This window comes from Camellia sinensis, unplaced genomic scaffold, assembly GCF_055761805.1.
Source record: "Camellia sinensis isolate YWXY unplaced genomic scaffold, ASM5576180v1 Unanchor1, whole genome shotgun sequence".
NCBI lineage: Eukaryota > Viridiplantae > Streptophyta > Magnoliopsida > Ericales > Theaceae > Camellia > Camellia sinensis.
In genome coordinates this window covers 16,255,562-16,327,650 of record NW_028128987.1, presented here as the reverse complement: position 1 = coordinate 16,327,650, position 72,089 = coordinate 16,255,562, and the positions used below count along the sequence as shown (strand labels likewise).

General features: G+C 37.2%; 1 protein-coding gene and 1 pseudogene across 3 annotated transcripts; both read left to right on the top strand.

Moving 5' to 3' along the window:
* The first annotated feature begins 25,140 nt into the window (after positions 1-25,140).
* On the top strand, positions 25,141-65,109 carry LOC145788585 (uncharacterized). 2 transcript variants are annotated; one of them, XM_082910960.1, is made up of 14 exons: positions 25,141-25,565; positions 27,167-27,826; positions 28,413-28,616; positions 28,730-29,041; positions 35,373-35,497; positions 36,013-37,212; positions 44,825-44,966; positions 45,064-45,229; positions 45,419-45,582; positions 47,000-47,085; positions 59,553-59,652; positions 61,287-61,348; positions 63,631-63,787; positions 64,320-65,109. In XM_082910960.1, the coding sequence occupies exons 1-14, from the start codon at positions 25,392-25,394 to the stop codon at positions 64,491-64,493; spliced, it is 3,726 nt and encodes a 1,241-aa protein (XP_082767086.1). In that variant the 5' UTR covers positions 25,141-25,391; the 3' UTR covers positions 64,494-65,109. The 2 variants fall into 2 exon arrangements, with proteins under 2 accessions (XP_082767086.1, XP_082767087.1); XM_082910961.1 differs by having other exon boundaries at positions 25,145-25,565; positions 36,013-36,129; positions 44,819-44,966.
* On the top strand, positions 55,732-57,133 carry LOC114291149 (xyloglucan endotransglucosylase protein 1 pseudogene; annotated as a pseudogene). Its single transcript, XR_014357638.1, has one exon. The product of XR_014357638.1 is annotated as a xyloglucan endotransglucosylase protein 1 pseudogene (transcript).
* Positions 65,110-72,089: the final 6,980 nt, after the last annotated feature.

Below are 72,089 nucleotides of genomic sequence, written 5' to 3'. Positions count from 1 at the left end.
CATCTTTTCCAAAAGACCACCTGAGGGTGGCAAATCCGTGTCTTAGCCTACCTGCGGGTAGCACCATCAAACCATTTTCAAATAAACAAGCATGAAATGTTTTGTTCCAATTCGGACGACCCAGTCTATATTTATATACTGCGAGCATCACATAGTAACCTAGGCTAATAACCGGAATAAGAACATACAATGTTTTCAAAAATTGATATCATGGTTAGTAGAGGCCGGTCTTTGACCGGGCGAGCGGGGGTGCTCACGAAGTGACCTTCCCCAATCGTACCCAAGTTCCCGAGCCGAGGCAACTTTGGTGATGACGGACACGTGGCCTTTGGCACCGAGTCAGGGTTTCCTAAATTTCCCATTAAAAAATATTTAGGTGGCGACTCTGTATCTGGCAAAGCAGTCCATGTTTGGCACTTCTTTCAAAAATCTGTTTTTCTCAAAACGATTTGCCGGATTTGGACTCTTTGGTTCAGACTTAGAACCGTGACAACAAAGTCGAGTCCGAGCTGTAGCGAGGTCCCCCGCGGGCTTGTTACAGGTACGCCGGCGGTTGTTTCTGAGGGGCACGGTTCTTTGCCTCTGCTGTGGGCGGGTGTCCGTGAACCGGCTAAGACGCCCTTGACGAATTAGGGTCTCGACCTGATCCTTGAGGTTGATGCAGTCATCAGTGTTATGGCCATGGTCCTGGTGGAAACGATAATATTTGGACTAGTCTTTCCGATTGGAAGGGGTCCGTGAGGGTAGGGGCCACTTGAGGGGGTAGTCCCGTTGGATTTGGTGGAGGACTTGTTCTATGGGAGAACTAAGGGGCGTGTACCGCTCGAACCGACCAGGCGGTCGGGCTGGTGCCGACCGGTCAGCGCGAGGAGGTCGGTCGGTATAGTGGGGTGTTTGGTTGTTATACTGGGTGTTTCTGGGTTCTGAGTCTTTTCTCTTTTCTCTGGGGGTCGAGTTTTTAGGTATTGGATCCTGCCGAGCGGCTAGTGAATCTTCAGCATTCGTGTATTTCTGGGCTTTAGAGAGTAGGGCTGCCATGGAGGTCAGGGGGTTTTTGGAGAGGGAGAAGAGGAAATCGGACGATTGTATCCCAGCCATGAAAGCCGTGAGGATGACCTTGTCATCATTTTTCGCTACTTGCAGGGCTTCGGTGTTGAAGCGGGTAACGAAACTGCGCAGCGACTCCCCCTCGGTTTGACGGATGTTGAGGAGTTGGGTTGCAGGGCGGCGTTGGCGCTGGGCTCCAATGAAATGGCGAAGGAAGGAGTCACTGAGATGCTGGAAAGTGGAGACAGAGTCTGCTGGTAACTGGCTGAACCATAGTCGAGCTGACCCCTTCAGTGTCACGGAGAAAGCCCGACACATGATCTCGTCAGGGAAAGCATGGAGGATCATGAGGGTACGGTAGCTCTCCAAATGGTCGATCGGGTCCATCGTACCGTCGAAAGAGTCAATGGTGGGGCATCTTGAACTTGGCGGGCAGAGGTTTGTCCCGGATGGAGGCAACAAATGGCGAGCTTGCCGTGGTAGAGGGTTTATGCTGAATGTTCTGCATGACCCCTTGGAGTTGGAGCTTCATTGCTCGGAGTTCAATGTCCCAGAGGGGAATGTGGTCACCATGGTCAGTCAGTGGGGGCTGGACACTGCTGGCTTCCCCTTCGGGGGCTGGTGCCCCGACCGAAGGGTGTGGGGGTGGAGGTGGTAGATTTATATGCGGGGAAGGAGGTTGCAAACCTTCCAAGTTGGGCGGATAGGGTTGCGGAATAGTATGGCTCGGGGCTCTTTCTTGGTTGGGTGGAATATCTGGAGGTGGTGGAGGAGGCATCAGAAGGTTTCTTTGGAGTAAAGCATTTATCAGGGCCTGGTTTTGTTCGGTCATGCGGTTAATGTTGTTGGTAAGCTCAATGATATACTGTGGTGGGTTGTTTGGATTGGGAGGGTCGGTTTGATGATCGGCAGTATTATGGTGAGAAGCCATGGATCTAGTCGTGACCATACGCTTGGATGGGTAAGAGGAAAAGGTTGTTAGGACAGGGTCTCCGGCGACAATGAGCATAACTAGCATCCAGATAAGAACCACTTCCACAGACGGCGCCAACTGTTGATACAGTCTGTTCCAGTGAATGGATCGGACTGGTCCAAGCTCCTCAAGCCCAGGTCCAAATGATCAAGCCCACTTGATAACCTGCAAACAAGTTCAACGGGGAACGGGGTAGTCCCCCAGTGAACCCTCTGACGAGCAAGTCAGGAAGAAAAGTAGAGTGTAGAGGGAGAGATTAGAGATAGAAAAGCTTAACCTTTTTCTTGTCTTCAACGTTTGCTTATATCCTTTGGTAATCATTTCGCTGTCCCTTCTGACTTGACCTCCTCGCCGAAAGTCTATGCTATAGCTTACCTTGTTCAGGGTAAGGGGGTCATGTTCTGACGGAGAGGTGTTGTCGTAATAAATGCTGTGATGAGCTGCATTAATGGTGATGTGCAGTGGCAATAACTTTGCAGATCTTTGTCTGCTAATGTGGCTCGTCCTTCACCTGCCATGTGTCTAAATGTCATTGGCTCTTTATGCCATGTTGGATTCCAGTTGTCCTAGACCTCACCAGCTGGGTTATGTATTGGGCTCCAAGTGATGGGCTTGGGTTGTTTATAGTGATTCATGGCCTTTATGGACTTATACACGTCAATTAATAACTTTAAAGTAAAGGATTGAGTAGAGGCGTAAGAAATGTATTTTGTCAAAATTGTTGTCTAAATATATAGTTTTTTGGAAGAATTTCAAATTATCATACTTAGCGTCAAACATTATGCGAACACCACCTGAATTTCACATGCGCTCACTATATGCATGGATGACACATACCTGTAGCTAGTTTTTTGTGCTCTTCAGAGGGGTTTAGTCTCCTCGGGTACGATAGCCCTACAGTTCGGACTCTCATGGTTCTGAGTCTAGTTTTACAAGTGTAATGCGAAATAAAAAAACACAAATAAGAGTCCAAGTTCGGTAAATTTTCAAAAAATCCATTAATCATTAGAGATGCTAAAAATTGACTGCATTGCCAGATTTCAGAGTTGCCACCTAAATATTTTTAAAAAATTTAGGAAACTCGTGACTTGTGCCAAAGACCATTTGTCTGTCATAACCAAAGTGTCTCGGCTTGGGAACTTAGGTATAAGAGGGGAAGGTCATGAATTGAGCACCCTCCTCACCCGATCAAAGATCGGCCTCTACTAATCATGATGTGATTTTTATATACATTATATGTTCATGTTCTGATTATTATACTAACATTATTATGTGAGGCACACAAGTATAGACTATTTCACCCACTTTCGAATGCTTTGATTTCATGTTTGTTTGAAAAGAGTTTTGAATTTGTGCTACTTGAATGAAAAAGCAAACTCGTATGTACATTAATCAAAATCATTCCAACTTAAGCGAAGAAGCTTTCATCCACAGTCATTCAAAGAGGTATTTCAAATAAGCACGTAGCCTCATGATAGTATGCTTGACGTGGCAACAATCACACACATGCAATATGCTAAAGCAACAATGCTTACCTAGTACTCCGAGGTAAGTCAAAGAAAATAAAATAATTAGAAAAATGCATAGTCCTAAATATGCAAAGTGACTAATGCAACACATACAAAATGTAACTACTAAGTTCGGTTTATTAACATGTCACATGGATCAAGTCAAAGTATGCGGTAACACATGTATTCAAATAAGTAGAAAATGACAACAATGTTTAGAATGATGAACTAAACCCAATGCATGCAAAAATGGATACAATGCATGGCAATGATATGAAACGAAAAATATGATGCTACCATGGTAAGCATATAAATAAAAGGGAGAAAGAAATGAGGATTGGAAGACATATACAATATTACAAGTTTACCTTCTCAAAAGAGGGTCCGAATGAATGTCCTAATTAAACTAATTATTATAAACTCAAATGAATAAACTAATTAATTAACTATTACAAGTCTGAATGAAAGTAAAGCAACTAATTAATAACAACATACTAATCTAAAAGCTATTTAATCTAATGGATTCGAACGGGAGGCGAGGAGCCACATGCACACAATTGAAAACATCATTCGGAAACCTCTTTGTTTGCTGTCAGAATCTGCTCTGTTTGTAGTCAGAAAATTATTCTGTTTTGGCCTCAGATTCTGCTCTATTCTACTATAAAAATACCACTTCCAGTACAAAATAGGTGGGCTGCCGGCCTGAGATAGTGGTCGGTTGTACAGAATGATGGTCGGCCGGCCAGCCACTGCTTTTGGGGAATACCCTGCTGCAACAGAATTGAAACAGAGCAAAAATAGAGTGCTTCCAGGAAATGTTTATCATCTCTACCCTTCTCTATTATGAAGATGATCAAGGGAGGAGTAGATTCGTTTCTTAAATCATCAATTGTCGCAAATTTGTTACGTGATGATTTTTGAAACGATAGGACAAGAGCTCAATAAATTAAACAAGAGATAGACAATACCTCTTCCCTATCATGGAGTTACCTCAAGGGAAAGGGTAGATATCGCTTCATGAATCATCGAACATCACTAAAATAGTATACGATAATTCAAGTCGCAATGAGTTCAATATAACGTCCAATTGAACCTAACCAAATTTTATTCCCTTTTTACTCCAATTTTATCAGCCCTTTTTACATTACCTTTCCATTTTCTTATATTTTCTTCTTTTTTATTCAAAAGTGATGATTACGTCCACTAAGTCCGAAAGCAATAAAGAATAACAAGCATGACTTAACCTGAGAAATAAGCTCTTCAAGCTCGTTTCTATGAGAGAAATTACAAAGGCAGAGTCAAACTCATTTACAAGTGATAATGAATTCGAAGTCAAACCCAAAATGAGCGATAATGACTCCAAATCCAAACTCGATAATAAGTTATAATGAACCTTTCCTTTGTGATTTCCAAGGGTCTAATTGGAAAATTAGTCCCTTAGAAGGCAATGCACTAGCGATAAAGAGAAGTATCAAACAAGAGATTGTACTTAGTATAAGAGAGATGTAATGCCCTGGTAATGAAACTCCGAAGAGATTAAACCATTTAGCATGAGAGGTCTCTTTCTTATGCCTTAAGCAACAATCCTTTGCTTGATACAACTTTTAATCAAAGAAATAAAGAAATGAGGGAGATTGCAGAGTGCTATTGAAAAGTGAGTGATTACAATGGTGTGAACATATTTGAAAGCTATATAAAAAAGTAAGAAAAAACTATCAACTCAAATAGATTGGAAGCCAAAGCCTATGCACCAATCCATGAGGACTTACAACAACACATCTACAATATTCAAAGCATAACTTAGCACACTAAAAAGCTTTAAAATAGCACAAAAACAGTGCTGAAAATCAAATTTTTGAGGTGGGAACAGTGAGCAAAAATGGGCTAAAGCCAAAGGGTTTCAACTAACCAACAAGCCTAAGGAAGAGTGGCTAACCTCTCTTCTTTTTTGTGACTTAAAATCACATATTTTGGGCCTCAAAATACTCTGAAAATAGTGAGTAAACACCAAGAAAAGAGAGAGAAAAGATGGTTAAAGAGTTGAAAGTTTACCCCCTTAAAATGAGGAAAAGCTTTCTAGGTAACAAGCCACAAGTTTTGTGTTCAAGAATCTCAGGAAAAGGCCTCAAGTTTTTGGCTTAGGAGGTGTGTGTATGTGTATGTATATTGCAAGAGATGAGGGAAGTGTGTTTGACAAGTTATGCCTCTTGGCAAAATTTTCTAGCCCCAAACCATGAAGGGGGGCTTGTATTTATAGAAAAACGCCACCTTACGTCGAAAATATCAAAAAAGAAACAACTGGTGCAAGGCATGCACATGGGGACTGTTACCCAAAAGACAACCTAAGAGGGGAATGAATTAGGTTTTTACAATTAAAAATTAATAATACCTTAATAAAAATTATGACTAGCACAATAGATAAATATAGTTAATGAAATAAAAATAATTAAAACAAGTGTTCTAACAACTATGTCAGTTAATGATTTTAGCACAGTGAAAACGTTAAATATAGCTACAACAATTTAAATAAAATAAAGAGATAAGGGAGAGAGAGGCAAACAAATTTATAGTGGTTCGGTTTCAACTCGGCCTACGTTCACTCCTCAAGCTTCACTTGAGATTTTCCACTATGCTCTAGCTTCACGGAGGTGCTAGCAACCTCTTTACAAATGGAGCAATCCTCCACGGATTTTACACAGACTTTCTAAGTCAAGAACACTGAGTGTACTACGCTCTTACAAAGTTGAAAAGAAGGTGTTTTTGCTTTCACAAAAAGCTACAAGAATTATCTCTGAAAGATAGATATAAAAATGAAGCTTTGGTTTTTCTATAAACCTCACACAAGAAAGATGGGCTTAAAGTTATAAGGCTCAGTGTATAATTTCTGAGAGAGGATGTAAACAAAAATTTAAAAATACTTCTCAGAGAATTTTACAGAGAATAGATGTGAGTGATTATAGATCAAAAAATATTTTCAAGTTTTTTTTGTAATTTGTTTTACATTAGAGCCTTTGGTATATATAATGAAAATTATAGTCGTTTATAGCCGTTGTAGTCATCATTACTAATTTGAATATCTTCCACTTGAACCTTTTGAACCTTTTGACCTATTCATTTGAATTTATAGCCGTTGTAACTCCATTATTACTAATTTGAATATCTTCCCCTCCATTATTACAAATTTGAAAATCTTCCACTTGAATCTTTTGAACCTTTTGAACTATTTATTTAAATTTTTAGCCGTTTATAGCCGTTGTAACTCCATCATTACTAATTTGAATATATTTCCCTCTATCATTACAAATTTGAATATCTTCCACTTGAATCTTTTGAACTGCTGCTGTGCTGAGCTGTTTGAACCTCTGTTTTGTGTGGTTTGAACTCCTGATTTAATCAAATGTTAAACACATTCTAACAACATTTAGGATAAAGGTTTAGGTGAGAAATAATGGGACAAAATAAATTTTGATTCTATTTTTCTCTTTCAAATAAATTAAAACATAATTAAATAAATCATCAAAATAAATTTTAGATTTATAATATAATTAAATAAATTATCAAAATAAATTTTGGATTCTATTTTTCTTTTTCAAATAAATTAAAATATAATTAAATAAATCATCAAAATAAATTTTGGTTTTCCCTTTCAAATAAATTAAAACATAATTAAATAAATCATCAAAATAAATAAGTCTAATAGGGACAGTTGGCTGTCTCAAAATATCTGTTGTCGCTGAACATGGTCGGCCGGCCATGAAGAGGGACGGCCGGCTGTAGACACCCTATTTTGACCGGCCCTAAGACTTGGGCGCTTTCTTTTGATTACCCGATGATGACAAGTAGAATGTGTTTCTTACAGAATCCTCAGTAACAGAGATAAAATTTGAACTTTAATCCCAACCTTCACTATTATGGTCAAATTGTTTTAAAATACTAAATATTTCATTAATTTAGTATTTTTGTAATTTTGCATAATTTTGTGTGTTTGTTTGTATTTTTAGTGTTTTTATATAAATTGGTATAAATTATATATATAAAATAAAATAATAAAAAGTTATATTATCATATTATATGTTTAGTATTTTATATATAGTTATATTATTATATTATATGTTTAGTATTTTGGTATAAATTATATATTTTAGATATTATATATATATATATATATATTATAAAAGAAAAATAATAAAAAATTATTTTGATGTCAGTCAGCCCTCGGTTGCCGACATCCAAAGCTCAGCATAACATATATAGTATATTAAATATAATATTTATATAATATTTATATTATTATATTATATACCTATAGCTTTTTATATTATTATATTATACTTTGTTGCCTATATAAAGCCAAAGAGGGAAAGGCTTAGGGGAGCAAAAAAAAAAAAGAACATAAGAATACTTCAAGAGAGTTAGAGAGAAAATAGAGTAAAAGATTGTCTACATTTTCAATTTTGAGCCAACACTTCCAAAATTCCATAGCTACTAAAATTCCTCATTTCCATACACCAAAAACACTCCAAAAATTCTGATATAGCCAAGATGAATTGCCTTGATCATAAGAAAGAGTGTTTAGTGATTGAAAGTGAGAGAAACTAGAGAGTTAGCCACTGTCCATACCATAAACTCCATAATTTTGAATTGAGAATTTGAGAACACACTTTCTACACTTGAGGGTGATTAAGAGAGAGTTTGTGAGCTAAGGAGTTCATCATTTTCTCATTTCCTTGGAAGGTGAATTTCACAAACCTTTCATTTTCTTACATTTCTTACTTATTTTGTTCTTTTGCTTTGATTTATTGTTATATTGTATATTGTTGTAATCTAATTGAAAGCGGTGAATTAATGTCCCATATATGTTGTTGTTAGCATGAGAAAGAGACCTTCCATGCTAAATGGTTTAATCTCTTCGGAGGTTCATTATCAGAGCATTACATCTCTCTCATGCCAAGAATAATTCCTTGTTTGACGCTTCTTTCCATTTAAAGGACTTAAACTCACCATTGGACTTAATGAATTAAAAAACGGATGGTAATTTAAAATTGAGTAACTAAAATTAAGGCTAAAATGGTGCAAGATAATAATTTGGTTGTGTTCAATCGGATGTTAATTGAACACATGGAAACTTAAGGTAGTTTATACTCATTAGTGATGAAATGATTCAAGTTTCCAAGGTCACCACTTCCCTTGATCAATTCATGAAAGGGAAGAGGTTAGAGTCATATTTTGTTGCATTTATGGAACTTGCACACTTTGATTCACAAGCCATCATGCAATAAAATTGCTTGAGTTAGCGATTTGTGGCTTAAGTTTACTTCTCTTTTGATTCGTTCATGAAAATGATGGGTGAATTGTGCAGACAATTCTAGAGAATACCCTGTGCATGCTCTTTTTGTCCTCTGTTGCAACAAGGTAAACTGGGCAACAGTGGCCTTAAGCCACTTTCCATGGCTGGTAGACCACCTTTGATGGCCGGCAACCCTCACCAGTGGCCGGCCGGCCACTAATGCAAAATTCAGTAGTGTGTTCTTTTTGGCGGAGTAAAGTCATTCTGGAAGTGGGCAACAGTGTATGTGTTCTATTATACAACAGAGGCCCTCTAGAAGCAAAACAATAGCTTTTCGGGTGGAAATCGAGCATGCGCATGAGCATTCCTCACTTCTCGAGGCGGAGTAATTAGTTGTTTAGCTTACTTACTTCTTTTAATTATACTTGTGTTGTAATTATTTAATTAGCTAAAGTAGTTAATTAATTGTGAGTTAATTATTTCATTTGGTTTGTAATAATTAATTAATTAGCTTAGCTTAAATAGTTAGCCAATTAGTTTATTCATTCAGACTCTTCTTCGTGAGAGCATAATGTTGTAATAATGTGTATGTCTTCCAAGCCCACGTCTTTCTCTATTTTATTTAACTGCTTATGATGGTTAGTATATGGACATCACGTTTAAATTAGCATTTTTCACGTTTGCATCCACTTGTATTGCATGCACTGAGGCTTGGTTCATCATTCCAACTGCATTGTTAGTTTAATACTTATTTGAATACGTGCTTAAACCACATACTATCAATTGATTCATATGCCATGTTAAGTAGCCGGGCCTATTTTAGATTGCATATCGCATGTGTTGCATTAGTCATATTGCATAGTTAGGAATCATGTATTTTTTCTAACTCTCCTATGTCTTTTTGGCTTGGAGTACGAGGTGAGCTTTTACTTGCTTTAGCATATTGCATGAGTGTGATTGTTGCCATGTCTAGTGTGCTTACCATGAGGCTAAGTGCTTAATTGATATACCTGCTTGTATGCTTGTGGATGAAGGCTAATTGCTTGAATTAGAATAATTTGAGCCATGCACATTTAAGCCCACTTTTCAAGTGACAAATTCAAACTCTTTTCAGAAAACAAACATGACTCAAGTGTTCCAATTTTTGCAAGTTAGTCTATACTTGTATGTGCGCATCACATAGTAATGCTAGATTAATAACCGGAACAAGAACATATAATGCAAAGTAAGATTCATATCATGATTAGTAGAGGCCAATCTTTGATCGGGCGAGTAGGGGTGCTCAATTCATGACCTTCCTTTCTCGTACCTAAGTTCCCGAGCCGAGACAATCTTGGTGATGACGGACACGTGGCCTTTGGCACGAGTCATGGGTTTCTTAAATTTCTCAAAAATAAAGCATTTAGGTGGCGACTTTGTATTTGGCAAAGTAGTCCATTTTTGGCAATTTGATTCAAAATCAATTTTCCAAAAGATTCGCTGAATTTAGACTCTTTGGTGTTTATCTATTTCACATTGCACTTGTGGAATCAAATTCAGAACCGTGGGAGTCCGATACTGTAAGAATTATTTCAACTTCTGAAATGGGGCGTGAAAAAGTCGAGCTATAGTTTGGCGACTCTGCTGGGGATAATTAGAGAACTTGACTTAAAACTCATGATGTGAAAATTTTATCTGCTTATAAATGTTCTTTGCATTGCATTTGCATTGGTGCACCTAAGTCACTGTGTTTGCCATCTGCTATTCCTGGACGGTTTGCCGGAAGCTTGCTTGAAAAGCTTGCCAAAAGGCTGACTGGTCGCGGGCTCTGCCACGATGGGAACACAACTTTTGGATCTGGATTACCGCCATACTGCTTGATCCACCTTTCACTTCTCGGTGTTAGGTGTGAGAGGTATATTAGGTAATCTTGCCGAGGTACCCTTTTGACCATTCGACCTAGTTGCATATAATGAAGCTATAATGACTATTCCAACTTAGGACAGGATGCCACCCATTTGTAGGATGTTATGAAACTTGTTGTTTGAAATAGTGCAGCTTAGATCATGCCAAAAATCTAGGATAGCGTAACCCTACCCACTCATAGGGGTGTTTTGGTGCTTTTACGTGATATGTGCTTTTACAGTGAGACTGTACAGAATGGTTCATATCAACATGAGTTTGAAAACAAAGTTCAGTAGGGATTACAGTTCAGCTATGTATTATGATTGTTATGAATTAGGGTTGAAATGCTGTCCAATTTTGATTTTATTCTTTCTTTTTGCTAAGTAGTTTACCAACATAGTTTCAAAAAGACCTGATATCCCTCAAGTACTCTGGACTCGTGTCAGAAGGCTTTATAGAACTGGAGATCTTGTTAGGGGACAACTTGTGTTTGCTTCGCTCCCATCGGTTACTAAAAGGAGAAGAGTTAGCCACAGTTCACTAGTCCAGTTTCTACAGCAATCACCCCTCATTTCACCTACATCTAATCAGGCTTTGTCTTCTACATCTAGTCCAGTACGAGATCATTCGCCCATTCCAATGGCACAGTATCCCCCGGTCAATATGGAAGACTTGATTCATCATATTCAGCAAATAGTTGAAACCATGCAGCAAGACTATGAGAACCCGTATTTTTGCATATTAAATTATTTTAATAATTATATTTAGCTACTTAAATTTTGTAATTAACATCTATAATCCAATTCCATAACAACATTTTATGACGAAATTCTATAATTAACTTTTAATTATTTAATTAGTGCAATTTTTATCTTCATAGTATTATTATTATTGTTGTCGTTGTCATCACTTTTATGACTACACAAATCTAATTCTTAATATATATTATTCTGTATAATCGTTTTGTATAAAGTTTTGCATTAATAATTTGTGTATAAGAAAATTAACCCATGGATATTAATTGGTTCAATCTCAAGTTTTTTAGTTACATATAATAATATTATAATATTAAGTCAATTAATAGTGACTATTAAATTATTATGTTAATAGCATCATGATTAATACCAATATAAAATTCCTTTAAATAAAATTATTTATACTTCTGTGATTAAATTTTTGTGTCTAAACATAGTTGTGGACACTAAATGAGTTAAATAAATAATAACCAAGTTGGTTAGAAAAAAAATAAAAATAAATAGAAGTCAAAATTGTTCGGCTGCCTTTCTTCCGAATAAAGCTGTTGTTAAGTCATGCTATGGCATGCAAGTATACTCTAAGCCTCTAAGCCTATTCTTGTAGATGATAGTTCCCAAGCCAAGAGAAATAAATAAATAAATAAAATAAAATAAAATAAAAATAAAGATGGCCTCCAGGCTCCTATATATAGAACAATATCTAGCCCTTTTTCTTTTATTTTGCACGGCTGAGCAAAAAGAAGCAAAGAAAGAAAGAGTAGAAAAGAAAGAAAGGAGAGGAGGGGGTGCTTGGTGGTTACCAATTCAAAACAAATTTTGGAGAATAGTTTGTAAGAAGCTCTTGAAGTAAGAATACTCAACCTCTATCCTCCCTTAGATTTTTTTTTTTTAACTGAATCTATATATTAAAATATGCAAGAGTGTGCATTGTTAATACACACATAGCAAGAATAGCTCAATGCATGTTTACATTTTGATGGAATGATAATCTTGTGATTATATGATTTCTATCCTTCTTGCAAACATAGATTAGATGGTTTAGCTACTGATTTTATCTTCTTATGTGCTCAAATATTCTCCATTGTTTGAAATAATTTTGCATGGGGGTAAAATGAGATAGGGTTGGTTCATTTTTACTCAAAACTTATATTTTCTTCACTGTTTCAGATTTTATCGGAGGAAAAATGCTTTAATAAATTGAAAATAACTTGTGTCAAAAAAAAATTTGTTGGTACTGGGAATATATATAAGTGTTCTATACACGTGTAAATTTTTATAAAATCATTGGACACCAATTTCTTACCGAAATAAATATTTGTCCTAAGTGTTATTCATAACACAGCAAAAACAGTGACTTCAAACATGTCCCATTTTCTCTAAAAGTGGTGTTTTTCTACACGATCACTTGGGATAGTTAGATATAAGAGTTATCTTTCATTTTCCGCTGATTTCACAAAAAATGAATAAGTCTAAAAGGAGAAATTGTAGTTTTACTAAAATGCGACAAAATCTGTCCAGTTTTCTTAGAAAAATTATTTGACCATCCTACATTGGTTTTCAGTCTTCAAACTCTTCTGGAAAAATGTTCTAAACTCAAATATCTAGCAATTTGTTCTGACCATACTTCTTTTTGACACTGTTTGAGGCCCTTTTTATTTTTCAAACACAGATCACCTGTGCTGGAAGTTTTTGTAACTCATTGTCCCAGAAAAACCAGTTTTCTTCCAATTTTTTTTTTCTCCATTTCAAAATTTTTTTTAGCCTTGGTATTATTCTTGAAATATTTTCCTAACTTGATGAACTAGCACCAGTTAAAATATTTTAATGGTTGAACTTCGTTTGCTATGGGTTTCATATTTTTTTTTTTTGTCTGACCTTACAGTGCTGAAAGAAGAAGTGTGTGAATTTCTAAGAAACTTTGTGATGAGTCTTAAGACATTCTATCATATTTATTTTGGTTTCCATACATGATTGTGTTGTGCTATATAAACATTATGACACTGTGATTTTCAAACTAAAACTTGCATATGCATCAAAATGTGAATTCGACGAAATAAAGAAACACAAAATTGAATAGATGCATTAAAGTTTACAAGTGATGGGGTGAGCCCGGTTTAAAATCTTGCGCAAGTGAGTTGTCTAACATGGCACGAGAAGATATGTCAGCTCTTATCGGTGTAGGCGATATAAGGTTGGTGGTGCGGGTGTCACAACATAGACCGTTTCCTTGGGGCAGACCGTGCTGTCACGACTCGAGTACGTAACCTTGGTGCGTGGGCATCATTGGTAGTTACAGCAAGTAACATTTGAATATTTGACCAAGGGGGAGTCAGAATTGCCCGTGGCCATTGTTTAGCGGTTGAGTGGAAATAGTGCTCCGCGATGAGTTACTTAAACTTATCTGATAAACTAAATCTATGTAAATTTAAAAGAAAAGTTGGCATTTTTCCTTATGATGAAATACTACTTCGGCTTGCCATTGTTCTTATTATCTATTGTTATTACTTCAACTGATAGCATTTCTCTTATGCTTATTAAATGCTGCTTGTTATTCTGTCAACTACACAGTATTCATTAATTGTGAGTATTATTATCGGGGTGGGTATTTTCGGGTTATAGTATCTTATTGAGCTCATCGCTCATTGCCATTCTCGTTGCCCTGGCGTTTTATGCTAGGTACCGAAGAAACCGAAGGAAACACCGAGGTGTTGGAAAGCAACATTCAACCCTAGTTAGCTTGAAGCGTGCCAAAATTCCATGAACCATTTTTTTTAAGGTTTCTAGCTTTTCTCTAGTTTTTTTTTTTTAAATTATATTTGTGTACTGAGACAAAGTTTTAAGTTTGATTGGAGTTGTAATTTAAGAACTTTTAGTTTCCATGTTGTTAATTAATGGATGATGTTAAATTTGGTGGCAACATAGATGAGGATTATTAATTAAGAAAATTGATTTTAAGTTTTAAACCTTATTATGATGTCCTCAAATTTTAGGGCGTCACAAAGACGCTGCTCGACAGGCCGAAGTCATAGCCCGTCAGGCTGAGGTTTTAAACAGGTTGTAACAACAACAACCACAACCAGCTGCGGCCTTTGCATCTTATGCACCTCCTGCTCATGCACCTCCTACGGGTATCCCAACACCAAGAGCCACTGCCCACACCGTTAATGTCCAGGAAAATCAGGGCAATCTAGCGGAATTGATCCCAGCACAGGCCTCTAAAGCACCTGTATATCAAACTGAGGCTCCATTTGAATTTGAGGTTGACCCGACTGTACTTAAGGTTAACAAACTGGAGAAATTGTTCAAAAAAGCACAAGGAGTCGACTCCATTCCAGACATAGAGAAATGGTACGCCGAGTTTGCAGTTACCTTACCAGAGCGGTTTAAAATGCCGTACATTGATCACTTTGATGGTTCTAGCGACCCAATGGTGCATTTGCGTTTGTTCTCGGATATTTTGCGACCCATGGGCTTGACCCGATTGCAGAAGCTATCCCTTTTTGGTCACACTATGTTAGGTATAGCGGCCATCTGGTATGCCAAGTTGGAAGATTCAATGAAACGGAATTGGAAGGAATTGGCCGAAGCCTTCATGGCTCAGTACTCGTACAATACCCAAATCGAGGTCACAACTCGTGATCTCGAAGTAACACGTCAAGAACCGAAAAAGGGTTTCTCTGATTTTTTAACAAGATGGAGAGCTAAAGCCTCGATGATGACCACGAGGCCTTCCGAGAAGGATCAGATAAGGATGGTCATCCGAAATCTCCAAGGCAAGTTATTACAAAAAATGATTGTTCTCCCGTTATCCACGTTCTTAGAGCTCCATGAAATAGGGGTTCAGATTGAAGATGATATGAAGTAGGGGCTCATTATTGATGATAAAGAGCCAACCAAAAGGCCGTTTGTTCGCAGTTCCAATACTGCCAGTGGTAGCACAGTTGCGAGGCCATCAGATGTAAGTGTTGTCACCACAACTAATACCGCCAATCCCTTTGTCAATATAGCTCCGCAACCTTCAGCCAACCCTGTCCAATACCAGAAGACCTTTACCCCACTCTACATGACCCTATCCCAAGCCATGAAAGTGCTGATTAAAAATGGGCACCTTAGACCGTTAGAACCTCGCCCACTGTTTGATCCTCTTCCACCCAAACACAACCCAGCAAAATATTGTGCGTTTCACCAACAACATGGTCATGATATTGACCAATGCTTCCAATTGCGTCATGAGATTCAAAACCTCATTGACAACAAGGTGATTGCATCACCCGAGAAACCAAATACAATTACAAACCCTCTCCCGACCCATAATCAAGTTCCCCCATCTCGGAACCTAAACCTAATCCATACACTGGCCCTTCCCTATGATCCCAGCATATATATTACCCCTTCCCACCTACCTAGACTGATGGTGTTCATTCCTAAAAGCATAGACTTATGCATGATAAACACAACTAGACTTCAACCTAAACCTGTGGTGGTGACAGGTGCACGGACTTTAGCTTACTTACTTCTTTTAATTATACTTGTGTTGTAATTATTTAATTAGCTAAAGTAGTTAATTAGTTGTGAGTTAATTTATTTCATTTGGTTTGTAATAGTTAATTAATTAGCTTAGCTTAAATAGTTAGCTAGTTAGTTTATTCATTCGGACTCTCCCTCGTGAGAGCATAATGTTGTAATAATGTGTATGTCTTCCAAACCCATGTCTTTCTCCCTTTTATTTAACTGCTTATGATGGTTAGTATATGGACATTACGTTTAAATTAGCATTCTTCATGTTTGCATCCACTTGTATTGCATGCACCGAGGCTCAGTTCATCATTCCAACTGCATTGTTAGTTTGATACTTAATTGAATACATGCTTAAACCACATGCTATCAATTGATTCATATGCCATGTTAAGTAGCTGAGCCTATTTTAGATTGCATATCGCATGTGTTGCATTAGTCATATTACATAGTTAGGAATCATGTATTTTTTCTAACTCTCCTATGTCTTTTTGGCTTGGAGTACGAGGTGAGCTTTTACTTGTCATGTCTAGCATGCTTACCATGAGGCTAAGTGCTTAACTGATATACCTGCTTGTATGCTTGTGGATGAAGGCTAATTGCTTGAATTGGAATAATTTGAGCCATGCACATTTAAGCCCAGTTTTTAAGTGGCAAATTCAAACTCTTTTCAGAAAACAAACATGACTCAAGTGTTTCAATTTTTGCAAGTTAGTCTATACTTGTATGTGCGTATCACATAGTAATGCTAGATTAATAACCGGAACAAGAATATATAATGCAAGTAAGATTCATATCATGATAAGTAGAGGCCGATCTTTGATCGGGCGAGCAGGGGTGCTCAATTCATGACCTTCCTTTCTCGTACCTAAGTTCCCGAGCTGAGACAATCTTGGTGATGACGGACACGTGGCCTTTGGCACAAGTCATGGGTTTCCTATATTTTCCCAAAATAAAACATTTAGGTGACGACTTTGTATCTGACAAAATAGTTCATTTTTGACAATTTGATTCAAAATCAATTTTCCAAAAGATTCGCCGAATTTGGACTATTTGGTGTTTATCTATTTCACATTGCACTTGTAGAATCAGATTCAGAACCACGGGAGTCCGATACTGTAGGGTTTATTTCGACTTCTGAAAGGGGGCACAAAAAAGTCGAGCTACACCGGTCAATTGAAAATGACCTGCCGACCACTTGTTGGCTAGCTATTCTCTGAATGTTTAGGCTAGAAAAAATAAGATTTTGGTTCAAACGAGGTGCAAGGTTTAGGCTTTAAAGGTTGAAACCGAAGCTTTTTGCTGAAAAAATCGAACGTTTGCATAGTATAACAATTTATCATCAAGTATTCAGTGTGAAGCGCCTAAGTCTTCAAGGCGGTCAAAACGGGGTGTCTATAATAGCAAGCCCAACTGTGAATAATGTTGAATGCGAGTTTGTATGTACTGTTTCTATTATATATCTCTCTATTATTTACTTATGTGTGTATTAAAGATGAGTTTGGGAGCTTCCTGGTCATGATTGTGGCTCACATTCTCATTGAGACAGGTCAATAATGAAAATAAAATGAGTTAAGATATTTTTTGTGCTCGTCTTCCTGTGAACACAAGCTCAACATCCAATTTCAATGGATAAGGCAGATCAAGACAACGTGCAAGGAAAGCCTCCTGTGTTTGCATCACTAGATGCAAACAATAACTCAACCACTAACTGTAGACACCCTATTGTTGACCGACCTTAAGACTCAGACGTCATCGATTGAGCACTCGGTGATGACGCATGTTGTGCTCGTTCTGAGGTTACAGAGTCTCGGCTGAGAGTCTTGTCTCTAGACCTCGGGACTCTTTTATGCTTTGCCTCGATTTGCGAATCAGGTTCTGTTTTCTCTTCCCAAAGGGAGGGAGAGGTCTCGTAGACCATCTCTCAGTGGCCGTAGGCTACTTTTCGTGGTCGTAGACCACTGTTCCCATTTGGAAACCAGTTTCTGATTTTCGGAGCCGTCGGCCGTGCGCCTCGGTTCGGGACCGCTTAACTTTCTCCGTTTGGCACGGTTTTTGGAGAGGTTGAACATTTTGAACCTTTGTTTTAGCTTCTTGAGGAAGCTTGAACCTTTTGAACTCTTGTTTTAGCTTCTTGAGGAAGCTTGAACCTTTTGAACCTTCATTTTAGCTTCTTGAGGAAGCTTGAACCTTTTGAACCTTCGTTTTAGCTTCTTGAGGAAGCTTGAATCTTTTAAACTTTCGTTTTAGCTTCTTGAGGAAGCTTGAACCTTTTGAACCCTCATTTTAGCTTCTTGAGAAAGTTTGAACCTCTTGAACCTTTACTCTAGCTTCTCCAAGAAGCTTGAACCCTCTTGTTTCTCTAAAAGAGAGGGCCTCCCTCTCCTTTAGAGAGGTTGAAAAAAAAATTTGTCTAAGGAAAAGCACATATATCTCTCTATATTTCTACATTCTGGGCTTGGAAAGGGTGTTTGTTCTTGGCCTTTAACACCACACCTCATAGCCACACACCTCCACCATTGATCTAAGGTTTTTGGAGGGTCTTGAGAGGTCTCAAAGAGCTGGTTTTTAGTCCAAGAAGCTGCTGGTTTTGCTGAAGCTACAAGGGTAACATACTATTCCCTCTTTTAAGCTTTATTTTGCTCCATCTTTTAGCCATACTTGAAAGCATATTTGAGCTTTGGTGTAAACTGAAAAAAGTCTTGTTTTGAGGTCCTTTTCATGTTTGTTTAAGGTCACTTTGTTGTTGGGGGTCATCTACCCCCTTGCATGCTTCGTTTTGCCTTGTTTTGAGCCATACATGAAGGCCTTTGTATTGTTCGTTGTTTGGCCTTTTGACCAATGAAATCCAGCGGATTTTCAGTGGTTAATAGACTGTTTTAAGAGCCAAAATCAGAGAGGGGTGACCCTCTCTCTCTTTGTCTTATTTTCTAGCATATTTGGCCTAACAAAGGAGCCTATACTTGCATGCCTCCAAGCCTTGTTTCAAGTATTTTTTTGGTGGTTTTTAGTACCTGCGTAAGCTCTACCCAGAGCTGATTTTGTCATATTGGATGTCCACCTTGCATGTGTAGAACAATCCTCTTCATAGCTTATCAAAGGAGCATGTCATTCGTGCATGCATTGACCATGTTTCAGTGGGTTTTTGAGCTTTATTTGGCATGTTATACCTTTGTCTTATGCTGGTTTAGTGGCCTCTTGAATGCTTCACATGCTTGTAATGTAAATCCTCTTCACTAGCTTGTAATGCATGTTGTTTTGGCCTTTGATTCTAGCATATTTTGGCCATGTTCTAAACTGATTTTGTGCATGTTTTGGACTGCCTTAGCTCTACTTTTAGGCCTCATCGTCGAATGATGTTTGCTATGCATGGTTGTAGTTCAATACCCTTGCCTAGCTTTGAGTTTTGAAGCCTATTGCATGCGTATTTTGAGATGTTTCCATCTTTTGGCATCATTGTGAATCATATTTTAGAGCTTATATGTATGCCATATTCCCATGTTTTCCACTCTTTAAATGTGTTTGAGAGATATGCATGAATACCTCATTTTTGGACCATTGCATGAGCTTCATTTTCATGCTTTGTGAGCCATCATTTTAGTCCATATTTGCTACTGTTTTGGCCTGCATAGGGACTGTTTGGGGCTGGTTTGGCCATTTGAGTATTGCTTTGCATGCCTATAGTGTAACCCACTTCACTAGTTTCGATATTTGGGCCATCTAGCATGCATTGTGTGAGGTGTTTGCATGATTCGGGACCATCTTGTATGTCATTTTAGAGCTGAAAAATATGTGACTGTATGACATATTTCATGCTTACCATGCTATGGTGGAGTTGCACTTTGTGCCTTAGGTTTGGTCCCTTGCATTTGTGCATGTTTGCATGTGTGTTGTTGCTTCATTTTCATCATGTATGGCCACTGATTTGAGTGTGGCTGAAGCCCATTCATTTTAGTTTAAGTCCATCTTGCATTATGTATGCCATATCCATGTTGTCGAATGCTTGATCGTCGCATTGTGTATGCCTTGTTCATGTCTTTATGCATGCCCATCTTTGTATGTGCATTGCGTATGCCATATAGTTCATGTGCATTGAGTATGCCATTCTTAGTTCATAGCATTGTGTACGCTAGTTGCATGTTTGCATATCATCCATCGCATGCTAGCATGATTAGGTTGCATTGCGTTTAGGGTTGCATGCTAGTCGTATTGTGTATGCCATGTATATTGCATTGTGTTTGGAATAGGGTTTAGTCCAAACACGGGAAACGAGGGACGTTTCGTACTCCAAGTGACGAAACGTGCCTCGATTCTCGGTCGCCGACACTCCGGATTACCCATGATGGAGTTTAGGCCTTGTTGTGTTTATATGTGCATTCATTTTACATCGAGTCGTGCAATCCGACTCCTCGGCCATCATGCATCGAGATGCGTGATTGGTGGCACGAGGATCGAAGACTACACTCCCTGGAGCTTGTGCAATGATGGGAAGAGTGGTCATGCACACATATGTTGAAAAATACTTTGCCATGCCCCTTTTTCGCTCTCTGTTACAGCAAACCGGAAACCAGCAGCAAAAACTGGTCAGCAGCCTTCTGGAGCTTTGTACAGTGTTCTAGGACCAGTTGTAAACAGAGGCAAATCGGGGCATCGCGATGGATTTCCCGACGAGGCGACTCGAGCATGCATGCATCTCTTATCATTCAAAGCAGAGCTGAGGCAGTCCATTATATGTAGTTTGCATGCTAGTTCATTTGCTTATTTAGTTAATTTGTTAATTAGCTAATGTTGTGTAATAATTAGCTTGATCAGCTTAGATTAGCTAGTTGGTATGATGTATGTCTTCTAACCCCACGTCTTTCTCCCTTTTACTTACTTACTTTCGATGGTTAGTTTTAGGGCACGTTTCAATTAGCATCTTTATGCTCGCATGTTTGCATCCATTCATCTGTCTTGCATGCACCGGGCTCAGCGCATCATACTAACTGCATTGTATTTCAATTCCAAGTTGAATACATGTTATCTGTTGCATTTCATATGCCATGTTTAGAATAGCCGAGCCTATCTTAGTTGCATTTTGCATGTGTTGCATTAACCATCTTAACATGAATTCGGATCATGCATTGATTACTAACTAGTTTCTATTTTGGCTTGGAGTACTCGGTGAGTGTTTATGCTTTAGCATCCTTGCATGCGTGTGAGTAACTGCCATGATAGCATGCTTACCATGAGGCTATTTGCTTATGTGATATAATTGCCTGAATGCCTGTGGGTGAAGGTTGGGTTATTTGAATTGGAACAATTCACCAATTAAGAGTTTTAAGCCCACTTGAGAGTGGCAAAATCATGTTTTCTTAAGCCCACTTGAGGGTGGCAAATCCATGTCTCAGCCTACTTGTGAATAGCATCATCAAACCATCTTTCAAATAAACAAACATGAAATGTTTTGTTCTAACTCAAACGATCCAGTCTATACTTGTATGTTGTGTGCATCACATAGTAATTATAGGCTAATAACCAGAATAAGAGCACATAATGTTTTCAAAACTCGATATCATGGTTAGTAGAGGCCAATTTTTGATCGGGCGAGCGGGGGTGCTCACGAAGTGACCTTCCCCAATCGTATCCAAGTTCCCGAGCCGAGGCAACTTTAGTGATGACGGACATGTGACCTTAGGCACGAGTCAGGGTTTCCTAAATTCCCCAAAATAAAATATTTAGGTGGCGACTCTGTGTCTAGCAAAGCAGTCCATGTTTGGCACTTCTTTCTAAAAATCAGTTTTTCAAAACGATTTGCCGGATTTAGATTCTTTGATGATTCATCGGTTTTGCATAGCACTCTGCGAGATTAGATACATGATCGTGACATTGAGTCCAAACTGTAGTAAACCCCAATGAACAAAACAGGATTCCCTTCCGGGACGTTCGGGGACGTCTACACTAACTCAAACGGATAAGGTAGATCAAGGCAGTGTGCGAGGACAACCTCTTTTCGATGCGAATACCACCTGAATTTTACATGTGCCCACTATATACATGGATGAAACCTAACAAGCCCACCGCCTTAATTTTAAATTCACATTAATTTTGTACTCTCAAGCACAAAATTGTTGAAGTAGTTCAACACACTGTCGTACATCTTACAAATTTTGGCGCTGTCTGAGGTAAGATTCAAATAGATTCATATCTAAAAGAAGTTTTTTTTTATATAGATTTTTAGTTTTATTACTAACCAAAATCTAAAACAAATTAATCAATATCGAACTGATGACTTGTAAGTCACATGAAAGTTACATATTAATTTTTGAAATTAATAGTGTTATGATGATAATATAATTTTTTTTCATACATTGCTAACATATATTTGACTTTAATTTGTTAAATAAATGTAGTTTTGATTAAAAATAAAATATAATAAAAATATTTTATTTGTTTGGTTTAAGTTTTGAAAATTGTTTATGATTTTTTTTTTTTTTGAGATTTTGCTTTTAAAGAAATATTTTCATATTTTAATCAATTTTTTTTTTAAATAAATTATTTGTAAATAAAAATTATTTGTAAATACCAAAAAAAAATGAAAAAATACACTTGTTATTTGTATTTCTTTATATTTAGTCATTTTTTTATTTTTATAAATATTTTACTTTTCAATTGAATATAGATTAAATTAATTTAAAAAATTGAATAAAGAAAATGTGATTTTTTTTAGGGTCCCTGGTATTAAGATTTTATACCATGAATGACACCCAATATTTTTTATAATGTCTAAGGTCCCTCAACATTGATCTAGAGAAAATTCGATTTAGAGAATTTCTCTGGTCCCTGAGAAATTTTGGGTTCAAAGCAGAGAAAATTGAAATTTCTCTAAGTTCAAATCAGAAAAATCCAGGGAAATTTGACTTTGTTCACAGATAATTGAAATTTCTCTAGCTTGATTGATACACAAACCTACAATCTCTTGATTGATACAATATGTATATCTTATCCCAAACCTAATCACTATCAAACACATCACACCCACCACCATTTTCACTCAAGCACTCAACCCTTCAATCCTCAACAAACCTATTAAATTTCAGCAACACAAACTCCTCAGACCCTGTTGAAATTGGAAACCTTTTTGCCATAGCATTGTAATCCAAGTAAAGAAGCAACATATGACACATACAGATACAATAAAGAATCCTAGAACGTCCAAAGAGGGCTCGAACAATCTCAAACGCTTGAATTTCTTGAGAAAATCAAAGTGAATTGGCATTGTTTCCATGTCCTGATGATATGGGTTGTTAGACATTTGGATTTAGAATCAAAATTGCACATAAAGAAAAACAAGAAACAGAGCAGAGGGCAAAACAAAGGGCATTGGTTCTGAATCTTTTTTTTTTTTTTTTCTTCCCTTTTTGGGTTCTTTACTTAGTGTGTGAACAAGATGGGTGTCAAGAAAGCAAGGTAGTATTTATAGAGAGGAAAAAGAGATATTGAAATTCACACCTTCCATTGTTAATGGCTTTAGAGAGAGAGAAAGAGGAAAGAGAGGGAGGGAGGGAGAGGATTTAGAGAAAATTGAAATTTTTCTGAGTTCAAGCCAGAGAAATCCAAAAAAAATTGAAATTTCTCTTGTTTTGTTCATAAATTTCTTTGGCTTTGTTCATAGAGAATTCAAATTTCTCTGACTTTGTTCACAATTTTAAACCAAAGGAAATTGTTTTAACCAAACCATAGAAATTTGTGAGCCAATCAAACAAATTTTAACCTAGAAAAATTTTGTAAATACAGAGAAAATCAATGAAATTGAGCAAACCAAAAAATTTCAAACATAGATAAATTTTTGCTTGTAGTACTAGGGTGCCTTTTAGTACCAGTAATATAATCTCATATGAGCTTTGAGGTCTAACCACCCCTACTATCATGAATAACACACAATTACCATGAGCACACACACATATATATACAGACAATTGGCCAAAAACAGAGATGTACTCTCACAAACTAGTTTTTGCTTCCAAACTTGAGAAACTGCAATAACAACCTCCACTGCTGTTGTGTATTGGCAATTGTAAACAATGGAAGTGTGATCATAACTATCAATTCATGCCCCAACACTTTTTAAAAACAATGAAATTTCAAACCAGAGAAATTTTACAAATTTTTGTGTTTTGAAATTTCATGAAGACGAAATCGAAAGTAATGAAGATCTACGGCGATTTCAAGAAGGCGAAGTAGCCGATCTCTTCTAGAGACAAACTCACAAACTTTCACTATAGAAACGACTACACTTTCTCTTTCTTTATGGGTTGAGAAAATCATGAGATTGGGAGACGAGAGAGAGAGAGAGAATTAGAGATTTTAGAGAGAGAAAGAGATGCAGAGATGAGAGAGAGGAAAAGAGGAAGAGAGGAGATAAAATAAAAAAATAGGTGTTAGGGTTCAATGGAACTCATTTTAGATGAGTGAGATATATGAGGATAGGTGAGGGACCTAAGATATCATAAAATAATATTGTGGATCTCTCCCATTACTAAAAATGGGAGAGGGACCTTAAACTAATTTTTTCTAAAAAAAGTTTCAAAAATATTTTTTGAATTTCAAAATCAATCAAAGAATTATTATTATAAAAATAATCAGCTTGTTTGGTTTTGGTTTCTAAAAAACACATTTAAGAAAATTTTACTTTTTTATTTTCCATATTTTTTTAGTTTTCAATGAATTTTTTTTAATATTCTAAGCAATTTTTTATTTTTATTTTTTAAACAGACCTAATATAAATACACTTAAAAATTATAATATTTGTGAAAAAAATATTTAAAAAATTTACTAAATATCAAAAATACAATAAAAAATATAAAAATTGAGTACATTTTTCAAATTTTTGTGTATTTATTAATTTTAAAAATATTTTTTCACAAATATTTACTATTTAGATACATCTAAGTAAGGTGTATAAAAAAAGTAAAAAAAATGTTTAAAATTTTTAAAATATTCACTAAAAACAAAAAATATAAAAGATAAAAAACTCAATTCTAAAAAATTAAATTAAAAAAATTGAAACCAAACCGAATATTATTTACTCAAAACAGTTTTTGAGTTTCAAAATTAATATTTTAAAATTTGAACAAAATTTATTGTTAAAAAAAAAGAAGAAGCTATAAGAAAAGGAGGGAAATAATTATTTGGTGACCTTTTTCTAAGTTGTTCCGTCCGGTTCGTCCGACCTCCATCTCAGTATTTCTTCGTCCTTAACTCTCTCTCTGTCTCTAGCTTTCAATGTGTTTGAATTTGGGATCAGAATACTACTTTCTCTCTCAAGAACAATCGGCGAACACAAGAATTGGGGATTTCTAGAACTTGATTTGAAGGGGGAGAGAGAGAGAGAGAGTGATCAATTTCAATTCGAAAGTTGGAAAGTCTCTGCAGATCTTCCAATGGCGGTCGACACGAACTTCGCCTCACTGTTCGAGAAGCTGAAGCTGGAAGATCCATGGCTTCCGCCTAGACCTTGGGAATCGATTCCTTCCGAGAGTGGTTTCTCTCACTCCAACAATTCAACCTCTCAGTCTTCTCTCTCTACACCTCTTTACGACACTCCCATTGTCTCTGTAAGTAGTTCAGTATTATTTTGATTCTTCTGCTTCAATTCTTTTACAATTCAATTCTTTTGATCTATATGTAGTAATGTGTGTGTGTGTTGGGGGGGGGGGGGCGGTAAAACATGGAAATGCAAGTAAATTATTGGTCATTGTCGGGGAAAGTTCCATCAAGTTCTCTGATTCTGCACATGTTATCGATTCTCTCACAATTTGGTTCACTTTTTGTATGAATGCTATGCAGCTTATTCATATCTCTCCATTCATCTATATATACATATATTTGTGTGTGTGTGTGTAAAACCTAGAAATTTAAGGTGAATTAACAGTCAATGTGGGGAAAATACCATGAAGCTCTGGTTTTGAAAGATTTTATTCAGTACTATATTATGTTTAAAAAAAAAACTGAAAATCCAGCTTCATACAGTTCCATTCACTTTGAAGAAAGATTTGATTTTGTTTTTCCAGTTGTAATTTCTGTGATTATGTGATTTTGAAGTTCATTTAAGCCTTGATAGAGTTGTTTCTGAGTTATTAGTAGATACATAAGTAATCCCAATGCCAATCATTGGAAGGCGAATGCACGGGTGCTCAGGTACTTGTGGTATATCAAGTTGTACTAGGGGGCTACATGGTGGTTGTGCTTTGATATTTTTTTTTTTTGATAAATAATCAAACTTTATTGAGAGAGCATTAAGATGATGCAAAAGAATACAAAAAAAGCCCAGGAACGGGGAAAACACTAACAACACCTAACCAATAACAGCATCTAAGAAATCTAAGAAAACAAACAAATCCGGAACCGCCCTCCTTTCCAACCAACTATACAAAACTATTAATAAACAGCTCTCTAGCCAAGACTTGTGCTTTGATTTTTTTTTAGTATTATTATATATATATATATATCTGAATTTCCTTTGGAATTATATGTTTGTGGGCAACTCACCATCTCAACCCTTGTGAGCTTTATAGTCCACCAGTATGTTTGAATTTTGAAATATGGCCTTCTTCTGAAATCACAACAATGATTATGGGTTTGTTTGGTTGTAGGTTTTGCCTTATTGCTTGAATTTCTCTATTGTGTATTAGTGAATTCAAAATAACTGGATTTGTAGATGAAGTAATTCAAATTATTGTACGTGCCGACTTAGACAGATCTTGAATCTTCTCACTTTTGATTAGGTAATTCTATGTTTAAAAAGAAATTACGAATTTAACTTTTCATAAAAGCAATAATATTTGTAGATTTTGGAGTTGATTCATTGTTGCACTGGAAGGACATCTAATTGTCTAATTCTTAAGTGGGATTATTTTAAAATGGACTAATTCTTTTTTTGGGACAACTAAAAGGTCCAATTCAGTGGCAGTATTTTTGTAAGATCTAGCTAGTATTAACTCTTGAAATAGTGAAGTCCACATTGTTTTGGTCATTGCTAGTACTATAAAGGACAAAGTTCCTACACCACCATTGCACTTGACAAAATAATTCCAGATGATTTTCTTTTTTCTTCTTCTCTACTGGTTTTCTCTTTAACTTGTCACTGTTCCATTCATATTTATTGTGGTACTTAGTTCTGTTCGTATCTCATTCTAGCTTGTTTTTTTGGTTGCAGGAGGCAAGTTTGGTGAGATTGGCAATGAATGCACTGCAAGGTATAGAATCAGCTCTCATAACCATTGAAAATCTCTGTGCAGCATTCTGTTCTGATCCAGCTGACAGAACATTCCATCGAATTCCCAGTTTATGGAAACGGTCGTCAAGCACTCTTGCTTTGGGAAAGATACTCAAATCCATAGGCCGCTCGGGTTGTGTAGTCTTTATTCTCCATAAATTTGTGGATCATTTTAAAAATTTTAATTTTGATGAAAGTTTGAGTTGCAGTAAACTTATGAATTCAGAAGCAGAGGAAAATCATAATGATCGCAAGGGTGAAGGGGGAGAACACCACCCATACAGTCTTGTTAATCAGGCATTTTCTGTTGCTGTGCAGAAGGTTTTAGAAGGTTACATATGCACACTGGATACACTTTTTGCATCAGTGGGTTTAAGACGTTCATCAAAGACTGTTGAAGTTACCCTATTGGAGGTTTACCTCCACACAAAGGAATTGAGAAGTCAGATTGAAGCTATTGGAAATATCTGCAATATTCATAATATAGCTCTTTGCTTTTCAGTATCCTCTTTTGAGGGTTTAATTGCCAAAGCAAATTTAGAGTTTCATAAGTTCCCAAGAGGTGGAGATCTGCTCACTTATTTGTATACACAACTACGGGTCAGAAACTCACCATTATTAAATTTTTTTGTTGTTTCTTCCACTTTCTTTATCTACTGTTGATGATTCAATTAGTCACTTTATTGTGCTTTTCAACTTATTATTTTATGTTTTCATTGCTAGCTTTATGTTAATAATCATTTCATGTCAATATCCTTCATGCAATGTGGATTGTTCACTCGTAAACTTCATGTTTGCTAAAATCTTCTCCTTCCTTCTAGGTAGCAGAAATATATAGGTGAGAGCAATAACCAAGTGGACAAAATCTACAATGTTATAATGTTGTCTCGCTTCGAGGACATCTGGACATGCATTTGTGAGAGTCAAAAGCTATGCTGTTACCTTTCCATCTTTGTAAATAAAAAAAAGGACAAGTATGTACATATTGCGTGATGGCACAGATATAATATTCTTGACCTCAAGAATACTAATTTTTCTCCGGTGATTGAAAATTTGTGTTAGTGGAACTTTTATATTGATCTCTTAAAGGCTGTATCTGATGTTTATAGCTTTTGATTATATATGTTCCTTTCTGTAACATTTTTGAGGTTCCGCTAATCTGTGTTTTTGACATTTAACTTTGTAGGTTGCTGATCCTGCCCACACTGCTCTCCTCAAGTTTCTCTTTCTCTGTTCATGCGAACCATATTGTGAATTTATTAGATCATGGATTTACAAAGCCAAGATTAGTGATCCTTATAAAGAATTTGTAATGGAATATGTCGAAAATACACCTTATCCACCTGGTAAAGCTGGAAGCTTTAGTGACATCCGATTAGCTACTATTAGGGTAATGCTATCAATTGTATTTTCACTTTCCAATCCAGAGGTTGTTTTCTGTGTAATTTACTTTTAGCTTCCCCCTCAGGATTTCCCTCACAATCTTGAAATTTTCCGTGTCAGGAGCGAGATGGAGTTGCTGTTCCTTGTTTTCTGAAAGATTTCTCAATTCCTCTTGTAAGAGCTGGTCAGCAGCTTCAAGTACTAATGAAGTTGCTTGAATTATGTAGTCATATTGGCACCGTAAATCATACTTATGAGGATATCCTTCCCTGCTGGAGTGGTTTCTCAAGTGATCATCCATATTATGCATCTCCATTGACTTTTAATCAAGGAAGCATAGAAGCTATGGTACTTGCAAGGAACGATTATTACAAAAGGATGCTGGAAAAACTTGACACCATTTTAACAAAGTTAGAAATCAGATATCAACAGGTATTTGCATCATAAGGGTCCACTGTTCTTCAATGTTTATTGTTTTTTCTGATTTTTATATTAATTAATAGTAAAATATGTGCTTACTTCCAGGAAGCAGTTACTTTTTTATTGTTTGTCTCTTTATGTTACTGTGCTGCTTACTTTTTTATTAATAGTAATTAATTGTAAAATATGTGCTTACTTTTTTATTGTTTGTTCTGTGTAGTAGTTTTGAGTTTGGTATTTTTGTATTTTCTTTTTTCTCTTTTTGGTTTTTTCCATCTCTCTTGTTAGAGGATGCCTTATCCTCTTTTTTCTTGGCCTTGAGCCTTAATATATCTTTGTTTGTTCCTGATCAAAAAAAATGTCACTGTGCTGCTTGATAAAGTTAAATTACCATTTTTTTGTAATAATCTATAGCACTGGGAAACATGGTGTTTGCATGAAGTTGTAATTCTGTACTCTTCAGTTATGTTATGTGCTTATGTCTGCAATGCTTTAATCAATATTCATTGTTCACTGTGGCCCTATTTGCTGCAGTGGTTGGAAACAGATTAGATTTTTGTTTTGAGCAGAAGCTGTTAAATTGTTTGGTGCAATGCTGTGTAATTATGAATTTGAGCAATAGAGTAGTGTTTGTTAGAGTTAGTTGTAAAGTAGCCTTTTGCTGTGTAATTGTCCTTTTTGCCCTTATAATTTGTGAAGTAGTGGAAATTGTTTTTTTTTTTCCCTCCAGATTTTAATTTTTTAGAAGTCCTTCCATACACAAAAGTTAATGGGTATGTTTGGTTTGAGTTTTAGAGATGAATTTTAGAAAAAAAATTTCCAAAAAATTGTTTGGTTTGAGATTTTTCTCAAAAAATTTTCAAAATCACTTTCTCTCTCTTACACATCAATCAATCACTTTTTCTCTCTCCTCTCTCCTTCTCAATCACTTTTTCTCTCACACACATCTACTCAATTACAACAAAATATCAAATCATCCCAAACTTCCAAACTCTAAAACTACTTTCAAAATATACAACCAAACAAACCAAAAAAATTTCTAAAACAACTCTCCCAAATTTTTTTCAAAAACAACTCTCCCAAAAACAAGCCAAACAAGCCCAATAAATCTAGTACCCGTATCGGTACAATTCATACTTCATTTAAGTATTAAAACCCTATAAAACACATAATTTGATTTCCAATAAATTTCTCCTAAATTGGATGAAAACACCAGCTTCAAGATTCCAAGGCCTCATTCTACAAAACGGCTTAAAAACAACGCCCAATTAGTACACATTAATGTGTGTTTGGGAGGGGAAAGATTGGATACACACCTAACCTTTGGCATAGTGCGCAAAGTGGTTGACCTGTGACTTGAATCCATAACTTTAAAGTTATTGGGTGAAGGTTTTTACCATTGAACTGATGGCATAGTGCACAAAACGGCATATTTTTTAAAATTATTTTCATGTACAGTATAGTTGAAAGAACCCAAAAATGAGGGTTATGCATATATAATATAATACACGTATTTAAGTTGCAGCAAATGGCACCTATCATCTTATGGTAGATGGCTTTGGGTATTCTGTAGGTTTGGGTTGTGCTTTTGGGGCATACCAAGTAGTAGTTGGAAGGGGATCTCTGTGCAATTTTTCAGATTGTGGGAGGATAAGGAAGTTTGATGGTGGATTATGTGTGGAAGGAGGACGACATTTTTTTGGGATATCTTGCTTTTAGAGAAGTAGGCAATGTTGGGAGGTTGAGTAGGTGGGTGTTTTGATGCAAGGACAACCCAATATTTTTGTGCAAGGGTAAAGTGGTGGGCTTAGGAATAGAACAGGGGAATAAGGATAGAGTTTGTAAATCCATGGTTGTCAACCGTTTATTCGGATTTTGAAAATTGAAGCTCTGCATACATATTTTAAATAAAGAACTCTAGCCAATCAGAGAAGTACATGAGAGAAATAAGAACCCTACTCCAAAAGGGTTGTTTGATCCACACCCAAAATTTTAGAAGAGTTTCACTCTCACCTTTAACTAATAGGTTTGTGTTGTAGAAAGGGACCCTCTACATAGATATACATGATAGGAAACCCTCAAGATATGAAAAAAGATATAATGACAGAAATTCCAGCAAAACAGATAGTCTCTCAACAAACAATATGTTTGGACTGCAGCCCGAGTCTACAACAGTAGGTAATGGGAATATTTTATTTTATATTATAAATAAAATTAGCCAACTTTTTTGAACAACACTGTTGACCAACTTGGGGTAAAGCTCTATGTTAAGATTGATGTATTATTGATTGATGTGTATTGATTTATATTACAATGATTCATGATTCCTATATATAGAAGAGAGGATGTGGGAAGAGAATAGGCGAGTGTGTAGTAGGTATGGAGTAGGTGAGGAGTAGGTGGAGAGTAGGTGAAGTAGGTGAGTGTGTAGTAGGTGGTAGTGGTAGGTGTGTAGTAGGTGAATTTTAACAGCCCCCCGCAAACTCAAGGGGGATAGGAACTAACCAACTTGAGTTTGGAGAGAGTAACAAAATAAGAAAATACATAAAAATAAAAGAGGATAGGAGACACTGTATGGTCGTGTCAGACCATTGGTGAAGACACTGGATGGTGGTGTCATAACGTTGTAGAGGACACTGTATGGGGGTGTCATAACGTTGTAGAGGACACTGTATGGTGGTGTCATAACGGTGTAGAGGACACTGGATGGCGGTGTCAGACCGATGTAGAAGACAGTTTATGGGGTTATGTCGGACCGTTGTAGCAGACAATGTTGTGACAGTTGTTGTGACAGTTTACAGAGTCTTGCTGGACCCTTGTAGAAACTAATCGGAATCAATGTCGGGACAGTTTACAGAGTCTTGTCGGACCCATGAAGGAGCTAACCGGAATCAATGTCGGGACAGTTTACAGAGTCTTGTCGGACCCATGAAGGAGCTAACCGGAATCAATGTCGGGACAGTTTACAGAGTCTTGTCGGACCCCTAAAAAGTCGCATCCTCAAAAGGTGTGCCCAATCGGTCAAAAAAAGACGTGCCATCAAAAGCGTGCCCAATCCATAAAAAGGCGTGCCATCAAAAGGCGCGCCCACTTCATCAAAAGTCGTGCCCGACAGAAAGCGTCGAGCCATCAAAAGGCGCGCCAGACACGCGGCGATGCACGTGACCGACAGAGCGCGTGTTGGCCTCTTCGTCATGGTCTTTATAAACCGAAGCGGAGGCTGAGGCTTGGAAGCATAACAAACCAGTTGAAACCTCTGTCTTCTCGGAGAGTCTGCATTTTCGGAGAGCTTGTCTCTAAGAACTGCAAATCTTGAAACACTCTGTAACCAACCCTGTCTGACAGTACCAATCGGTAATCGCTGCGTTTCTGAAACACTTAGCAACCCAAAAACATGGCCTCTTCTTCCCGTTCAGCTATCCAGAATATGGCCTCTTCTTCCCGTAGTCTGCTCACTCTCTTTCCCGATCTCAACGAGTCAACAGGAGAGATAACTGGTGCGGTGGCCCGTGAATCTCAACCAAACACCTCTGGTTTTGCTCCGTTGAACTTTCCGATGCGGTCGGTGGAGCAAAAAATGGCAGTGCAAACGGATATTGAAGCCAATCAGTATACATTGAAGTCATGTGTGGAAACCATGACTGCGGTCACAAATTTGTCGCACCGGCTGCAGAGTAGGACAAATGAGGTGCAGCAGTTAAACGTCCAACTGGCTCTGCTCCAGCGCATGTATAAGGATGCGCGAGCAGAGATAAGTGTGCTAAAGGCGGAAAATAAGGAGCTGAAGCGGAAGGCCACCGTGATGTTCCGATTTGGAGATCTGCCATATGCTGCAGTGGAGGAGCAGCGGGGAGTGAACGTGCTCGGTGGCGTGGGAAACACGGAGGCAGCATAGGCAAGGGCCTCCCAGGACGGAGGCAAGAAGAAAAGACCGGCGGAATAGGCGAAGAAGTGAGGTCGATTGGTGGCCGGCTGCAGAAAAGAAAACAAAGCTGTTGGTGTTGTGTTTTTTTTTTTTTTGTTTTTTTTTGTTTGTTTTTGTTTTTTTTTTTTTTTTGTGAAAAATTGTGATCGGGGTGGATCCCGGAGATGAATAAAATATGGTTTGGTGTGCAAAGCTATAGGGTATGAATGGAATTGGAAAAAGATTAAAAATAATGTGAAAGAAAAATAAAGAAAAAATAAGAAAAATATATTTGAAATCAAAAATGAAAGATGGGGGAAATAAGGAAAGTGGTTTGGAGAAAATAAATAAAAATAATGGAGTTGGAAATCAAACGGAGGAGAGATGATGATGTTTTTTATTTTTTTTGTTTTTTTTTTAATTTTTTTTGTTTTTGTTTTTATTTTTTTTGTTTTTGTTTTTGTTTTTTTTTTAATATAATATAATAATAATAAAAAAAATATATATATATATATATATAATAAAGAAAGTGGGGAACAACATGATGGATATGGGTATAGATGTAATAAAGGAATGAAAAGAAAGAAATAAATAAAGAAAGAAAAGAAGAAAAGAAAATGGGTTTGGACTATGTGCTGCTGTGTGTGTCCCCTCCATGTGCTGTCTCCTTCAGTCATCAGACGAAATGGTGGGAAAGGTGACAAAGTGGGGGATGTCTTTGAGTGGAGAGAAAATAATAAGAATTAGTATTATTATTATAAAATAAATAAAAAGTGGCTAGAGATATGGGGAAGCTCCCATGCTTCCTGTTGAGGTCGGCAGGTTGTTTTTTTTTTTTTTTTGTTTTTTTTTTTTTTGGATCGCACTTTTTTTTTTTTAGACCACTTGTTTGACGAAGGGAATGAGTGAAGTTTGTTGAGGTGGACACCACAACCTTCCCCAGAAACACCAGAAATTCTAAGAAGAGCTTCAATGTGATTGTACCACCGAGATGCATTCACGAATTCAGATGGTGGAGGTTTTGAAAGAGCTGCGTGCAGAGTGATATCATCCTTTGAGGCTTGATATCCTGTGATGTAACTCCGTGTCAGGAGGTACGCATCGAGCGTCTTGAGGCCAGATTGTGAGTTAACACCAGAAAATGAGACTGCCATTGCAAGATAATGATGTAGTTTCTTTCAAAACCGTGAGCAGAGACCGAAGGAAGTGAGAGAGCCGCCGTCAGTGAGCTGAGCAACTGAGAGGAGAGAAAATGAGAGTGAAGAGAAATTGGGAAGTTTCAACTGGGATGGGCCGAGAACAGAGGAAGCTTCAAGGAAGAAAATTGGTGGTGAAATAGAAGAAATTTCAAGGTATGTGTAGAAAATTATAGCGGATTAGGTTGAGGTCCGGCGGGCAGCTAAGGTGAGGTTGCCGCCCGCCGGGGAAGCGAAAATATTAGGTTCTAAACCTGCTCTGATACCATGTTATGATTGATGTATTATTGATTGATGTGTGTTGATTTATATTACAATGATTCATAATTCCTATATATAGAAGAGAGGATGTGGGAAGAGAATAGGCGAGTGTGTAGTAGGTATGGAGTAGGTGAGGAGTAGGTGGAGAGTAGGTGAAGTAGGTGAGTGTGTAGTAGGTGGTAGTGGTAGATGTGTAGTAGGTGAATTTTAACACTCTAAAAGTAGGAAATTCTAACCAAAACAGTAACTAATGAAATATCAAAATTCCCCAAAATAATTTTTTTTAGCAAACATGATTTTCTAAACGTCTATAAAGACTTATAATCCTAATTAAGGATCTAAAAAGTACTAACGAAGGACAAGAAACAAAAGACCTATTTATATATAAAAATAGGAACAAAAGACCCATAACCAACCAAGCAGCCGTAACTGAAAAATTACCAAATATCACTAAGCTAAAAGCTAGTGAGTAGTGACTTCTATACATGTTTTCTCCTTTTAGTTCCTGCGCCATTTATATAATGTGCCGAGCATAGAAGAGAGATAGGATGCTATGAGAGGGTTAAACTCTGAAAAAGGAACTTTCAAAAGCCTGTGGTGCTTTAATGGGAATTAGAGAATCTTTGTTTTCCTTGGAAATGGATTTGGTAGGTTTCATTCTAAGGAGTCTTTTTCTTTTTTACGAAAAAATTATTTTATTTGTTTGTTTGTGGAATGCAAGTCAATGAGAAGATTCTCACCATTGATAATTTGATTTGGAGGTGAAATGTGCTAGTTAATTTGAGTTGTTTGTCCAACTAGAAACGGGAATTGGAAGAATGGCTGTTTTTGTATTATGTTTGTAGAATGACAGCAAAAGTCCGTTTCATTGTCAAGCAATAATTATTTCTAACGGCTAACCTAATCTTTAGCAAGTTTTGTTGCTAGCATTTGTCTGATTTCTGAGCGTCCGTTTAATTTCTTGCTGTATATGCTTTCCCAGGTAGTTGCAGATGACAGTGTACCAGTCTTTGTAAATAACAATGGAGGGAATCTGAACAACCCAATTTCATTTATGAAGGATGGCAGTTTCATTTTTCCTTCAACAGATAAAACAGATTTGGATGTGTAAGCTCTCTCTCTCTCCCCTCGTGCACACATATGCATGTTTTGTAATATTTGTTTCACTTGCATATTTGAAGTTTGCCCACTCATTCAAAATCAATATTGTGGAGAGCCTGAAATGCATTTTTGGGCACCTTTCCTAACAACTTAAGCTTTTGAACTGGTGTTGATCTAACATGGTATCGGCGCTCAAGTTGGGGGAGGTCTTGTGTTCAAGTTGCTCTGTTTGCGTTTGTTCCCTATTTGCTTTATGTTACTCTCTATGTTTGGATGATTGCATCTCCATGTGCGAGACAGAGTTGCACTTGAGGGAGGGTGTTGTTGGAGAGTTTGTTACGCATTGTTGGGTCCCTTTATTTGAGCTTTCAGATTTGTGGTGATCTAACAAGCAAATGCTGCTAATAACTTAGTATTCATTGACATTGCTGTATTTGTTTCCTTCACCCATTTGTTTAGCCTCCTATAGGTATTTTCTATGCTTCTCGCTTCTTCATGATTTGAATTTTCTTGATTACCAGGGCTTTTAACACTATGGAGTCTGAGGCTTCTAGCACGACAGATGAGTTCTCTTATGTGGAGGATCAGTTGGAATCATCAGAATGTTCATCTTTAAATGGCTCTGAAGAGAAAAATGAGTCTGTGCAGTTGATTCAGCTTCCTAATAGTTTGGTTGTATTTGAACAAAATTATTTATCTGCTTTAAACTTATTGTCAAGAACTTCCATTCATAATTTATCTCAAAAACCTTCCGAAAGGGACACGTCAAACCACATTGAAGCTGATTCATGTGAAATTTATGAAAGAACAGATCTAGATGACCATTCTGTACATCCTTGTCGTAGAGAAACAAATTTGAGTGAGAATCCTGTGTGTCTGGATTCCGGGAAGCCAAACTGGTCATGGTTATCTGAAACTCAATACACAGAGAGTCAGTTTGATACAGGCTTGCTGTTTAGTGGCCTTGTGAAAAATCCTTTTTTTGTTGACAGAAGGCCTAGACATGACACAAGGTCCCATCCTTCTGAGCATGGGTTAAAGGCTAGTACTAGAAACACAGGAGTCTTGAAGGAGGGTGCACCATATTTGAGCAATATGATTCTCACTGAAAACTCTTTAGCAGAGGAAACCAATGATAACGGTCAACTTCCAAATAGAACTTGTGCTTCATCCAGTTCATTTACTTTGCAACCATTGAAGCTCAATTACCATTCCAATCTTCTCAGTATGAACCCATTATTGTCAAAAAATGAGCTGATGAGTAGGCGTGGAGAGAGATGGTGCAGAGACCGTACAGAACCTTTTCCTTGCTTTGATTTTTCGTCTGTAAAAGACCCATATAAGGTATATGTGGAAAACTTAGTTCCCAGTCCCAGATGTCAATTTGAAGCTGACCCTATGATTTTCAAGAACTCCAATGCTTCTGCTGCAACTTGTAAGAGCAATCACCACAATAAAGAAGGCTATGATGGTCATGAGATCTTGATCGATAAGACTGAGTTTGCTCATGTTAATTTGACTTTGGAATCAAAGAATGACAAGAAAGAAGATGTGATTCTAGAAAATGTTTCTGGTGGAAGTGGTTGGCAGAGTATGCTCAGTTGTTCAGATAATGCCCACAATTTTAGTTCCAGAGATCACAGGAACAGTTTGGCTGCTCTATTTGAGATGCCACTTGATTTTGTTATTGAGAAATGCCTCTTGCAAGAAATATTGCTTCAGTATCCTTATACTTTGTTCTAGAGACAGCCAATATTTATTAATCATATAACCTGTGCTTACCTGTTCTATTTACTAATTTAGTTTATAAATTTGTAAGTTCTCTCCTTGGTGTCATTCCTGATGCAAACTTCAATATATGCTTGGTGTCATTCCTGATGAAAATCTACGCATGAATTGCCCTGTGAGAAGCAGACCACTAAAATATATGACTGCCTAGTATTTTGGAACAAACTGTAATTACGCAAAAGTATAATTATGTACTAGCAAGCATTTCCATTTGTGGGTTTTTACTATATTTGACACTTCGTATGAAGGGCCAATATTGGAATGTAGAGGTTTTCAAAGTAGTACCATTATTTCCATTTGTGGGTTTTTACTATATTTGACACTTTGCATGAAGCGCCTATTGGAATGTAGAGGTTTTCAAAGTAGTACCGAACCTTATTGCATGTACTCAAAGTAGTAAAAACAAACTTGGATGGCTTTGCTCGATATCAATGATTGTGGGGAGCTCTTTAATTATTCTGGTTGATTTATGGTAGGGTGAGGTTGAGCCGTTGAGGAGGATGTTGTTCATAAAATGGGTAATAGTGACTATACTTTAAATGTTTACGATACATATAAGTTGAGATGTTAATGGATATACTATGTAATCTAGACTTAGGTACGAGTATTAGGTGGTTGTGCGGGTGCATGTCCAAACATCAGACCTTCATAAACCTAAATCTTAGGATATTCGGATTGTTAGCATATTATATTATTATTTGGATTATTAGTTTGTAATTATTCTATGCCTTAGGGCTGCCTTGTAATTATTAATCTTCATTAATATAAATAGGGGATGATATCCTAATCATTCCCGATTACTCTCTAAAATCATCATAGTATCAGAGCCAAACCCTAACACCTAAATCCATCTACCCATACTGTTCCTATTCACCACCGGAGCTACCAGCCACCACCGGAGCCAGTTCCTCTCTCTCTGTTGGCTCAAGCTAACTCCACCTAGAGGGGCTTCGGCTCAAGCCGAGAAGGACCCACGTAGTTTTGGGTGGGTTGATGCCTGTCTAGGGTTTCGGCTCACCCTTGTTGGTCGAACTCAGCAACAAAGATCACTTTAGGGTTCGGAACTTACCTGGGTTGGTCATCTGTCGGTATCGACTGCTCTTGGTAGCCCCTCTGCCTCAGTCGACTTCCCCTATGCCGTCGTCTCCTGAACAACTTCAGTCGTCACTCGTCACTTTGTCAATTCGTCGCTCGTCTTCAGTCATCTCTAGTATCACCTCTGTTTGGTCTTACCTCTCATATATGTCGTGTAGTGCCTCTGTTTGATTTTAAACACAGTACACTTTATGTTTTCTTAATTTTGTTATGCCTTTATAGTGGTCATTGTGTCTTTTCTTCCACCACCACCACCTTCTGGGTTTGTGATTGCCACTAGTTTTGTTGCGGGTTTGGTAGTATAGTATCCATGGCAGATTTCACCAGTGTGTCCACTACCTCTCAAACACCTAGGAGTGAGAGTTCCATTATACCTACTACCATGCTTGATAACTCCAACCCTAGTCTGAAAATCACCACCTCTCTATTTAATGGTCAGAACTATCTAATATGGTCTCAGAGTTTGACTATATTTTTGAAGAGTAGAGGGAAGATGGGGTATGTTGATGGCAGAATATAGGCACCTAGTACCACTGACTCGGGTTATGACCAATGGGAGATTACCAATTCTTTGATTATGGGTTGGCTTATTCATTCGATGGTTCTAGAAATTGTTGAGAGCTACTTGTCTATGGAGACTGCTCAGGATGTTTGGGATGTTGTGGCTGCCACATATTCCCGCAAAGGGAATTTCTCACAGGCATTTGAGGTGCACCGCTCTATTGAGAGCTCTATTCAAGGGGAGCAAACTGTTCTTCAGTACTTCACCTTCCTCACCAATGGCTGGAAACGCCTTGATCACCTGCAGGACTATAAGCCTGTTTGCACTGCTAATTCTGTCGGGTACAGGAAGTTAATCGCACAGGAATGGGTTTTTAAATTTCTGACTGGCCTAAATGTGGAGTATGATCAGGTTAGGAGTCGAGTTCTAGGTATGGACACTCTTCCTTCACTTCAGGAGGCATTTGCCTATGTACAAAATAAGGAGAGTCGCCGGTCTATTATGATGTCCCTTGTCTTCTGACCGCTTAGCATTACTGTCTACCCCTCGAAATGGCCTCAGCCTGACTCCCATCCCTCCGTCTGCCGCCAAGGAGTCTGTATTCTGTGATTATTGTAAGAAGCCGCGGCATACTCGTGAGACGTGTTGAAAGTTTCATGGGACTCCATTTGGGGGTCGAGGTGATCAGTCTGGTTCTAGAGGAGGTCGGTCAGGCCCGTCTAGAGGACGTGGCTCCTATCCCGGGGCTCATCAGTCTAGTGCCGTTGATACACTTGATTCTAATTTTGCTTCTGTTGGCTTGGCTTCTGATGATCTCTCTAGTATGGTTACTCAGGAGCTTGGGGATGTTCTGCGTCAATTGTTGGACCGCCGGTCTTCTACTGCTCTCAGTACATCTTCCTCATCATTTGCCCGCTCAGGTAACTTAGCCTCTTTTCCTTGTGTTTTCCTATCTCATAAGGTCTTGGATTATTGATTCCAGTGCCTCAGATCATATGTCTGGCTCCTCTGATCTTTTCTCTGCCTATAAGCCCTCTTCAGGTCAGGACAAAGTTAGGATTGCAGATGGTACTGTTTCTTCCATTTCTGGGAAAGGTTTAGTCCACGTCACTCCTACCATACCTCTATCTTCTGTTCTCCATGTTTCCAATTTTTCTGTTAATCTGTTATCCTTGAGTCATCTTACTCAGGATTTGAATTGTAGTGTGATGTTTTTTCCTAATCATTGTCTTTTTCAGGACCTTGTCACGAGGAGGACGATTGGCAGTAGTAATGCAAAAAATGGTTTTTACTTCCTAGATCAACCGGACAAGCTTGCTTATTCTTCCACCACGAGTCCTACTACCCCAGATGATTTATGGTTGTGGCATCGGTGTCTTGGGCATCCTTCTTTTTATTTACTTAAGCATTTATTTCCATCTGGTTTCGCAAATAATAACGTGTCTGAGTTTCTTTGTGAGTCTTGTCAACTTGGAAAACAACACAGAGTTTCTTTTGCTTCCAGTTTTAATAAAAGTTTAGTTCCTTTTTCATTAATACATTCTGATGTTTGGGGTCCCTCTCGTGTTATGTCTGTGAAAAAGTCATCGATGGTTTGTTACATTTATTGATGATTTTTCTTGTACTACTTGGGTGTATCTCATGAAATACAAGAGTGAGGTTTTCTATGTGTTTTGCAATTTTCATAAGATGATTTGTATTCAGTTTGGGGCCACTGTCAAACGATTCCGTTTTGATAATGGGGGGGAATACATCGATTCTGAGCTAGGACAATATTTTTTTACTCATGGCATTATCCATTAGACCTCTTGCACCAATACCCCTCAACAAAATGGGGTGGCAGAACGCAATAATCGCCATCTTCTTGACATGGCTCGGTGTATGTGTTTTTCTATGAGTGTGCGTTGGTCCTATTGGGGCGACGCTGTTCTCGCTGCTGCACATCTTATTAATCGTCTTCCTACTCAGGTCTTGCAAAAACAAGCTCCTCTTCAAGTCCTCCTAGGTTCCCAGTCATTGTTTTCTATTCCTCCCAAAATATTTGGTTGTGTCTGTTTTGTTTATAATCACTCTCATACTCGTGGTAAGCTAGACCCTCACTCCCTCAATGTGTTTTCCTTGGTTACTCTCCTACTCAAAAAGGGTATACGTGTTACCACCCTTCTTCTCGTAAGTGGTTTGTGTCCATGGATGTTACTTTCTTTGAGTCTCAGTCCTATTTCTTGTTTTCTCCGGTGTCACAGTCCTCCCTTGTGGGGGAGCCTTGGTGTGAAATGAGTCCTGTGATTCCTATGGTGGAACCAGTTGTTCTTGCACCAATCTCTTCTACTGGGACTACAGACCCAATGTCACCAAGGACAAGGATAGGGAAGGGCAAGTTTATGTCCAGGACAAAGACAGATAGAAAGTTAACTGGATACAAGGGACCACTTCTGCTCCTCCACTGCCATCTCCTGCTTTTAATGAGAGCCTAGGTAACTTTAAATCTCGAGTCTATTGATCTTGATGTTCCAATTGCCAAGAGAAAGGGAGTGAGATCTTGTACTCAACATCCTATCTCACATTTTGTGTCCTACTCTCATTTGTCATCCTCATACAGAGCGTTTGTGTCAAATATTTCCTCTGTTAGCATTCCTAACCATTTTCAGGATGCTCTTGCTACCTCTGAGTGGAAACTTGCCATGATTGAGGAAATGAAAGCACTTAGGAAGAATGGCACTTGAAAATTGACTGAGATACCTACGGGCAAACGACCTGTGGGATGCAAATGGGTGTATACTGTGAAACACAAAGCAGATAGTTCTATTGAGCGTTACAAGGCAAGACTTGTGGCAAAAGGGTTCACTCAGACATATGGCATTGACTCTCAGGAGACCTTTGCACCCGTGGCTAAGATGAATTCAGTCAGAGTACTTCTCTCTCTAGCAGCTAATCTAGATTGGCCATTTTATCAATTTGATGTCAAGAATGTCTTTTTCCATTGTGACCTCGAAGAAGAGGTATATATGGACATTCCTCCTGGTTTTGAGGATCATCAGACAGAAGGCAAAGTATGCAGGCTTCGGAAGTCATTATATGGTCGCAAACAGTCTCTAAGGGCTTGGTTTGAGAGATTTATTCAGGCTATGCTTAAATATGACTTCAAACAGAGTCAGGCAGATCACACCTTGTTTGTGAAACATTCCTCACGTGGTAAGACTACAACACTTATTGTTTATGTAGATAACATAGTTTTTACAGGCAATGATAGTGAGGAAATACTTCTGTTGAAGAAATATTTATCCGGTGAGTTTGAAATCAAAGACTTGGGAAGCTTGAAGTATTTTATGGGAATTGAAGTTGCTCGCTTCAAGGATGAGATATTTATCTCACAGAGAAAATGTGCTTGACTTGTTGAAAGAAACTGGAATGCTTGGCTGCAAGGCATGCGACAGTCCACTGGAACCCAATCAGAAATTGGGGGATGATGAAGGAGAAGAAGCTGTTCATAGGGGGAGCTATCAACGATTAGTGGGTAAGTTCATTTATCTATCTCACTCCCATCCTGATATTGTTGTTACTGTCAGTGTGGTTAGCCAGTTATGCATGCTTCTCATCAGATTCACTTCGAGGCTGTCATGAGAATCTTGAGGTACTTGAAGTCTGTTCCTGGTAAGGGTCTATATTTTTCAAAGTATGATCATCCTCGTGTGGAAGCCTATACAGATGCTGACTGGGCTGGATCAGTAACTGATAGGAGATCGATTTCAGGGTATTGCACCTTTGTTAGAGGCAACCTAGTTACTTGGAGGAGTAAAAAATAGAATGTGGTTGTTAGGTCAAGTGCAGAAGTTGAGTTTAGAGTTATGGCACAAGGGGTGTGTGAGCTTTTATGGATCAAGTTATTGTTGAGTGATCTAGGTATTGATCAGACAGACTCCATGCGGTTATACTGTGATAATAAGACCGTTATCAACATCACTCACAATTCGGTTCGATATGACAGGACAAAGCATGTTGAGATTGATTGCCACTTCATTAAGGAGAAACTCACTAGTGGCACCATTTGTACTTCTTTTGTGCAGTCTAGTGAACAACTTGCTGACATTCTCACCAAGGGAGTTGGGAATAAGCCATTTCATGACATATTAGGCAAGCTAGGCATGAGAGATATTTTCGCACCAGCTTGAGGGGGAGTGTTAGCATATTATATTATTATTTGGGTTATTAGTTTGTAATTATTCTATGCCTATCCTAATCATTCCTTAATTTGATTACTCTCTAAAATCATCAGGGATATGTACCCAAATGCTAGATATTCGTATGGTGACATGTCATGGACACATATATCTTACATATTGTATAATATTCTTAGATAAGATAGTAGTAAATTACGTAGAAATGTACTTCAAATTAAATAAGATTTAGGAAAAATATGAAATTTCTCTCTCATCCATGTAAGATGTTGGAAATGTTTCATATTAGCAAATTGAGTTTCTTCTTCTTCATACATTGTAAAAAAATTAGAGGATCCAAGTGTCTAAATTGGGTAAAAGCGTCAGACACATCCCACAAGCTTACTCTTTCATATTCAGTGGACATGGGTACTTGGGGGAAATAGAAGAATCCATGTAACAAAGTACTCTGTCAATATATACAATTTAATAGCAGATTTGGACCTGTTCCTAGAATATATATTCCACAATTATAAAGAATGCATATTCTGATTATGTTGAGAGATGATTCTTGTGAGGCAGATTCAATTAAAGTGGTGCAGATGTGTTGCCATTTCCAGAAAAGAAGAGTACAGGATCAGTGTTATAGTGGATGGAATGTCTTTTGATGGACAGGGACACTATATCTAGTGAGGCATGCAACACATTTGGGAATGTTAATTCCCATTTGAAAGTTCCTAGTTGGTCTAGTTTGGTTTGTTTTTGTTTTCTTAAAAGAAAATTGAATATTACTCGCAATGAATTCAATTATTGGGGTGGAAAAATATAGAGGTTTTTTGGCATACTTAAATATGGATAGAAGGAATTTTGTCAACAACAATGCATCCGCTAAAATAATGCTTAATGCTCAAATTTTCAGGTGGAGAGCAACTGATAATGCACATGTATGGTTGCAAAAATATGTGTTTACAATGCTTCTTTTGAAAAATAATGCTCTTATAGATAGCTTCAAACTTTTGAAAATGAACAAATTGACAAATAGTGTTGAAAAACATATAATAGTGCTGATAATATCAATAATAAAAACTAAATAAGCATATCTCCATTATGACTAGGGATTATATCTGGACTCTGGGTCATTGCATTACAAATAACTTTGACAATGAATTTTAGTTTCATTGAGTTCCTCTGGCTAATGTTTTATGATTTATCTCTTCATGATTAGGATTATTATGATTTATGTCTTCATAATTAGGATTCTCGTTGGGGTAGTCATAAATATTGACATGCTTCAAAAAGCCTTCCTATGGTTGGGTTTTTGGGTGGAGAGTGAAAATGACGAAAAGCATCACCTGATTGATTTTTGATTATATAAAGTTTCAAACTAATAAAGAGACCAATGAATTCAAAACGCAAATCTTGATGAATACAAATAAAATTGTTTTGGTTGTCTTTGTTTCCTCTTCCAACTGTTTGATTTGGAATAGACAAATATGAGTTGTAACTGATTTTTACAAGCAAGCATCTTTTAAAATGCCTGTCTCATTCTTGGAGCCTGGATATTGGTCAGCCCTCTTGAAAAATGAGGTGCAAGAAATCCAGAAGATCCTATTGGGGTGAATATGCATCTCAACTATGTGGCCTAGTAGTAGTTTTGCTTTGTCCTTTTCTTTTCAGCCAAAATCATACCTCAAAATTTATTTGTAGTTGAGAAGTGGTTTCTGATGTTCAATTTATTCCAGTTTGAAGTGCAATCAATTGATGCCAGTTATGCCTTTTTCTTAACAGTACCAGATATCGGTATGTAAGTAAGTTGACTATTAAATTACTCGAAGAAGGATTTGATTTGCAAGAACATTTGCTGGCATTGCGTCGATACCATTTTATGGAGTTAGCAGACTGGGCAGATTTGTTTATAATGTCTCTTTGGCATCATGTATGTTTGACTAGCCACTTTAATGTGTTATGTCTTTAGTTATTTGGTTTGCTAAAACTGTGGTTCCTTCTGATCTTGTTTCTTATCTTGAAACCAGAAATGGTATGTAACAGAGGCAGAACGGAAAGTATCAGAAATTCAGGGGTTACTTGAGATGTCAGTTCAGAGGTCTTCATGTGAAAGAGACCATTATAAGGATCGGTTATTTGTGTACATGAAGGGTAACGGGAATGGCATGATGCCTTTATCGACATCAACAATAGGTAAATCTTTTAAATTTGGAATGTTAGGCTTGGTGTATTTCTTTTAAACTTGGAATGTTTGACTTGGAATGTTGCAATAACTCCCTTTGTTTGTGTGTTTGCTTTCCCTTGCTGTATTTCTTTTCCTCCTTTTTAAACTTGGAATGTTTGGCTTGGTGTGTAACATTCATTTTGTTGTGAATATGGCAGGAGTCGATTCGTTTGATTTTTTAGGGTTGGGTTACAGAGTAGATTGGCCTGTCAGTATTGTTTTGACCCCAGGCGCATTGAAAATATATGCTCAGATATTCAGTTTTCTAATTCGAGTCAAGCTGGCTGTTTTCTCGTTAACTGACGTATGGTGCTCATTGAAGGTATGGATATATATAAGTGTATGTAGTATATCTAAACACTCATGTCACATGCATACAATGTGTATGCTATATGTATATAACAAAATATTTGTGCTGAGTGTCAAATTAAAACAGTAAAACCTGATTGTCAATGACAACTACTTTTATGAGCTCTTACTGGGATGAAAAATCATAGTTGGTTCTTTGTTACTGTGGTCTGTAGTTAGATTATTTTGTTAAATCTTTCTCACAAGAATAATGGGTAATTATATTTGCATAAATGCTTCCGAGTAATTGACTGGTGCCTTCTTTTCTTTGCCTATTCCTTTGTCTCTTTATCTTTATCTGTTTTGTGTGTGTGTGTGTCAGGTAATGGTACTAACGAATGACTGTTTGGTTAGTCTACAATGTTCTAGCCCTGGTCAAAAGATGATGCACTGCAAGTTAGTTGTTTGTCTCTTCCCCTGCACTGTGCACCGAGTTCTGGAACTGCATCAATGCTTACTTGCATCCCATGACCATTTTTCTTGTTTGTATTGTTTCCATTCAAGTTTGCTAGATTAAAATTCAAAACTCAGGTGTTTTTGGAGTTCAAAGAAGCATTTTTATATGTCTACTTTATTTCAATGATCTCGGAGTTGGATTTACTTTGTTGTGTTTACTAGCAACTAGTCAAATAATGATATAATGCCAATTAATTTTTAGTTTCTATTTTAAATTTTATGCCAATTAATTAAGTTTTGGAAGTGCATTCATGCTTCCTTTCTAAGAAGCACGGACATAGACATAGACACAAATTTTCAAAAAAATGCAGGATATGACATGTGGGGGATACATGCAGGCATATAATTTTATATATTTATTATATGTCATTTATTTGAGTATTATATATTTATTCTATTTCAAATATTTGTTCTCATCAAATTGATTAACCTTGGGTATGCTACTTCGATGAAAATTAATTAAATAAATAAATGAGATAGTGTGCTCCTAGTGTGTCTGACTAAAAAAAAGAAACTGACTCTAGCATGTCTGGAGTGCATCCGCATGTGTCTGTGTTCAATGTGTCAACACTAGTACATGACCACCGGAGAGGTGCCTGTGCTTCATAGCTTCCTTACATCCCATCCCATGATAATTCTTTTTGTTTTGCATTCTCTTCATTCAAGCTTTATGATTAATTTCAGAACTCTGGTCCTTATGGATTGTATAGTATTATTTTGACTTAGTTCTGGTGGCCATAGAACTATAGTCTATATCTAGTTTATTATGCTTACTAGCAACTAATTAGTGAGAGGTATACCACAACCAAATAAAAGGCCTACAATGCTTTGAATGTTGATTTCTGGTATACTTCTATTTACATGGGGGTAAAATTAGTTCATGGAATTTAGAAATTGTTTTGGATATTTGATATGGTTCAAATGTTTGTCAACAGGATCTACTGCATTTTATCAATGAGAATCGTCATTCTGAAGTACACGAACCAGAAATGCGACATTTCAACATCTTAATGAGAGTGAGGTATGCTTCATATTTTTCTTGTAAAAATATTTACTGATTTATGTTAGCTTCTGTTGTCTATCTGTGGTTTTATTTCTAAGCCGTCAACGAATAACTTCCTTTCTAATTGCTTCAGTGATTTTGTTTGATGAACTAAGTAGCATGGTTCTATAGAGGAGCTGTGTTTGTGTTGGATGTTTGTTGGACACTGATACTTCTTAGACATACCAGTCACGTATCTGACCCTTCTTGAATTTGTCCATAATCTAAAATTTTTGGATGCTTGGCCAACACTTCTTGGATGGCCATCCAGCACATAATGGGAGCATTGCCCAACACTTCAAGAATAGGATGAAGACATCCCTAAATTTCCAATCTTGAAGGAAAAGTTTGATTTATGTATTTATCTATTGGTTTGTCCTACTTGTTTAGAATTTTGTAGTGTCTGCTTTTCCTTGTTGTATATGTATTTGTGTCCCGTATTGTATCTTCTCTGCTTAGATCTGAATATTTATAATGGCTTTGTAGACGGTGGCTCAGTTTTTAGAGCGTGGAAGTAGTAAAAGGCCTGCCCTTTGCGGAATCAGCCTCTCCACAAAATAGTGGGGGTTGTAAGGCTGCCTACCTCAACTAAACCCAGCTGCATTTAAGATTCTTGTGCACAATGTACAACCCATTATGTACTTGGTCTACCTTTAAGCTTTAGGTAGTAGTCCTTGGAACTTGTGATTTTGGGATCCCATAATTGAAAGATTAAAGCATCTGCATATGGATAGTAAGAGAATGTTGTAGGGTTTCTAGCTTGGAGTCTTGCTTGATTCATACTGCCACTTGATTTCTTTCTCTAGATGTTCGTCAAGTCATCCAAGGATGTGAATCTTGTTCCATACCAGCCGGTGCTGGCCGAATGTACCATTTTAACAAGAAACCAGTACAATAGACCATTTTAGCAAGAAATTGATACAATGGATTGCCAATTCTGTCTCAATTAATTTTCAGCCTGTACTGGACTATTTTGGATATGCAGGAAATTTTACGCACTTTCCAACAGGCAACAACAGTTATAGCAGTTGCAGGCTTGTAGCAGGGAAGAAAAACAGCATGGTAGAGAAGAGAAGTAGCAGCAGGAGGAGAAAGGGAGAAAAGCATTAGAAGTAGGGGAGAAAAGAGGGAAGAACATCAACAGTAGTAGTTGGGAAGTAAAAAGGTAACAACAGAGGAAAGAAGAAGAGACTGAGAGATGTAGAGAAGAATAAATAGAAACTGTTAAAATTGATGTATAAAGAGAAATAGAGAATTGTATTATTGATTGTTGTATGTTGTTGTATATATTACAAATGGTGAGTGGCTCATTATATAGGAGAGGGTGAGTGTAGTAGGTGAGGAGTAGGTGAGGAGTAGGTGGTGGTAGGTGATGGTAAATTGGTGGTAGGTGATGGTAAATTTTAACAGCCCCCCGCAAACTCAAGGAGGATAGAAACTAACCAACTTGAGTTTGGAGAGAGTAACAAAACAAGAAAATACATAAAAATAAAAGAGGATAGGAGACACTGTATGGTCGTGTCAGACCATTGGTGAAGACACTGGATGGTGGTGTCATAACGGTGTAGAGGACACTGGATGGCGGTGTCAGACCGATGTAGAAGACAGTTTATGGGGTCATGTCGGACCGTTGTAGTAGACAATGTTGTGACAGTTGTTGTGACAGTTTACAGAGTCTTGCTGGACCCTTGTAGAAACTAACCGGAATCAATGTCGGGACAGTTTACAGAGTCTTGTCGGACCCATGAAGGAGCTAACCGGAATCAATGTTGGGACAGTTTACAGAGTCTTGGCGGACCCATAAAGGAGTTAACCGGAATCAATGTCAGGACAGTTTACAGAGTCTTGTCGGACCCCTAAAAAGTCGCACCCTCAAAAGGTGTGCCCAATCTATCAAAAGGCGTGCCATCAAAAGGCGTGCCATCAAAAGGCGTGCCATAAAAAGGTGTGTCCAGGTTGGCGTCGAGCGCCGAGCGGCGCATGATGCGCGTGGCTGCCTTGGCTATTTAACCAAGGTTGATGCTGATGCTGAGGCTGAGGCAGACAAAAAACTTCTGAAAATCCTCTGAAAAAACTCTTCCTTTGCTGAGAGAGAAATTCTGTAATACTCTGTAACCAACCCGTCTCTGAAACACTCAGCAACATGGCCTCTTCTTCCCGTCCAGCTACCCAGAACATAGCCTCCTCGTCCCGTGGGCTGCTCACGCTCTTTCCAGAACTGAACGAGTCCACAAGAGAAATAACTGGTGCGGTGGCCAGTGAACCTCAACCAAACACCTCTGGTTTTGCTCCGTTGAACTTTCCGATGCGGTCGGTGGAGCAAAAAATGGCGGTGCAAACTGATATTGAGGCCAATCAGTATACTCTGAAGTCATGTGTGGAAACCATGACTGCGGTCACAAACTTGTCGCACCGGCTGCAGAGCAGGACAAATGAGGTACTCCCAGCTGGCTCTGCTCCAACGCATGTATAAGGATGCGCGAGCAGAGATAAGTGTGCTAAAGACAGAAAACAAGGAGCTGAAGCGGAAGGCCACCGTGATGTTACGTTTTGGAGGTCCGCCATATTCTGCAGTGGAGGAGCAGGGAGTAGTGATCATGCCCAGTGGAGTGGGAAATACGGAGGCAACACCGGCAAGGGCCGCCCAGGACGGAGGCAAGAAGAAAAGACCGGCGGCAGAGTAGGTCGGTGGGTGGCCGTCTGCAGAACAGAAAACAAATCTTTGAGTGTTTGTTTGTGGTTTTTTTTTTTTTGTTTTGTTTTGTTGTGTTTGTTTTTTTTTTTTTTTTGTTTTTTTGTTTTTCTTGTGTGTAAAAGTGTGATCGGATTTGATGGATAAGTTTGTGAAATTAAAACGAGTTAGGTTTTTTTTTTTTTTTTTTTGTGTTTTGTTTTGTTTTGTTTTTTTTTTGTTTGTTTTTTGTTTTTTTGGTTAAATCGTCCTTGTGCCGTGGGTAAGATATTATAATAATATATATATATATATATATATATATTAGTAGTGAGGGAATGATGAGGATAATGTGGTGTGGTGGGTGGAGGATGAATCATTTATTTTAAAAAGAGAGTTGATGGGAAGGAAAAGACAATGATTTTGAAAAAAAAAAAGAGAGAGTGGGAGTGGGGAACATGGACGGGAGGGTATGGGATAAAGAGAATAAAAAAGTAAAATAAATAAATAAAAGAAAAAGTGTGCTAATGGTGTGAAAGAGTGCTAGTGGTGGATTTGTGAAAAGTGACCTGCCTAATGAATGGTCTTTCTCTCTCTTCACATGGGTTGCCTCTCTCTTCACGGAACCAGATTCTCTCTATTAGCTGAGCATTGACATGGACAATTGCAGGCAATAGGTAGGCAAGTGTCTTTCCTGAACCTGTGTCAGCAAGTCCAACTAGATCACGGCCCTTTAAAGCCATTGGCCATCCTTGAGCTTGAATAGGTGTGGGTTCAGTAAAGCCAGCTTTTACAATTTCTTGAATGATGTGTAGAAATTTATGTATTATTGATTGATGAGTTTATGATTGATCTGATACATTGATGTGTTATATTACAAAGCAGAGTAGCTCATTATATAGGAGAGGGTTTGGGTAGTAGGTGAGGAGTAGGTGAGGGTAAATTGGTGGTAGGTGTAGTAGGTGTGGTAGTAGGTGGTGGTAGGTGTAGGTAAATTCTAACAGCCCCCCGCAAACTCAAGGAGGATAGAAACTAACCAACTTGAGTTTGGAGAGAGGAACAAAACAAGAAAATACATAAAAATAAAAAAAGATAGGAGACACTGTATGGTCGTGTCAGACCGTTGGTGAAGACACTGTATGGTGGTGTCATAACGTGGTAGAGGACACTGTATGGGGGTGTCATAACGTTGTAGAGGACAGTTTATGGGGTCATGTCGGACCGTTGTAGAAGACAGTTTATGGGGTCATGTCGGACCGTTGTAGAAGACAGTTTATGGGGTCATGTCGGACCGTTGTAGCAGACAATGCTGTGACAGTTGTTGGGACAGTTTACGGAGTCTTGCTGGACCCTTGTAGAAACTAACCGGAATCAATGTCGGGACAGTTTACAGAGTCTTGTCGGACCCATAAAGGAGCTAACCGGAATCAATGTCGGGACAGTTTATAGGGTCATGTCGGACCGTTGTAAAAGTTGCACCCTCAAAAGGTGTCCCCAATTTTTCAAAAGGCGTGCCATCAAAAAGCGTGCCCACTTTATCAAAAGATGTGCCATGAAAAGGCGTGCCAGTTTGTCGGGCGTCAAGAGGCGCGCGATGCGCGTGGCTGCCTCGGCTATAAGACAGAGGCTGAGGCTGAGGCAAAAACACCTGTGAGAGATATTCTGAGAGAGATTTCTAAGAGAGATTCTGTATAACACTCTGTTGCCTAGAAAATGGCTTCATCGTCTTCCCGCGGGCTGCTCACCCTCTTTCCCGACCTCAACGAGTCGAGAGAGGGAACTGGTGCGGTGGCACTGGAAACTCAACCAAGCGCCCCGGAGTTTGCTCCGTTGAACTTTCCGATGCGGTCGGTGGAGCAAAGAATGGCAGTGCAGTCGGATGTGGAGGCCAATCAGTATACTCTGAAGGCATGTGTGGAAAGCATGACGGCGGTCACAAACTTGTCGAACCGGCTGCAGAGTAGGACAAATGAGGTGCAGCATTTAAACTCCCAGCTGGCTCTGCTCCAACGCATGTATAAGGATGCGCGAGCAGAGATAAGCGTGCTAAGGGCAGAAAACAAGGAGCTGAAGCGGAAGGCCACCGTGATGTTCCGATTTAGAGGGCCGCCATATGCTGCAGTGGAGGAGCAGGGAGTAGTGCTCGGTGGCGTGGGAAATCCAGAGGCAACACCATCAAGGGCCGTCCAAGACGGAGGCAAGAAGAAGAGACCTGCAGCAGAGTAGAGAAGAAAAATCCCCCTGGGGATGTGGGTGTGCTGTTTGTGTTTGTTTGGTGGGTTTTTTTTTTTTTTTTTTTTTTTGGTGTAAAATTGTGATCGGGGTGGATCCCGGAGATGAATAAAATATGATGTGTTGTGCAAATTTGTAAGTTGTTTTTGTTTTTGTTTTTTTTTTTTTTTTTTTGTTTTTTGTTTTTTTTTTTGAAATAAAAAAATGTAATGAAAAATTATTTGAAAAAAAAAACTGGCTCACTGATCGTGGAAAAATGTGTAAAAGAAATAAAGAAAAAGAGGGAAGTGAGGTGGTGGACTAAGCACTGAGAGAATAAAAAAAAAAAAAAATTATATATATAATATAAAAAAAAAAAAACACTGGTGGAATAATATAATAAAAAAAGCACTGGTGGACTAAGCACTAAGCACTGGTGGAATAATATAATATAAAAATATATATATATATATATATATAAAATAAAGAAAGGTGAGGAGAGACATGCCCATGTGGGGCAATTGAGAATGATTATTATGTTATGGGCATATGGCGGAGGGATGAGGGAATCGGTCAGGAGAGTGCACTGGTGGAATTGGTCACAAAGCGCTGCTTTTAGAGTTCGGACCTCATTTTTTGCCATTCCCACACTAATACTACTTTCTGCCATTGCTCATCAGTTGGTAGTTGAAAACAAGAGTAATTCAGAACAACTTAGAAGATATAAACTCTTTCACAGAGCATGACCCAATTGAAACAATAGTCAAAGTGGAGAGAATAAATATTTTCCAGCAGAATAATCCTCAAGATCCAGACTTTGGCAGAGGAAAAGATGTGTCACGCGGAGGAGAAGAAAAGGGCTGCTGTGTATAAAGGAATGTGCTTACGTGAGTTCCGGTGGTGCTTCCGACGAAAAGGCTATATATATACAGAACAGAGTGAACGATATATACGTATAGAGAGTGAGAGAGAGAGAAACAGAGTCCTCTGCTTGTTCTGCAGTATAGCCAGGAGAGAGAGAGAGGGTGTACGCAGCGGTGGCGACCTGAAGAGGATGCTCTGTTGCGTGCGTATGTAAAACAGTGTGGACCAAGGGAGTGGAACCTTGTGTCATAGCGCATGAACACGCCTCTTGACAGAGACGCCAAATCCTGTTTGGAGATAGTGGGTGTGGGTGTGGGTGATGCTGGCCCGGTTGTGGAGTGGCAGTGGTGGTGGCTTGACAGTGTTGTTGAAGAATCTGCCATTGAAGAAGAAATTTTGGGTTTGTCCGGCGGACGGCCAAGGCGAGGCTGCCGTCCGCCGGTGAAGCGGAATCACTAAATTCTCAACCTTGCTTTGATACCATGCAGAAATTTATGTATTATTGATTGATGAGTTTATGATTGATCTGATACATTGATGTGTTATATTACAAAGCAGAGTAGCTCATTATATAGGAGAGGGTTTGGGTAGTAGGTGAGGGTAAATTGGTGGTAGGTGTAGTAGGTGGTGGTAGTAGGTGGTGGTAGGTGTAGGTAAATTCTAACATGATGTATTCTGGAAACCCAACGTCCCTGAAAGCCTTGACAGGCTTGGGCACATCCCGGCCTTCAACGGTGATTTCCCTTCGATGCCGATACTTCTCAGCTTCACTCTCCGACATTGCTGCCACAGCAGGCGACTCTGTGTAGAAATTCTTCTCGAACGGAGTCAACCCATCCAAATCCAACTTGCGCGGTGACTCTGAACCATCGTAGTCCTTCTTGCTCGACGATGAACGAGCTCCACCGTAACTCGAAACACCACCAAACCCTGAATCAGTTCGCCGGTCGCGGTAGGAGCCGGGGTCGGCGGAGCGGCTGTCGTAGCGGCTCATGGATTGGGATTAAAGGGCGCGGAAGGCGGTGAAGGCGATGGGTGAGGTCGGTGTGACGGCCGGTGATCAGAGTGAAGTGACTGCAGCGACGGGTTAAGGTCAACAGGGGTGGTAGATGAAGACGACCGAGATGGTGGTGTAGGGGAGGACAACAGTGAGAGGAGGGGCAGTGGTGGTGGACTTGAATAAATGTCAAGGTATGTGTAGAAAATTCTAGCGGATTAGGTTGAGGTCCGGCAGGCGGCCAAGGTGAGGTTGCCGCCCGCCGGTGATGCGAAAATACTAGGTTCTAAACCAGCTCTGATACCATGTTAAAATTGATGTATAAAGAGAAATAGAGAATTGTATTATTGATTGTTGTATGTTGTTGTATATATTACAAATGGTGAGTGGCTCATTATATAGGAGAGGGTGAGTGTAGTAGGTGAGGAGTAGGTGGTGGTAGGTGATGGTAAATTGGTGGTAGGTGATGGTAAATTTTAACAGAAACTGAGAGAGAAAGAGAGCTTTTATTCGTTTTCGAAGTGTAATTTCGTTTTACATCAATAAGGCCTATTTATAGGCTTAATGAGACTACTAAAACACGTAGATATCCTCTAAAACTAAGGCTATCTAACATAGTAAGTTAATAGTACTAAAATTCTATGATTCAATCTTCTAAAAGTCTGATTAAAATCAAAATACAACTAGATTAAATCAAAGACTCCTAAAAGACGAATCCCTTAATATTTACCAACTTCTTGTGGGCCTCACATATTCTTGACTGCATCATTACCCCTGATATTAACATTTTTCGTGGGCATTATTTTGGTGGGTTTGGCAAAAGAAAGCCAACATCATTTTCTGTGCTGCATGCTTGCTTTGATCAGTGTCTTCACCAATGGTCTGACACGACCATACAGTGTCACCTATCCTCTTTTATTTTTATGTATTTTCTTGTTTTGTAACTCTCTCCAAACTCAAGTTGGCTAGTTCCTAAGAAGCATGGACACGGACACGTGACACGACACGAATACGACACGGACACGCCGACACGTTAATTTTAAAAAAATGCAGGACACGACACGTGGAGGACACGCATGAAATATATAATTTTATATATTTATTATATATTATATATATGAATATATCATTCAAAGATAATAAAAAATGCAATATAGCACTATTTCCTATAAATTTATATGGTTTTTGTTTTATTATTGTATCTTAAGTTGTTTTGTTCAAACTTATAATTAGTTTCACATATGTATAATCAATAGACACATGTGTTTAAACAATTGACACGTGTGTCCTCCAAGTGTCCAAAGAGTGTCCGGGTCTTTAAAAATATTTAAAAAATAGGACACGTTTTGAAGAGTATCGGACACGTGTCCTAAGAGTGTCCAAAGAGTGTCGGTGTCCGACACGGACACGACACGGATACGTCACCTTCTTAGAAGTGTCCGTGCTTCTTAGGCTAGTTCCTATCCCCCTTGAGTTTGCGGGGGGCTGTTAAAACCTATCACCTACTTCACCCACTTAAACCTACTCCACTAAACCTAACCCACTACACCACTACCACCTCACCTACTCCACTAAACCTAACCCACTACACCACTACCACCTCCACTTCACCTACTCCTTACCTACTACACACTCACCCTCTAACCCACTACACCACTACCACCTCCACTTCACCTACTCCTTACCTACTACACACTCACCCTCTTCTATATATAGGAATCATGAATCATTGTAATAAATAGATCAATAACAAATCAATCATAATACATACAATTTATTCTCTCTCTATCAATTTATTTTTACATGGTATCAGAGCTATAAGATTTAGGCCTATATTTCTTTCTCACCGGCGGGCAGCCGGCCGGCAACTTTGCCTTCGCTGCCCGCTGGAATTTTCTACACATAGCTTCGAGTTCTTCGCCATCAACGGCGGCGGAAACAGGCGTATGAGGCCGCACCACCACCAGAACCACCTTTACTCAATTCAAAAATCTCTCTTGTTCTCTCTCTTACCTTCTAAAATGGTCTTTCCATTTAAACTCTTGTTGGGTAGTCTAACATGGGGTGATCAAAGGGCAAAGATATTCAGTGGAGGTCAGCTTCTGTCTCTGTCTCTAGACAAGACCTCTGGCTCTGGATTTATATCAAAGAAAGAGTATCTGTTTGGGAGAATTGATATGCAGCTCAAACTTGTTGCAGGCAACTCTGCTGGCACTGTTACTGCCTACTACTTGTCTTCTCAAGGGCCAACACATGATGAGATTGACTTTGAGTTTTTGGGAAACCTTAGTGGTGACCCTTACATTGTTCATACTAATGTGTTCACTCAAGGGAAAGGAAATAGAGAGCAACAGTTCTATCTCTGGTTTGACCCTACCAGAAATTTTCACACCTACTCCATTGTCTGGACCTCCCAGCAAATCATTTTCTTGGTGGATAACACTCCCATAAGGGTATTCAAGAATGGTGAATCAATTGGTGTCCCTTTCCCTAAAAACCAACCCATGAAGATCTACTCTAGCCTCTGGAATGCTGATGACTGGGCCACGAGAGGCGGGCTAGTGAAAGCTGACTGGACAAAAGCACCATTCACAGCATACTACCGCGGCTTCAATGTCCAAACCTGTACTGGTTCATGCACTTCTTCGGTCTCAGGCAGGACATGGCAGAACCAGGAACTTGATGCATACAGTCGAAGGCGATTAAGATGGGTTCAAAAGAATTTCATGATTTCCAACTACTGTTGGACTGTCATCGACATTGACATCGATCAGTGGTGCCACAGGACGAACCACCACCTACAGCCTCATCTCCGAATCTCTCTCTCTCTCTCTCATATTTCCACTTTCAAACCCACATTCTTTTTTTTAATAAACCCAACACCCTCTCTCTCCACCTTATCACATGGGCTTGTCCCCTCTCTCTCCTCCGTTTGATTTCAAAATCACTTATTTTTATTTATTTTCTCTAAATCACTTTTAATCTCTTTCAAATACCCACTCTATAATAATATATCTTTTGCAGAGGCACTACCCCCAACTTTATTTTGAAACATCCATCATCCACCTCACACCGATCTTTCTCAAATCACCCATCCAAAAATATTTTTTTATCTATTTTTTATTTTATTTTATTTTTATTATTAAACAAAACAACAACACAAAATAACACCACCAAAAAAAAAAAAAAAAAAAAAAAACATTCCACAAACTTGTCATTTCTTCATGCCAGGGATCAACCCCGATCAGAATTTTACACCAAAAAAAAAAAAAAAAAAAAAAAAAAAAAAAAAACAACAACAACAACAACAAAAAAACAAAACAACCACATCCACAGGCGGGATTTTTCTTCTCTACTCTGCCGCCGGTCTCTTCTTCTTGCCTCCGTCCTGGGCGGTCCTTGACGGTGTTGCCTCCGTGTTTCCCACTCCACTGGGCACGATCACAACTCCCTGCTCCTCCACTACAGCATATGGCGGACCTCCAAATCGGAACATAACGGTGGCCTTCCGCTCCAGCTCCTTATTTTCCGCCTTTAGCACACTTATCTCTGCTCACGCATCCTTATACATGCGTTGGAGCAGAGCCAGTTGGGCGTTTAACTGCTGCACCTCATTTGTCCTACTCTGCAGCCGGTGCGACAAGTTTGTGACCGCAGTCATAGTTTCAACACAGGACTTCAATGTATACTGATTAGCTTCAATATCCGTTTGCACTGCCATTTTTTGCTCCACCGACCGCATCGGAAAGTTCAACGGAGCAAAACCAGATGTGTTTGGTTGAGGTTCACAGGCCACCGCACCAGTTATCTCTCTTGTTGACTCGTTGAGGTCGGGAAAGAGAGTGAGCAGACCACGGGAAGAAGAGGCTATGTTCTGGGTAGCTGAACGGGAAGAAGAAGCCATGTTTTTGGGTTGCTGAGTGTTTCAGAGAAGGGTTGGTTACAGAATGTTACAGAGAACGAAGAGGTTTCAACTAGAGAACGAAGAGGTTTCAACTGGTTTGTTATGCTTCCAAGCCTCAGACTTCGCTTTGGTTTATAAAGACAGAGACGGCGAGGCCGACACGCGCTCTGTCAATCACGTGCATCGCCGCGTGTCAGGCGCCCCTTTTGATGGCTCGACGCTTTCTGTCGGGCATGTCTTTTGATGAAGTGGGCGCGCCTTTTGATGGCACGCCTTTTGATGGCACGCCTTTTTATGGATTGGGCACGCATTTTGATGGCACATCTTTTTATGGATTGGGCACGCCTTTTGATGGCACGCCTTTTGAAAGATTGGGCACACCTTTTGAGGGTGCGACTTTTTAGGGGTCCGACAAGACTCTGTAAACTGTCCCGACATTGATTCCGGTTAGCTCCTTCAAGGGTCCGACAAGACTCTGTAAACTGTCCCGACATTGATTCCGGTTAGCTCCTTCAAGGGTCCGACAAGACTCTGTAAACTGTCCCGACATTGATTCCGGTTAGCTCCTTCATGGGTCCGACAAGACTCAGTAAACTGTCCCGACATTGATTCCGGTTAGCTCCTTCATAGGTCCGACAAGACTCTGTAAACTGTCCCGACATTGATTCCGGTTAGTTTCTACAAGGGTCCAGCAAGACTCCGTAAACTGTCACAACAACTGTCACAACATTGTCTGCGACAACGGTCCGACATGACCCCATAAACTGTCTTCTACATCGGTCTGACACCGCCATCCAGTGTCCTCTACACCGTTATGACACCACCATACAGTGTCCTCTACAACGTTATGACACCCCCATACAGTGTCCTCTACAACGTTATGACACCACCATCCAGTGTCTTCACCAATGGTCTGACACGACCATACAGTGTCACCTATCCTCTTTTATTTTTATGTATTTTCTTGTTTTGTAACTCTGTCCAAACTCAAGTTGGCTAGTTCCTATCCCCCTTGATTTTGCGGGGGGCTGTTAAAACCTATCACCTACTTCACCCACTTAAACCTACTCCACTAAACCTAACCCACTACACCACTATCACCTCACCTACTCCACTAAACCTAACTCACTACACCACTACCACCTCCACTTCACCTACTCCTTACCTACTACACACTCACCCTCTAACCCACTACACCACTACCACCTCCACTTCACCTACTCCTTACCTACTACACACTCACCCTCTTCTATATATAGGAATCATGAATCATTGTAATAAATAGATCAATAACAAATCAATCATAATACATACAATTTATTCTCTCTCTATCAATTTATTTTTACAGTGACGTTTGGTTGAAAAGAAATATTAGGACCAACCTTTGAGGATAAGTAGTCATGACGGAAGGATCTTTTGGGTCTGGTTCATTTTTTGACTTCTCCATTGGCCACGGTTTCCATTGGAGTTATGGGGGGTGGCTTTGAGTTTTGTTATCACAGATAGCACAGTGAATGGTTCCTCTGACATCTTAATTTGCACATCTATTGGATGGACCTCTAGGAGGGAAATTTGAACTTGATTTTGACAAGATTGCTACGTGAAATCAAGATAAACTTGCTGTTCGAGAGGGAGATGTGTAAAGCTTACATTGATTTACAATTATTCTTCTGCCTCCTGTCTGAATTCCAAATGTGTGTGATGTTTTAAGTTAAGAGCTTCCGAATTAAATCTGAGAATAGTTCTACTGAAATGTATGTTGAGCTGACAATGACATCATGTTACTCTTCTTATTTCAGGCACCAGGTTAATCATTTTGTATCTACATTGCAGCAGTATGTTCAATCACAGTTATCCCATGTATCCTGGTGCAGGTTTCTTGACTGCCTTAAGCATAAGGTTTGAGGCAACGTGTATCCTGATTTCTCTCTAATTTTCTACTTTTAGTTTCATCCATTACATGCTAGACTGGATATTGAGTCTATGTTTTATGTTTTGAAGTGTTTGGGTTTGTTTCAATCTAAGAAGCATGGACATGGACATGGACATTTTGCAACAAATTAGGATAAAGACACAATGAGGATACAACACAATTTATTTATTTATTTATATATTTTTATTTGCTATGTATAAAAAGGGCGTACCCAGTGCACGAAACTCCCGCTTAAGCGGAGTTTGGGTAAGGGTTGATGTACGCAGCCTCACTCCCCGCAAGCGGAGAGGCTGTTTCTGCGACTCAAATCCGTGACCACCAGGTCACCCAGGGGTAGCTTTATTGCTACGCTAGGCCTGCCCTTCATTTTTATTTGCTATGTATATGAATATAAATTTAGATTTTGGAGATATAAGAGGCAACAATGTATATGTGGGTGGGCGTATTTTTGTTTTTCCACTTTCCCCCCTTTGTTTGCATATATTCAACTTTAACTCCAAATCAATTTTCTAAAAATTATATATATATATATATATATATATATATAAAAACTCATAAAGACGTCCCTATGCGTGTCCAAACACAGGATATGCATGTCTGTGAAGTATCTTGTAAAAAAAAATAAAAAATTGCCCATGCATGTACCTGTGTGTCTATATTTGATACGTGTCAGACATGGACAAGGTATCCATTTTGAAGTGTCCATGTTTTCTAGGTGATGACTCAACCATGGCCTCTTCCTCTAGAAGGGGTAGGTTAAGTTGATGATTTTGAGGCTACTTAACAACAGTCAAGGCAACTATTTGCCGTGCCAGCACGTTAAATTGATTCTCAAACAGTTGAAATCATTCCTCAAGTCATGCAATTCATGTAGCTATAGGGCGTTCATAGTAGTCTTTAATAGCAGCAGCCCAGCCACCACTTCCTCCAAGTGCCATGATCAGGACTCGTGCAAACTCAGATACCAACTGATGTAGAAAAAGCGTGTAGAAGCAGAATTTGAGCTATAAGATAACAGCTTTTTATAATTCTGTTAATTTTAAGAACACCCATAATGTAGAGCAAAAAAGAAGAGAAACTTTGTAAAATTTTATTAACCTCCAAAACTTTGATTATACCCTAGTCTTGTAAGGCTATTTATGAAAGAAAATCCTAATCCTAGTAATCCTTGGAGTGATTAAAAGGAAAAAAAAGAAAAAGCAAATAAAACCAATCCTAAAATGTTAGATTTTGGCTTGACAATAGCCTTGAAGAAAGCAACACAAAAATAATAGAAGTATGCAAAATCATAAAAGTGCCCAAAACATAGTTGCATCATTGATTATGTATCTTCTTTTTCTACTCTATATTTTGGGGTACCCTTAAAAGTCATAACCAACAGAATTATGGAAACATGATCTTGCTGTGTGAGTTTTGCTTCTACATACTTTCTTGCATCAACTTGTCACTTTGTTTATCTGATATTGTTGAAGCTATTAATACTGATGGATTTGCTATAATCATGTGTCCATAGAAAGATGACATACATCTAATTTCAGAATTGTTGCTTTGTTGCATGACACCCTTTCACATTTTCTATTTTGACCCTTGGCTTTTGTAGGTGAAAGATATGATGGATCTCAAGTCTGTGCACATGGCATATCTAACTGATTCCCTGCACATGTAAGTTTTTGTTTTTCTATTTCTTGAAGTTCAAGAAGTTATTTTTTGGACCTTTTGTTTGTTTGTTTGTTTTATATGTTTTTGTTTTTGTTTCTATTTTATTATTTTTGGGTTTGTGAGTTAATGTTGTAATATTTACCCTTTTGTAGCAACATCTCTTTTTTATCCTCTCTTTCTCTCTCTCCCGTGCACACACACAAAAGCACAGGAAAGTCGGAAGAAATTGAGAACTGATAGTTGTCTTTCAGATCCCTGAATTTAATCCTTGCTACTGAATTCATAGTCAGACAGAAGTCTGAAAATTATAACTAATAGAGATTGCAGAAGACAGAAGTAAGGGCAGTAGAGAGAATAATCTCTGACATAAATATTATTATCTAACACAGATTACAATACATTAGCTGTACACCAACTTATATAGACCTAATCGTAGGATATAGTTGGCGGTACATTACATGTTTACCACCTCAAATTACATTTAATATTTCCTAGTTCCATTGACATGCAGTCAAAATTTATCATCCAGCACAAGTTTGAGATCACCAATTCTCACCTTGTGATCACAATCTTAGTTATTAGAATCATATGATTCAATTCGATTCGATTTAGTGGGTAATCAACATGAACAGGTTGATGAATAGCAAATAGCTGCAAATCGTGGGTGAATATGAGTGAACTGTGAATCGATCAATTCACTGAAATCGATTTTTTGCCCTTTTTTTTTTTTGTTTTTTTAATTATTGGAAAAGGAAAAGGGTTCACACTACCTTTTTAAGGTTTACTTTCTTTCTTTGTATTTACTCTCAAAGATTCAAACCCTGGGGGAACAAAAAAAAAAAAGAACCTTCTCTCTCTACAAATTCTAGGCTAACATATTCAACTTCATCGAAGTGTTTGCAATTATAAAAAGAATCTTTTTAAGGAGGTAGGTGAGATTTTTGAAAATGTCTGGAGATTTGGGTTTCCTCACCTCACTTTGATGTGAGAATTCTATTACTTTAGTTGTAAAGAGTTTAAAACATCATTGCTGAGTTATTGTTACTTGGAAATTGGGAGTTTGTCTTTGTTTACTCTCCTCATTTAGAATGGTTGATAAGAAATATTTAAAAGGGAAAAGGTAAGGCTGTGATCTTACATGAGAACTCATGTTAATTTCTTACCTATTAAACCGTGTAATCATCATTTAAAACAACATTTTCATTGATTGAAGTCTAAATATTTTTTATTTGTAAGATATATTTAACAATTTAAGTGTATAGAATATAGATATAATTTTTATGCAATTTAGAAAAAGTGACCAAATCTTTACGATTTACGATTCGATTTGCAATTCATCTTGATTCATGATTCCTAATGATCACAATCACTCTTGGTAGTGATTAACTAACCATTTTCCAAGTATTCATCGTATTTCTGAGGTTGATACCAATCAACTTTTTGCAGAGGAGATGAATCTCTGCTAAAGAATATATCCTCCAAATTCATTTCAAGATGTTGAATGACATCCCTGATCTTCCATGGGATCATAACTACAACTTATTGTTGCTGTGATCTTTCCTCAATCTTTCATTTATGTGCTGCACTTAATTTTTTTATAATGCAATATAGGGAACTCAGTAGGATTGAACTTGCTCTGATACCACTGAATGCAATCCAAAACTATAAACACATGTTGGAGCTGCAAGAAAACAAGCCCTAGGGACTGTAATGAACCCTAGAAGGGTAGTAGAGAGAATAATCTCTAAAATCGATATTTTAATTCAACAAAGGTTGCCATACATTAGCTGCACACCGACTTATGCAGATCTAATTGCATGCTTACCACCTTAAACAAATATATTTAATCCTTCCTATTTCCAAGGTGACAACAATAGAAATCTTAAACACTGAACAAGGAAAAGGGGATTTCTTTGGAATAAATGAATAATTTAAAGAGGGGAGGAGAGGATTAAAACAAGGGAAATTCTAGTAGAACATAAATGATTTCATGATTGGCTTTATAGAAAAGATATGGTTGTGGGATGGCAAAATAAGATTGTGCATCCAACCAAAATAGTTATGGTTAGCATAGTTGTTAACTTCTTGTTTTCATCATTATCATCGTTAATAGATGTAGTACCATTTAATTTTTATATAAATTCTTTATGATGTTTTTGTGATTATCCAAAGATACGTCTTCTACAGCTACTCTCAAAATTTCTATTTTTTTTTTAGTACTACTATCTTGTTTGTTGTTCGTTGGTGTCATGATTTGAAGTTGATTGTTAACATTTCCTCTTCAGATGTTTCTTGTCTGATGAGCTGCAGTCCATAGCCAGCATTATCGAAAACATTTTGCAGTGTGCACTAGAGTTCAGGGCTTGTCTGATAGGATCCATGTATGATGCTGGACTTGATGGAAATTTTTCAGATAAACTCTCTCGGATCAACATTTCCCAGGTGGGTCTCATGTCTTGATTTCTTACTTACAATTTTTAATTTTTATTTTTTTGCTTTAATAAATTTAGTATATTACTTTGGTTTGTGGAGACATACGCAGGGGTATTCTGGCATAATAATTATGAGATCTTCAATTTTGAAACTGCTCATAATCTAGAATGGGTTTCCCACAGTTGGCATTTTGAATGTAATTGTAGTGCTTTCAAATTTGTACTTTGCTTCCAATTGTACTTCCCTTTGTCAAACATGGCCCTAAGATATTGAAATATAACTTTCTTATGTACTATAAAAGGTAAAATTATTAGGAAAAATTCAGATCCAGCCTCCGCCCAAGATAGAGCAGTGTTGATATTCTGTAAGCATTGGATATTGAAACTTCTTCACATGTATCATCTATTCATGTTCAAATTAATTGTAGAATTTTGTATTTGATAGCTTCAATTGATTATGGTTTTATTTGGTTTGGTTTGTAGAGTACAAACAGAGGCAGAAAGTAACCAAACTCTAACCCCTAATTGTTGATGACTTGCAGGTGCTTGCCATAAAGCGAACGTTTGATAAAAATCTCAAAGAGCTGCATTTGTGTTATCTCAAGACACCAAAACACAGGGAGTTTGCTCTTTCGCATTTCTGGAGTTATCTCAATTTTAATGAGTACTACTCAGATGTTAGTAACGAAACAAGTCACTACGCTTTTTCAGTCTAATGTTGTGTTCCACTCTGGTGATGATGAGCAGTTAAATGGGGTCAAGACTCCATTGATGAATCTCACAATCTTCAATTTAGAGTCTCAAATTATGATTTGATCTCAACTGTTGCATCTAAATCACTTCACATCAAAACATTCACAATTCACACTCTATTCGCTTGATCACTATGCCCCTTTTGAGTAATGAAGCTATTGATAAATGGAGATTGGAGCGTGGGACTTTATGGAGGCTATTGGGTCTATGGTGTGTAATGATGTCAAGGGTGTTTGGAGCAATGATCAAGCATGTTGAAGTTTGTGGTGGGCTAAATTCTACGTGTACTTGGGTTAGAGGTTGTAATTGTTATTATTTGAGCCTTGTAACCATACGACTAAATAGAAATTTGTTTTTGGGTGTTCGGATTGTGAATCTTGCCCTATATAAGTGGCCTTCTATATGATTTTCATGTCAAATGTGTCTCATAGTCTAGAAAGCTCTTTTCTTTTCTCTTCTTTTTTATTGAGATTTCTAGAATTGATTGTTTAATCTCCTAATTGATTGATGGATAAATTGATTTGTGATTGGTTATTTGTTGAGCAATTGTTTAAATTCAGTAAAATTCTTCACTTCACCAAATTTTAATTTGGCATTGATTTTGAGAATTTGGTCATTTTTAAATTGGCTTTTGATTTCATATGTTCTGGGTTATTGTTCAAAGATAATACGTTCTGGGTTAGCAGAAGGTAAATGAGCTGTGGGATATTTGGGGTGGGTTTGTGATATCCAAACTCATGAAAGAAAGCTCTTGACATGGATTTGGCTTCTCTAATATGGATCAATGGTCAAACCAAATGTTTAATGTTGTGTTTGAGTCATAAATTTGAATAGAAATTTAAAAAATGAAAAGTAAAAAGATTGTGTTTGAGTCATAAATTTGAATAGAAATTTAAAAAATGAAAAGCAAAGAGAGAGATGAAGAAAAATTTTAGTTTATATTTTATTTACATTTCACTGACTTTTTTTTCTTTTTCCTTTTTCTTCTTTTCTAAATTTTTACTTAAATTCATAATTCAAAATACAATCCTAATTTAAATAAAAAACCACCTAAAGAGTTGAAAGTTGCCCATCCACAACCTTTCTCATTATGATGATGAGGCTATGTGAAAGGATACAAAGGAGGGAAATGTTAGGAATTTATAATTTTAGACTCATAAATTTACTCACAATTGTGTGACGAGGGAGTTAGACTTATATAGTTTAGTATGTAACAAATCAAAAGTTGATATGTGAATCAAATTGGAGAAGTTTTTCTTAGGGACCTCAAGCATTTTCTTTTTTTATGCCATTAAAATTTATAAATGAAAAAAAAATGTTAGAGATCCACAATGTACATCATATCATATACCACATCAATAGAGGTCAAATTGTGAAAACCTTTTTAAGGTCTCCATTATTTTCTTATCCAAAAAAGAAAAAAAAAAAAATTGGGTACCATATCCCAAAATCTCTTTTATCTCCCTAAATTACCTTCATTCTCATAAACTATCAGTTGCATCTATTTCTTCTCTAAACTTTTAAATGCCAACTATTTATTAACACTCTGTTTATTTTGGTGGAAAATAATTTTTAGAAAACATTTTTTTATGTTTTTGAATGTTTGGTACAATAAAAAATAGAAGTCAACTAAAAATATTTTCTATAGTCAATGGAAAGCAAGCTTATTTTGGCATAAAATATTTTTTATTTTTAAAAAGCAAAAAATATTTGTTGGACTAAAATTCTACCAATGTCACCATACCACCACCACCACCACCACTATCAACTCCACCACATCACCATGGGCACTGCCACCATCACCACTGTTGTCGCCCCACCATCATGCCACCACCTCCACCTCCACCTCCACCTCCACCTTTGTTCGACTACTACCACTACCAAACATGAAAAAATATTTTCTTTAAAAAATATTTTTTTTAAAATTTTTTTTGTAGAAAAATATTTTTTGTCCAAACAAATAGAGGGTAAATAAGCTTGGTGGAGCTTGCAAGGTTTATAAAGATTTGGGAAAATTAAATTTAAAAAAAAAAAAAAAATCATAGTGTTTAACTCTCATAACAAATTTGATTTTTTAATTTTGTCAATTTAAATTTAAATTTTTTACCTTGTTTTTAATCTAAATTATGTCTATTTTCGTTACGTAAAATTAGTAAAAAAAAAAGATATTTTACTTATGAAACTCAATAAAAAATGATATTTTAAACATTTCATAAGCACTCACATTGAGTTTAATGACTTAAATACTCATTTTGCATTGGTCTTACGTTACAAAAATAGGTTAATGGTTTAGATTAAAAATGAATTAAAAAATTGAGGTTTAAATTGACAAAATTAAAAATTAAAGATTTATTTTGTTACAAGTGTCACACTCTTAAGGCTTTTTTTTTTTTTTTTGTAATTTTTTCTAAAGATCTAGTTGGGTTAATTTCATTTTTATCCCTCCAAAATTATTGTTAGTTTTTCTATGTTATTCATAAACTATCAATCACATTTATTAAATTTCTACTAATGTGAATATGGTTATCCAAATCCATAACCGTCGATTTCTAAAAATCAATATATAAAAAACGTAAAATAAATTTTAAGAATTTTTTTTTTAAAATGTTTATTATTTAATAATTTTTGTAATTTTAATATTTATATTTTTTAGGGGGATGCACCAATAAATCCCAAATTAATGACTTATGCACTGTTTAGTCCTAAAAGTTTTCTTATAGACTGAAAGGTCCCATTACAATGTTAATAACATCAGATACAATGTTAATAACATCAGAGTCATGTTACAAATATTGGATTTCAAACATCTAATGTTCATCAAATTTCAATAATGTTTGAAAATATAGGATGAAAAACATCTAATGTTCATCAGATTTCAATAAATTTTGAAATTATAGAATGAAACATCAGATTATTTACATCATTCACATCATGTTGATGTAAAAATAGGACTAAATGGAGTATAAAAAAACTTTTAGGACTAAATGGTTCAACGTTTCAAAAACTAAGACTTATGAATAAATTTTCCTATTTTTTATACTTCCAAATTTTAATATATTTTTGACATAACGGTTCATTTTCAGTTCACTCGAACCAGAGACCCATCTACACAATTACTTTTCCGATTCACTTCCCAATCCAATTTTCAAAACGTTGCTGTGTATAGTTTAATATCAAAAGCACAAGTTCAAAAGGAAATGGGCATAACCGTCGGCCTTTTTCGGCCCAGTAATTAAAGGTCCTTTGTAAGCCCAAGTAAGAATCCAGGCAACATTAATGGGCCCAGACCGGCCCAACGAAAAAGAAAGAATATCATGTTCCACTGCCGGGAATTAGAGAAATTCCACAGCAATTTGTGCTACGGCAGATTTAGAAGCTAATGTATTGCTAAACAATTGTTTTATATATACATAAAAGGTTTGGACGATCTTAAGTTGGGCTTAGTGAGGCCGTTTCGGGGCAACAAAACCGTTTATTTTTTAGGGATCATTGAATAGTATGTTCATGTAAAAAATAAAAATAATCAGATATGAATAGCTATATATTTAAATTATATTTGTTTTTAAAAAAAAATAGACGATAAATATAATTTCAAAAAACTATTCATTTTTGGTAATATAAATATGATTTAAATATATAATTAACAATATACAATTATTTTAATTTTTTGCAAGAATAGTATATTTAACGAATTTTGAAAAATAAACGATTTAAATTATCGAAATCGGTCTTAAAATATACCACAAAGTCCAAACTATTCTCTTAAATTCAATGGATAACTTGAGAGAATTCAAATCTATGTTGATATTATCCAATTCATATACACACTTGAAGGATTTCGTAAGTATTATATGTCTTGATCCCTAAATTTTAAAAATAATGAAAATACTGCAAAAGGTTTGTTAAAGGAGAATTTTTTTTAAGATCCCTAGTATTAAGATTTTATAGGATAAATGATATGCAATATTTTCATAGTAGTTGGGGTTCATCAACATTTTTCTAGAGAAATTTCGATTCAGAGAAATTTCGTTGAGTGTGTTTATGCGTTCATGTTTGGAATTTCTCTAGACACATCACAATTACCTTAGAATTTCTCTGAGTGTGTTTGTGTGTTCAAGTTTGGAATTTCTCTAGGTATTTTCAATAAAATTTCTCTAGACACATTACAATCTTACAGTGTTTGAGACAATTCACACAGTGACCATAGCCGGAGAAAATTTATATAATAACCATAGCCAAAGAAAATTCACAAAATTACAAACAGTGACCACAACCAAAGAAAATTCACATAGTGATCACAGTCAGAGAAAATTCATACACTCAGAGAGAATTCACACAGTCAAAGAAAATTCACAAAATTACAAACAATGGTCAACACATTTTTAGTATCTCTATTGTAGCATTCATACACATATTAAATTAACAAATTCTTAATACATAAAATTGAGTCTCATTTTTATCATTTTTATATAATTATGCTGACTTTTCTTTTAGTAAGGTTAAAAGACCCAAAATTAATGTAAATGGTGTGAAAATACAAAAATAAATAAGGTAAATAAACATTTGAGTATAAAAAAAATGATAATATCTTTTTTTCATTCATATGGCTAACAATTTTTTTTTTTTTTTTAATAAAAATAGGACTAAGCATTATATGAATTAAAATTTTAAGAGAACATATTTTGATTGCTTTCAACATTAAAATTAGATTACCGAAATTAGTCCTAAATAGATCACTAAGTGCAAACTATTCTCTTAAATTCAATGGACAACTTGAGAGAATTCAAATCTTTGTTTATAAACACATTATCCAATTCATATACAAAGTTGAAGGATTTCGTAACTATTATGGGTATGTTTGTTTGCATTTAAGAGATGAGTTTTAAAAAAAAAATTCTAAAAAATTGTTTGGTTTGAGTTTTTTTCAAAAAATTTTCAAAATCACTTTCTCTCTCTTACACATCAATCAATCATTTTCTCTCTCTCCTCTCTCATTCTCCATCACTTTTTCTCTTACACACATCTACTCAAATTCTCCCAAAACATCAAATCATCCCAAACTCCCCAAAAAATAACTCTCCCAAAACATATAACCAAACAAACCAAAAAAATTTCTAAACTCTCTCTTCAAATTTTTTTTCAAAAATAACTCTCCCAAAAACAAACCAAACAATGTTTTGATCCCCAAATTTTAAAAATAATGAAAATACTGCGAAAGGGTTATTAAATGGTCTATATAGTTGAGTCCAGATCCTCTGCCATACTTTCTTGCCATGCTTCCTGCAGTGCCCCAAAACGACGTCGTTTTGGGGCAAAATTTCAAAAAAAAAAAAAAACTCACTCCCTGTTTGGCCACTCCAAAAAAAGCCCTAAAAATTTTCAACCATTTCTGTATAGCTCCACCAACAACAGAAGAAGAAGTGGAAATGGAGGAGGTCACCATCAAAGGCGTTGTTGAAGCTACAGTGTCAAAGACGAAGACGCCATTGTTGAAGCTGCAGTGCCGGAGGAGGTCACCGCCTGCAGTAACGAAAACGCCATTGTTGAAGCTGTTCAACAACTCTTATGCCCCAAATGTCGATATTCTACCTACCATGAGGTTAAAAATCAAAAATTATACTATATATATGAAACCATCCCTATATATATATATATGTATATATATCTTTATATCCATACAAATCTACAATACATATATATATATATATATTACAAATCATAGCCTAAAAAATATAATAAAAAATGTGAATGTATATATCATATTTGGGTTTTGTTTGGCATAAATTCAAAGTAAAATCAGACTTTCAATGTATGCACTGTTGTTACAGAAAAAGAACACAAGAACAAAAAAGTCCTTTCTCTCTCCATAATTAACCCAACAAGCAAAACACAAACACAAACACAAATTCTTTTGTATTGCCAATTTAGGGCTCATGTCAAGTGTGAATTTTGGAAGTCTGTCATTGTGGGAGAAACCCCAAATCGAAGATGAAGAGAGAGAAAATCAAGAGAGATTTTTGTGATTTCAGACGCCAAAAGCCCTAAGGCGGCACCTTAGTCACTCGATCTTCAACATCATGACTTTCTCTCTCACCATACATCGAATCGGATCTCATTTAAGAGAAGAAAACCCACTCAAGCCTCTCTCTTTGTAATCATGTAACGCCCCACTCCCGGATCGTTAAATACACTAAAATAACCAAAAAAAAAAAATACAAGTTTTGCTCCCACAAATAATAATTACAAAATCGTCTCCAAATGTTACAATGTCCTCCAAATATTCTAATTACCTCCAAAATAAACAATATTACAACTATCTCCAAATTTAATAATTACAGTGGTAGATCCCAAATCTCTGTATTAATAAATCTTTCTAATCTCAATTTCGAGTTCTGCTAAAATCTGCTTCGCACCTGAAAAATAAATTAATTCGGGAAGTATACAATACGACGGGAATACAAGGCTCGGATACAGAATAAATTAACAGAAACCCAACAATTTATGACACTAAATCAACGATACGATAATCAAGCAATTTACCAAATTGCACAACAAATGAACCATAATTTAGCTAGACCAAACACTCAATCCTACTCAGTACATAACCAGTGAATAAATTCATTTATTCACCCACCTCACCCAAGCTCCACGCTTATCCGGGCATATTGGTGTAAACAATTAATAAGGTTCACTCGATCCATGTACGGAGTATTTTCATGTCATTCAGCCAGACAAATCACCATTTAACACAGAAATATTTGTAGAGAATTTTACCAAACGATCAGAATATCAACGATTCAACAACGAACGATTTTACGAAATCTATTAATAACCACACTAATCAAGTGGATTACAAATTAAGGATGATTAAAAATATAGAACTCTTTGCAAAAAGAATTAAATAGAGCATATTATATATAACCCGAATTTATCTCAAAATGATTAATTCCATCACCATAAATCTGAAATTGCTCCATGGATCTCAAAAAATAGCTTTGATCAAACTTCTAAAACATAAAGTATGTATGATTTAATAAAATCTACAACTCTCAATTTATTTATTTATTTTATAAAATACTCATTTTCACTCTAAGCACTCCCGTATCTAAACTTAATATTTCTATTCTATATAATTTATGAGAAGGGGAGAACTGAATGAAGAAATGGTTGTGAGGAGTTCCCACACTCGGCTGATTTATAAAGGAAATGAAGGAATGGAAGAAGATTAAAAAAATTTAAAAGAAATGAAAAGGTTAAATGATGGAATTGGTGGGTTTTGGTGGCAAGTCAGGGAAGTGAAGAAACTGTGGGTAAAGCCCACGGTTTTGTCTTCTTTCTATTTGTATTTTTTTTTCCCCATTCTTCTCACATGGTAGGGGAATGGTAAATTGATTTATTAAATAACAATATGATAGATATAAAGGAGATGAGATAAATACAAATAAATAATTTAAAATTAAATTTTTATCTAAAAATCTCACCACTAAATTAAAATAATAAATCACCAATACCACTCACTAAATATTAATACCTCAAAATACAGGGTGTTACAATCTATC

Coding starts and splice junctions, on each gene's coding strand:
- LOC145788585 (XM_082910960.1), top strand. CDS start 25,392: ATGGCGGTCGACACGAACTTCGCCTCACTGTTCGAGAAGCTGAAGCTG. Junction 37,213..44,824: donor TTGCAAGAAATATTGCTTCA/GTATCCTTATAC, acceptor TAACAGTACCAG/ATATCGGTATGTAAGTAAGT. Junction 63,788..64,319: donor CTCGGATCAACATTTCCCAG/GTGGGTCTCATG, acceptor GATGACTTGCAG/GTGCTTGCCATAAAGCGAAC.